The 70,751-nt window shown below is 50.5% G+C and overlaps 10 non-coding genes across 10 annotated transcripts; 2 read left to right on the forward strand and 8 right to left on the reverse strand.

Moving 5' to 3' along the window:
* Window positions 1-1,467: 1,467 nt before the first annotated feature.
* Window positions 1,468-1,540, reverse strand: TRNAK-UUU. The gene has a single exon. It is a non-coding gene; the product is annotated as a tRNA-Lys (tRNA).
* A 1,235-nt stretch (window positions 1,541-2,775) lies between these two features.
* Window positions 2,776-2,848, reverse strand: TRNAM-CAU. The gene has a single exon. It is a non-coding gene; the product is annotated as a tRNA-Met (tRNA).
* A 2,417-nt stretch (window positions 2,849-5,265) lies between these two features.
* TRNAA-UGC lies at window positions 5,266-5,337 on the reverse strand. The gene has a single exon. It is a non-coding gene; the product is annotated as a tRNA-Ala (tRNA).
* Window positions 5,338-6,581: 1,244 nt separating this feature from the next.
* TRNAE-UUC lies at window positions 6,582-6,653 on the reverse strand. The gene has a single exon. It is a non-coding gene; the product is annotated as a tRNA-Glu (tRNA).
* Window positions 6,654-34,529: 27,876 nt separating this feature from the next.
* On the reverse strand, window positions 34,530-34,603 carry TRNAN-GUU. The gene has a single exon. It is a non-coding gene; the product is annotated as a tRNA-Asn (tRNA).
* An 874-nt stretch (window positions 34,604-35,477) lies between these two features.
* Window positions 35,478-35,593, forward strand: LOC123360137. Its single transcript, XR_006575971.1, has one exon. It is a non-coding gene; the product is annotated as a U5 spliceosomal RNA (small nuclear RNA).
* Window positions 35,594-37,542: 1,949 nt separating this feature from the next.
* On the reverse strand, window positions 37,543-37,705 carry LOC123360134. Its single transcript, XR_006575968.1, has one exon. It is a non-coding gene; the product is annotated as a U1 spliceosomal RNA (small nuclear RNA).
* Window positions 37,706-42,847: 5,142 nt separating this feature from the next.
* On the forward strand, window positions 42,848-42,921 carry TRNAT-UGU. The gene has a single exon. It is a non-coding gene; the product is annotated as a tRNA-Thr (tRNA).
* A 4,412-nt stretch (window positions 42,922-47,333) lies between these two features.
* TRNAF-GAA lies at window positions 47,334-47,406 on the reverse strand. Its single transcript has one exon. It is a non-coding gene; the product is annotated as a tRNA-Phe (tRNA).
* A 1,243-nt stretch (window positions 47,407-48,649) lies between these two features.
* On the reverse strand, window positions 48,650-48,731 carry TRNAS-UGA. Its single transcript has one exon. It is a non-coding gene; the product is annotated as a tRNA-Ser (tRNA).
* Window positions 48,732-70,751: the final 22,020 nt, after the last annotated feature.

The raw sequence follows: 70,751 nt of genomic DNA on the forward strand, positions 1-70,751 counted from the left end.
ACTTTAAAGCTCTTGTCAGTTATTTCTGGGAACAGTTGCTCACCTTCAGAGGAAGCTCCCTAAAATTGGCCTGTCTCACCCAGTGGTACATTGACCTCTGTTCAGACTGAGCCGAAGTGTGTGTGGGGGAGCTTGCTGCTGTGGCTGCCACTGCTGTGAGGGCGGCCACTGTTGCGGATGAAGCCATCCTGGAAGTACCTTCCACTTAGCCACCCACTGAAAATCCTGTAGGATGTAAGGTGGGAATAGAAGAACACGGGGCGGGGGGGGGGGGAGGCCTTCCTAATCTCCTCCCCCTTCCGCCACTATCGGCCATCCCATATCCGGTGCTGCACCCAGTGGGGTAAAAAAAAATACGGCCATATCGGAAGAGTCAGTTGGGTTCTTTATGGTTGTCCCATCATTCCCCTCGGGCCTGACCTGCCCTCCAGCTCAGCCACCCACTGAAAATTGAAAAACAAAAAAGTAGAGCCGTACAAGGCTTCAAAGCCCACCAGGCCCAACCACCATTTCTAATACAGCAGAAAAGCCGCACTTCTCCTGACTAGGTAGGGACATCCTATGGCCCCACAAAAAGTGGAAGGCCATCGTGTTCGGTCTCAGCAGCATTCGTGGAGCAGGGGGAAACACATGGCTGAGGTTAATGACAAGGTCCCCTTCCGCCACCGGCTGAGCCATTCCTCACAGGCCAGCAACCATTTCTCCCAGTTCGCGTTCCCCACCTCGTCCCCAACCGAACGCTAGAAGGCCCAGCCATCAACCTGCAAACTCTTGTAGCCCTCCTCTTCCGCCCTGACTGATAGGGGGGTGTATTGAGCCTCCCTCCCTTAGGCCCTTCAGCATCCCTGGGGAAAGACAACACCGCCCAAGTGACTTTGGGCCAGTAGGTCAACCAATAGGGCTGCCTCCTAGGCCAGGCTGCAGCCCAGCTTCAGGACTCAACGGAAATGGAGCTCGCATCCCTACCTACAGGACTCCAGGCACGGCCAGGCTTCTGGATGAAACGTCCCCTCTTGTGCTCAAGTCACAACAGCTAGCGGGCAAAAGACAGGCGTTCATGGCATTGGAGAAAGCAAGACAGAGCCTTGGAAGACCCAGCAGGGTTTGTGGCACAGGAATTGTCCTCAGATCCCACCGAGACTTCAGCTCAGTTTGCAGGATTCAAAGTCCCGAGTGCTGGCCCTTACACCATGGGGCCAATAGGGAACCCCCAGACCTCTGCTGAGCTCTGGTGTGGATGACCCTGTGGGGGCAGCCCTGCATTTGCTCACCAAGTTGGCCTGCAGCAGTTAGGCCTCTGGGAGCTGAAGCATTCTTAATCGAGACTGAGAGGCCAGTGGGCATGTGAGGAAGTTGCCCCTTCAGTCCCAGGCCCTTCCTAGTGAAAAGCCAAGTCCTGGGGAAAAAAGGTCAAATAACATGCTGCTGAAACACCTTCTTTCATGTTGAGGGGAATAGTTCCCACTTCACCTGACCAGGGACTTGAACCCTGGACCCTCAGATTAAAAGTCTGATACTCTACCCACTGAGCTAGCCAGGCTCACATGTAAGCAAAGCAAATTTCATCCAGAAGAGAACCTAGTCATGAAAATGAGGGCAGGAAACAATACAGAAAACCTGCTACTCTCCCTCTCTTAGCAGTCCTAGCCCCAGCCTGCTCCTCCATCCGGCGCCCTGAGGCCTTATTCTTTTTTTAGTTAACTATCAAATCCAGGAGAAAACACGGTTATACAAAGCAAAACGAAATCACAAACAGAAATGTCATTGGAAATACAAAAATAAAAAAGGAAAATGCAATCCCCATCACTTTATCATGTCTGGGCCATTCCTGTATTGAGAGCATCCGCGAAGGTCCCTGTGTGTTTACAAGAAACCTGGAGGAACTCATACCACAGCCTGAACATGAAACTCAACTGCTCCCAGGTGCTGCAGTAAAACCCTTTCCCAGCTGTGACGTTGCACTCCATAGGGTTTTATGAAAATATGCTAATGAGTGTGAATATAAAGTGACTGGACTATGCTTCATGCAAAAGGTCTCTTGTAAGGTATCATTACAAAGCTTATAATCTACTGTGTGTGTTCATCCTATTTGTATGAACCGATCATTCTTGGATCTGAAACTAGAAATATGAACTATACCTCTGAGGTCCTGTTGTAATGATGCAAAGTGTGGTCCATTAATAGTGGTTTGGACTCTTGATGGCTCCCATTAACCAGGACAACTGACTGGAGATGGCTCTGTCCTGCACCATCTGTGAGTCAGGCCAGGAAGAATGAAGGCTTGGGGGTCTCACAGACATGTGACCATGTCACCTGGTACAGGAATCCATCTTAAACCTGGGGCTCTTCCTCAGGAGAGAGACAAAGAATTCCTGCCTTGTACCAAAGCTGTATAAGGGGGTGGAACTGAACAAACATGGCTGCAGTCATGAGACATCCCCTAGCTACCACCTAAGCTGGAACACGGACTATACGAGGTGAAAAGATTGGGCCCAGACATAAAATAAGTCTAGTCTGCAAAAGAAGCTTATTGGAAGATCTCTGAGGGTGAGATTTGATCTGTATTGAGTTTCATACTGTATTAGGCTTGGACTTGCATGTTTTTGTTTTATTTTGCTCTGTGAAAAATACAAGGTCCATAGAGAAGGAAAAGAAAATGCCTTGGAAAAGTCTCTCTGTGTGTGTGTGTGTGTGAGAGAGATGGGTGGTAAGGTGTCTAGAAACCACTTTCCTCTAATTTCCTGTAGAAAATCTGAAGCAGGGAGCTAAACCCATTGCCTTCTCTGAAGCTTGAACTCAGGACCTTCAGATTATGAGACTGACACACTGCCAACTGCGCTAAGAAGGTTTGGAAAAATTTGAGGCTCAGTGTATATAGGACCCTCCTACAGCAGTGACTGGGGCAGGGAAGGAGCCAGAGATGTGCTGGAAGAAGCAGGGAGCTCTGGTGACCAGAGACTTTTCCTGGCAGCTTTCACAGCAGCAAAGAAATCAATTCATGCTGCCAGTGAACAATCTACTGGAACTAATGGCAGCACAGGGGGGATGTTTCCAAGCTATGCACCTACTTCCACATTTTAGAGCTTAATCTCTTTTTCCTAGTAGGGCAATTTCCATGCAAATTAAGCAAAGCAAGTTGGGGAAACTACACAGGTAATAAAAACCAGTGCTCCAAATAAGGTTTGAATTCATAACCCCAGCAGTAGCCCCCTCTGCACTAACCAGTTGCACCACTGCAGGTGCCTCTTAGGCACAGCTAGGAAGCAGGCAGTTATCAGTCTCTGTGATTCACACCTTTGCCTGGTAATTGAAAGGCTGATGCATCAAACCTAACTCAAGATGCGGCTTTTCAGCCATGAGACTCCAGGACATTTTGACAGAAAGAAAATCTCCTCTGTTTTGATTTAGCCCCATTTGACTCCTTCTGCTCGTCTTCTCCCCCTCCCTCCAGTCTCTTTCCTTCCCCATTGGGGCCGTGCAGAGAGGAGCCCCAGTCAGTCTCTGTCACAGAGTCTGTATCCCATAAAGGGAGGGAGGGCGGGAGGCGTTGCTCCAAAACATTGATAATGGGGGGTGGGCATGGTTAGGGGGAGAAAGGATGGAGAATTAACAGTGGGGCCCAGAGAGATTCCCCCAGATTGGGGAGATCCCCTGCTGCCCCCCCATCAGCCAGCTGTGGGAAGAACAACTTGGGATTGCTTGGGGAAGCCACCTTTAAAAATACAAGTGTAACATGCTAGTTACATTTTAATAAGACCAAAACCTCCTCAATCCCAGGGTCACAATCACTGGAATGATTTTGCCTTGATATTTTACCAGCCGCAGACACAAAGCGAGTCAAATTACAGTTTCCGTTCAGACTCAGTGCACACACAAGAATCCGGAGGCTTTTAATTCCTTAGGTTCTGCTGCCATTTCATTTCTGTCCTGTTCCAAGATTTATCGTTGTGCAAAGCAACGTTAGGCCCTTGGGAGTGTCCCCCTCTGTGCTGCCTGCCACCCTTGGGCAATTTAAAAGGGCCCGGGAACCCCCGCCACCACCACCAGCAGCACAAGGGGACTAAGGCAGTTTCCTGCCCACCCTCACTCCATGTGGCACACCACTCCCGGAAACGGCTGGCACGTCCCTGGTGTGGGGGAGGTCTCCATGCGCTGCCCCGCCCTGAGTGCCAACTCTGCCAACTGTAGCAATAGGAGCTGCAGGGGTGAAGTCTGCGGGCAGCCATGCACAGAGACACCCCTGGCCCTCCCGCTTAGGGGCTGCTGCCAGAGGAGGGTGCAGGTTGCTTTTGGGAGATGCCTGAGGTAAATGCTGCACCCCTCACCCTCTCCTGCACCCCCAACCCCAACCCAGACCCCACACCTGCACCCAAACTCCCTCCAAGAGCTTGCCCCCTGCACACCCTCCTGCAGCACAACCCCCTGACTGAGTCCAAACCCTGCACCCAAACTCTCCCAGAGCCCAGCCCCTCTCCTTCCCACACCCAAACTCCCTCCCAGAGCCTTAGGCAGGTGTGGGGGGGGGCAGGACTTGGTCCCATTCTGGGCACCACCAAAAATTATACAAACCTGCCGCCCCGTCCAGCCCAACCTTCTGCTGATGCACCTCAGCCCACACCCCTGCAGGGTTTGAAGCTTCCATTGCTTAAATTCCAGGACACTGAGGGATTTCAGCTCCCCTTTGCCCAGAGGGAACCTTCACCCCACTCCCAGCCAGGTTCTTGTCCATGGGATCACTGCAGGTGGGCTGGGTCCCACTGGGTCTTTTCTCTCTCTGTGACAGGCCAGGGTGCAATAACTGGGGCATCTGAGCACCCAGGACCTTCTGTGGGGCTGCCATTCCCCTTCCCCTTCTGTGGTCTCGTCTGTCATTGACTCCAGCCTTTTTTCTATCCATCGTCAGCATCATCCGAAGCAAACTGCACTCGCCTCAAAAAGACAGTGTCCCCTGGTGGGTGTAAATCACTGACCTCTCTCCTCTCTGAGCACTGACGGCCCCTCTGTTTCCTTGCCTCTCAGTCTGTGCAGATGGGACCTTTCCCTCCAGTGCTGGAGGATTCGCCCTTCTCATCTACCCTTGTCCCAAGCAGCACAGCGGGTGGGAATCTTACATGTACTGAGGTGACTTAGGAGCAGAAACCCCCCCAGACCTTCCATGCAATTGGCACTTGCCCCTTACTGAGCAGGATTGAAACTGGTGCAGGGAGACTGGTGGGTCACATCCCCTCTGGGCATGAGCAAAGCAGCAGGGTGAAAAAATGAACTTGGAGATGCTGGGGATTGAACCCAGGGCCTCATACATGCAAAGCATGTGCTCTACCATTGAGCTACATCCCCAGATAGGTTAGGTGGGCTATGGGTTACACTCAGAGCCCTCCTGTTTCCACTGCATCCAGTGACCTATAAGCCTCACAAGAAGCCCATTCCCCTCTCTGAGGGCCAGTCCTGCTCTCCTGGAGGTTAATTGTTCATAGGGGTCACTTTGCAGCAGGGCCAAATTCGATGTGTGGGGCAGAGAGAGTTTGTGCCCTGGACTCAGGGTGCAGAGATACAATCAGTCCTTCCCCTGCATTGGGTGGGGGGTGCTGCCACCCCGTGCTGCAAGGTCATGGTGGGGGATGCTGTGAGCAGCTCAACACCTCACCCTGGTGGCAGAAGTGGGGTGGGGAGCTCCAGGTGTTTCCACCTGCCTGTGAAGTCCAGCTTTCCCCAGCACATTCACTGCGCTGCAATTGGGTCACTGTTTCCATGGCTGAACAGCAAAGAATCACTCCCAGTTTCCCTTCTATCTGCAGCAGGATTAGCCTGTGTCAGTGGTTAATGAGGTGAATCTTGTGGTAGATTGTTATTCATTCCCCACCTTGACAATTCACACAGTCCCTTTCCTACTCAAATCCCCAGCACCTCTGTGATCCTGGTAGCAGGGGTTGGGTCCTGAGATTGTCAGGGTCCTTTTTCCCCTCCACCTGGAGTGAACTCAGCTTTTCCCCCATCCCAGACAATCCATGAAATAACAACAGCAGCATAAAGAAAGAGGGGAGGGAACATCTCACGGCCAGGGCTGGATGTGCCCAGGGTCCCCTGCTTGTCCATTGTTTCCATGGAATTTGGCCCCCTGCTTTGCACAAGGGACAGAGAAAGATCTTGCTGTTCCTGTGTCTGTGCAAGGAAAATTGTGCTTCTGTATGAAAGAGAGGCGGGAAATGGCCCCATGATGGGACAATAGCCTCAGGATTAAGACCTAAGGACTCAGGCTGAGAACTGATATAATTCCACTCATCTGGGATTTAACAAATTGTCTTCCATGGAGCAGGGCCAGTTCCAGCGTTTTTGCCGCCCCAAGCAGAGGGGGAAAAAAAAAAGCTGCAATCAGCAGCAAGTCCTTCCCTCCAAGAGGGCCAAACTGCTGCTGAAGCCTCCCCTTTCCATTGACCACCCCAGGCACCTGCTTGGTGCTCTGGTGCCTGGAGCCAGCCCTGCCATGGAGACACTGGGAAGATGGGGGAAATCAGGACAAAACCATGGCTTCTTTAACATTGCAAGTGAAGAATAACTGAAGTATTTTTGGTTTAAAGTCATTTTTCCCTGACTGGGAATTGAACCCAGACCTTGGTAGTGAAAGTGCCAAATCCTAACCACTAGACCACCAGGGAGCTGATGTTATTTTTCTTCTCTCTTATGCTACACTTTCTTAGGCTACTTTCTATCCACTTTCTGAAGCTGCTCCATTGTCCACTCCCTGAGGGGCTAGGAGCAGAAAGTGCAGGAACCCCTGTACTCAGGGTCACAACCTGAGCCCAACCCAAGCCACTGAAACAAACTCAAGTGATGCTTCCTCCAGCAGGATCACAGAGACACACAAAAAAACCCATGAGGAACAATCCTCCTCTGCCTTCATTTACCCCATCGCAACCCTCTCAGCAGCCGACTCTTGCGGGAAGGACACTGAGCTGATAGGAGCTCTGGCACAGAGACCAAGGGAGGGGTGTTGCTCCCCCTGGGTGTCAGCTGATCACAGTCTGACTCCGTGTAATGGGGCTCTGAGCTTTGCCATCTTGTGAGTTCTGAGTGCTGAGCCCCCCGGACCCTTCTGCTGGAGCATGGGGATTGCACAACAGCTGCAAGCCCTTTTCCCGTCTCCTTGTCCTCCTCCGCTTCCCCAGACCTTCCCCACAAATGGTTCTATCAGGCGCTGGAGGGATCTAAGGACCTGCAGGTTTCCCTCACCCACCTCTTAAGGCAAACAGTGATTCCCTTCTCTGACACTCCTGGGCCTGGGCTTCTTTTGAGTTTTTCCTCAGGGGACCTGATTCCCTGTGAAAATGTGTGTGTGGGGGGAACTGGCTTGTCTACCCCCTCTCTGGGAGCTGAGAAGCTTTTTCAGACTCTCCCCCACTAGATGAGTCCAACAGCACCTCCCTTTGGTGGGAGAATCCTAAATTCCACCCTCCCCGCCGGTTACTCTGACCAGCTGATGGCGACAGCATGTTAAATCAACCCCAGCTCTCTGGGCTAGAGAGCAGCATCTAACCAGCCTTGTGACAGCTCCGGTTTGCTTGCTGGAGAAATAACGAACCAGGAAAGAAGGCAAATGTCAGATAGGGAACCTCAGCTCTGCAAATAAATGCCCTCAGGGCTCCTTCTACACTGCGACTGGGCACTTGACTGACTTCAAATCTGGCTAACCCAGTTGGTAGAGCATGAGACTCTTAATCCTCCCAGCATGAGTTTAAGCCCCATATTGGGCAACAGCAACAGCTCTTAGGTGTCACTCTTATGCTTATAGTCACAGCCCAAAATGAAATAAATTCTCTGTCCGCTCTACAGTCTAAGGCAGATCAGGTTCCTTCCTCTCTGAGCTTCAATAAAACATGAAGAGAGAACAAATAGAATTTTCTCCTCTTCCATTCTACCCCAGGCAAGAAGAGGGGATAATAACCATTTAACAGATGAGTGCAGAGAGAAAAGTTTGGTCTTTATAAATAGGATGATGATCAATTGGTCTCCATGTCCACTGATGGTAGGACAAGAAGTAATGGGCTTAATCTGCAGCCAGGGAGATTTACGTTAGATGCTGGTGTGACGATGCGGTTCTGGCGGGACCCAACTGAGAGTGCCAAATCAGGACCAATTGCTCAAACAGGGCAGTCACAGCCCTAAGCTGGGGTTTTTCCACCTCTAAGGCAAACCAAACCAGCCAGACAAAAAGGACTTTGGTCTCACCCCACTGGCTAACCACAAGTCACACAAGCAATTTCCTTAGACACTCCAGTTTCCCAGTATCACCAGCAGTGCACTCGTCCTGGGGATAAATGGTTATGAAAACCAACACCCCAATAAAAGGAAAAGGTTCTCTCGATCCCAAAGGACCAAGCCCCAGACCCAGGTCAATATACACATGAGATCTTACCCACAAATCACGCTGTTGCCAATCCTTTAGAATCTAAAATCTAAAGGTTTATTTACAAAGGGAAAAAGGTAGAGATGAGAGGTAGAATTGGTTAAATGGAATCAATTACATACAGTAATGGCAAAGTTCTTAGTTCAGGCTTGCAGCAGTGATGGAGTAAACTGCAGGTTCAAATCAAGTCTCTGGAATACATCCCCCGCTGGGATGGGTCATTCAGTCCCTTGTGTAGAGCTTCAGGTTGTAGCAAAGTCCCTCCAGAGGTCAGAAGCAGGATTGAAGACAAGATGGAGATGATTCATCAGCCTTATATAGACTTTTCCAGGTGTAAGAATCTCTTTGTCCTCACTGTGGAAAATTACAGCAAAATGGAGTCTGCAGTCGCATGGACAAGTCTCTGCATACTTTGCTGAGTCACAAGGCATGTCTGCCTTCTCTCCATGGGTCAATTGTTTAGCTGATGGTCCTTAATGGGCCATCAAGCCAGCTAGGCAGGGCTAACACCAGCTTGTCTGGGATATTTCCCAGAAGCAGAGCATAATACAAAATACAGACAGTACAGAGCCAATACTTATAACTTCAACTACAAAATGATACACAGACATACAGACAGCATAATCATAACCAGCAACCCAGAACCTGGTCTTAGACACCTTATATGACCCCCTTTACTTAAGATTTGGTGCCACTACAGGACCTTGGTTGCAACCCATGTTCTATATGGTCCCAATTTATATCAATAACGTCACAGCTGGGAACAGCTTTCTAACTCTGAGTGTAGTTAAGCTCTGGAATAGGCTCCCAAGGGCGTCTGTGGAGTCTCTGTACTCGGAGGTTTTTAAGAACAGGTTGAACAAACCTCTGTCGAGGATACTCTACATATACTTGGTCCCATAGACAACTGGCTCTGGCTCTGGTTCCCTCCTTCTGCTCCCTGCCTGGGCCGGCTGCTGTGGGCACTTGACCCCACATGGCCCCGACGCATCGTCTCTGCTTGGCCCTGCCTCAGCAGAGAGGGCTGGATTTCATGACCTCTCCAGGGCCCTTGCAGCCGTACAGTTCTGTAATTCGATGCCATCGCAATATAATATAAACAACAACAAAAGTGGAAACACCCCAATCTAACATCTAACAATAAAGAGTGAACTGACATTCCACAGCACAAAGTGACAACACGTAGGAGTGCAAAGCCCGACAGTTCAGCACCACACAAATGAACGCCCCCATGGGGCAAAATGACACACTGCAAAAGAGCTCAGCTCAAACCAACGCAACACAAGGCAGTGCAAAAACCATACAACACGAAACAATGCGTCAGAGTGCAAAGTGGCACTGTGCAAAACAGCTCAGCGTGGAACAACGACACAGCACAAACCCGCACAATAGAATCCAATAGAAAGGTGGGGCAGGGAGGGACCCCGAGAGTCAGGACCACATCTCCCTAGGCCATCCCTGACAGGTGTTTGAAGAACAGGGAAAGAAAGGGCACCACGAACTTATGTTTTTTGGATGAGCCAAGAAAAGGGAGCAGCATTGTCCCCCTTGGGTAGCCCCTGTTCAGTTCCAGGTCAGAAAGCAAAACTCTTCTGCAAGAATATCCAAAAAATGTTGTGTTTCACTTCACTTCATAAGTACAGTTGTGTGGCAATTAAATGATGACCCTAAAGTTTCATAAAAGTGTGGAAAATACGGATGTATCTGAGAAAATGGCTTGGAATGAAGGAAGACAAAAAATTGATGGGTCGAGAGAACAGGCCCTGTTTCCCCCTGGTCTGGAGCTTCTCTCACAACTACTGGAATAGAAAAGCTAAGCAAATGGGGTTCTATTGTTCCAAAGGAGATTGAAGTGAGGCCATTTTCTGCTGAGAGAATTAATGGTAATGTCAGGAGTGGGATGTGAAACCACATCTCTATGCAGAGACCAGAACACCCAAGGGATTGGAAAAAAAGAGTCTTATAACTAGCACTTTAAACCAGTCCACCATCCAGATACTACAAAGAATGTGACTTATCAACCCTAGTTTTCATTAATAGTTGATGAACTCTTTAGGGAGGTCGAGAGGGCACATCTCTTTCGACTCCTAGAGACCTTCTACAGCACAGCTGATTTTTAGACACACTCACCTGGACCTAAAGTTACACGTTTCCTGGAGCTCCATGAGTTCTGTGGTGTTGTAATGTCCCTGCTCGCATTTTAAGTGAACAAAAGATGGGTGCTGGCATTCTCAGAGAGTAATGGTGAACCTCAAAATCCTGCTCTGTGGGCCAGACAGTTAAGCAACCAGCACCCACAATCTCTACCCTGATAGCATCCTGTCTGGCAGGAACTCACTGATCAATAGCTGGGGTGTGAAATCCTCATTTCTGTGTTGTTCTATCACTGTAGTCCCTACTTTCCTATTGCTTGTCTGTATAATCTCTGTCTGGTGCTGTGACTGTTTCTATCTGCTGTATAATTAATTTGTTGGGTGTAAACCAATTAAGGTGGTGGGGTATAATTGGTTAGATAATCATGTTACAGTATGTTAGGATTGGTTAGTTACATTTCAGTAAAATGATTGGTTAGGGTATAGCTAAGCAGAACTCCAGTTTTACTATATAGTCTGCAGTCAGTCAGGAAGTAAGGGGGGGAATGGGAATGGGGGTAGGGGAATTGGAATTATGTTTTGCTAAGGGGGGGAATAGGAACAGGGAAGGGGAACAGGGACACAGGCAAGGCTCTGTGGTGTTAGAGCTGGGAAGGGGGATACTGAGGAAGGAAAGTGGAATCATTGCTTGCTGGAAGTTTTCCCCAATAAACATTGAATTGTTTGCACCTTTGAGCTTCGTGCATTGCTGCTCTCTGGTCACATGAGAAGGTACCAGGGAATGGGAGGGTGATGGGATAAACCCTCTAACAAGTACGTCTTTCTGGGTGTGAAAACCCCTGGATCCAGTATAATTAAGCTGACCTAAGCCATGGTTAGATAGTGCTAAATGAAAGGAAAGATTGTTCTGCCAATGCAGCTATTACAGGGATGGAAAACCCCTCCCCTCACTGTAGCAACTGTCTACTCCACAGTGCTACAGCAGTATTTTAAGTGTAGACAGCCTCAGAGTGAGACCAGCTCTTGCTCCATGGATGCTCAGGCACTAAGACAACAGCAATGACAAAGCTGAGAGCTCCTGTGTCGCCACTTCCCCTGCTGCCACCTGCCTGTCTCCTGCAGCCTCTGCGTGGCCACCTAGTGGGGGAACCTCGCTACAAGTGCAGCCTGGGCAGCCTCTGTCATTGCAACACCATGGGCAGGGCATGAACCGCCAGCTGGGGGAGCCTAACGCCCTGCCCCGCCCCTTCTGCAAACACCCCTGTGCCCAGCGTACACCAGCCCTTAGATCCCTCTTGGTATTTCAATGCAGGCACTGACCTGTGAGAGGAAAACATCAGCTCACAAACACAGAGACTGAATTCCCCATATTTAATCTCGCTGCACTTTCCAGAAAGTCACAAAATTCATTTAGTTCTTGTTAGGACAGAGAAAAAATAAGTGACGCTAAGTTTTTGGCTCAGTTAAATAAAATTAAGTATTTAATTAACATAGTAAAAATATGTCCTCATTCCGCTAAATAACACCATAACATGAAATAAGAAGAGACAAATCTTGTCAGTGATGATTAATTTCACAAATGATCTTCCCATTATTAATTTCCACGCCGCCCCCCTTGGAGGTCTGGGCACCTCCAGTGTCACTGCTCTGCATTCACCTTCCCCTTAGAATTGTTCTCGGACATTCCCAAATTTGGAAAATTGTGCAGTTCAGAATGTGAATAGTGACCCCGGCTCCTTCCTGCACCTGCTCTACATTGCTCCACCGCAGCTTCTCCCCCTGCAGAGTCACCCCACAACTGCAGTGCAGCCGCCCAGGGTTTTGCAAAAATTAATAATACAGAGTTTGGAAGAAAGTAAACATTTGGGAGTTGTGGAAATAGTAGAAGGTAACAGTTGTGGTGTTACAAGAAGGGCAATTTTTGGTTTAATAATAAAACCCAGTTATATAAATGTAACTGTATGTGCAGCTCTGTGCACTCACGTTGGATGGAAGCTTAGTAATTAAATTATACAAGAGGGTCAGGTAAAGTGGCTACTACCACCACTCTGTTTTGTCCCGAGAAACCTTTACAGACCTTCTGAGGGGAAATGGGCCCTTTGCCCACAGAAATGGTCTATAGGGGACGGCTGCAGGCAGCAGGCGGAGAGATAATCTCATCAAAATGATTTGACTGCTTGGCAATGTAAGCAAAATCACTAAAGGAATGTCCGGGGTTTCTATTGGCACTTAACTGGCCTGCCCCTGGCTGTCTCTGGTTGTACAAGATGGACGTGTAATTGGGGTACAGTTGTGTAATAAAAAAAATATTGCAGTGCAAGGGCTGTTAGACAAAACAAAATGTTGTGTGTAATTGTGTAAGGTTTTAAAAACCTAAACTGAGACTTATGGTTTGTAATATAATGTTATGAAGGTTAAACTATGGAAGGAATGTGCATATCCCGAGGACGTGTGCAGTGTATATTGGAGAAGGGGTAAAAGAAATGCAAACAAAACATGGTACTTAATTCAAACCCTATTAGGGCTCCAAAGGGAGCCACAATAGGTTGTGTTTCTTTTTCAGATCTGTGTGTTTTGAAGCAGAAGATGAAAGTGGAAAGTAAACAGAACTCGGGTGGAAGTTGATTGTGTCCCTTTTAAGACAGTCTCTGAGCTGCTGATGGCTTTGGAGCCAAAAGCCAAGCCTGAAAGCCGGTGTGAATGCAAATGACCTAACTGATGGGGGAAGGAGAGAACTGCCCATCAGTGGCAGCACAAAGAAGCTGCAAATAATAAATACATCTGGTCAGCAAACAAGCTACTGGAAGACTCAGATTGTGGCCCTCCAGGAAAGGGAGGGGAAAAAACAAGTCAAGCCTGAAAATAGGGGGGACAGGTTAACCCTAAGGAGTGTATGTGTGTATGTACAGTGCTAAAGCTAAATCTAAAGCTGTCTCTCAGCTGTTACCTGAGGATAAACTTAAAGCTTAGTACAGCAGAGAAACTATTGCAAACCGTGTCTGTTGTACAAGAGGGGAAACTGAGGCACACCACCTCATGAATTTCATAAATGACCCGTGAATGGGGTAATTCACTATCTGACGATAGAACTAAATAAGGACAGCCTGGAGGGAATTCTTCTGTTTTTCCTGCAATTAGGAAGGAAATTTGTAAAAGGAAGTGGTATTATTATTATTAAGCACTAATCTGTCCCCACCGGGGGGGGTGTGTGGAAATTGTTTCTTTTGTTTTTCAGACACTCTACAAGGAAGCTGGTGCCAGCAAAAGCTAACCCAGAATACCATGAATCTCTGTTTTGTGTTGTTTGTCTGTGGTGTTTGTCTTGTTGTTAGCATTGTTGTGTTTCAATGAACAGAAAACCTCATGACGTGGGTGGGGATGGCTTCAAAAGGCTGACCTGGGGGAAGATGTGTATGGAAATTCAAAATGCTCGACTAGGAGGCCAGCACCTGTGTAATAGTTACCGTGGTATCTGGAAATGGAACAGCAGCTAAGGTGGGCCCCACAAGCCGAATGGGAATAATGAGAAGGGGATTTGCTCACTGGGAATCAATGGAGGGGTGTGTAAAATGGTGTAAATCCAGAGAAGATGTTTGAATGTGCCCCTCCCTGATGGCCATGGAGGAGCACACCCAATGGCCCGTGGCAAAGGGTGGACAATTGGGTGTACTGTGTATGAGGTGTTTTGCTGGAAATGTCCATATTACTGGGGGCACAATTACACCAGCCCCTAACCAAATTCCACACTACACACTGCTCTCTGGGCTTTGGGGCACAGATAGATCTGTGAATCTTACTGCTATGAATAATCGAACCAGCGCATACAGCCTGATTCCACACCAGGTGGTTAAGTTGGTTTGGACAATAACCCATTTCTCTGTGGACATTCAATGGACTTATGATATGGACAAAAGCACGAAAACCTGCAGCGGCAGCGTATTGCAACTGGGCACGTTAAGAGCTTGACCCCGTCAAAGGAGGAGAGGAGGTGTTTTGGTGGTGGCCAGGATGTTGGACCATGCTGCAGTGCTCAGGTCTCTTGGTGTTGCTGTGGATTGTTACAGCGGCTGGTGTATTGCTAAGTATACTTGTGTTACGTTGCCTATGGAAATAACCGAGAAGTAATAGAGTAAGTCCCTCCCCCCTGTACTAGACAACCTGGACCCAAGCTTCCCGGGCCCACTATAGTGGGAAGTCTGGAACACTAATTGGAACAGGTGTGGCAGCCCGTACGAGAGAAGGTGCAGGGCACTGCACTACGCACGGGGACAAATGGAATATCAACACCTTCCACCTTGAGGCCTGGCCCTATCAGGAAATGTGTCACCATATGTCCTATGCTTTGCTAAGGGGGAGAATGGGAACAGGGACACAGGCAAGGCTCTGTGGCGTCAGGGCTGGGATGGGGACACTGAGGAAGGAAACTGGAATCATTGCTTGCTGGAAGTTCAATCCAATAAACATCTCATTGTTTGCACCTTGGGACTTTGGGTATTGCTGCTCTGTGTGTATGCAAGAAGGACCCAGTAATGGGAGGGTGAAGGGATAAACCCTCTAACACTAACTAACATCTAACACCCATTTGAACCTCTTCTTCTCACACAGCTGCTTTATCTCCAGACAGATCCCTTCTCTTACAGAACAGCCTTTCTTTTTCTGTCTGTTTCACTCACTGAGGTGTGGGAGTAAACACTCCCCTTCCTAGTCTCAGACAAAGACTAGTATTAACTGTTTGCTACTGATGGGTTTAGAAAGCATTTGTCAAGATGCCATTTCTGGGGGATTTTTCCCAAGATGCAGTATTTTGTGTTCAAACATCTCCCAGCTTCCTTGGTGAAAATAAGACCAAGGTTTCCTTGCAATGTAGAAACAGTTTTTCACCTCAGATGGGACTCAAACCCACAATCTCTGACTTACAAAGCCATTGCCTTGTCCATTAGGCCACTGGGGCCCTGATGAAAGAATGGAAATTCCATCTCCTAAATGCATATTTCTCATATTAACTTGGAAGCCAAATACCGTCTTTCTGCACCTTACAGAAATGTCTGCATCCCCTGGCAGCGAGGCTACTGGGCAGGTCACTTGCAGAGCTGAGCACCACCTTTCTGCCAGCCATCTTTAGAGAAGAAGGCTCTTTCCCCTGACAGCCACACAGCACTGCCTAGCGCCCCGAGAGCCTCCCTCGTGTTCTCCCACAGCAGCTGCCTGCCGGTGTGGGTGGGAAAAGGGGACCAGGAAGCAGTGCGGCCTCATTACGGGACAGGAGGCCCTCACCACGCCCAGGCCTGCCTCTTGCCTTCAGCCCAGGCAGCCAGAGATGCCAGGTTGCTCCCTGGCAGGCCCCCGCCTGAGCCAGGAAATAAGGAAAAGGGGATGAATGAAGAAGTCAGAAAATAACAAGGAAATGAAGAGGTTTGTCCAACGGGTTTCTGCCCGATTTACCATCTTCTCAGCTACCGCTCAAAGTTAAAGCCCTAAAGTCGACCTATCAGCATAAGTACAGATGGTTGGATGGGAATTAAAAGGAGCTGCTGTCACAAGTGTTAGGTGCCTGCAAGCAGCATGCAGAGCGTTTAAAAACACCGCAATTAGAGGCTCAGATGAAACGTTTGCCCTAAATCAGAAACGACAATAGGAGGACCAGCAGAACGCCACTCTAGGTAAACGGCCGAGTAATGGAGGCTGTTAGAGGCAAAAAGTCATTCCTCAAAATTTGGAAATCAGATCCTAGTGAGGATAATAGGAAGGTGCACAAACTCTGGCCTGTTAAGTGTCAAAGTGTAACAAGTCAGGCCAAGAAAGAATCTGAGAAGCAACATGCTAAAGACACAAAAGCTAAGCATAAATCCGGTCAATGCGAGTCCTGGTCTGTCCCCGCAGAAAGGTGAACCCCCTCTGTGGCTGGAGTGAGCTCCTTTAAGCCGACCTCACTACAGACCTGCGCCAGGTAGTGCTCATTGTAAAAATGTTTCCTCTGAAGGTTGGGAAAATGGGACCAGTGGTCCTCAGGCCGGCTGACACAATTAAAATCCCCCCGCCCCCTCAACAAACATCATGCAGTCCAGAGGAAGGGAGCCTTTGATCTTCCCTCTCATGCCTTAACTGGGGACCATACACACTAATATAGCAGTAACCAGTGCCACAGAGCACAAAGCCCACCAGTAATGCCCTCCCTGGTCAGAGCTCCAGCCCCTTCTGTACTCGCACCGCGAATGTGAAGAACAAGACTCCAGCCCCATCATTCTTCCCTGGCCAGGAGGCCCTTCCTCCAATTACCCTCTGCCCATTGAGCTACCCTAGAGTTGTTAATGTGCATTTCCTGAACACCCACCATGGCCAAGTCCTGCTGCTCCACGGCACTGAACATCAAGCGCCTCCTCCTGGGCCCCCAAATCCCTGTCACCTTCCACACGGCCACTTTCACAGATGCCCCTTCCCTGATACTGCCCTCGCTCAGCCGCACAGAGGAGTTTTCACCCCCAGTCCCTGCCTGTCACTGCCCAGCAGCCCTCTGGCACCATTCCTGAGGGTCACCCTGCCTTGCTTTCTCCCTGCCATGTTGGGAAAGACAGCTCCCATCTCTCCTTGGTAAAGGTCAGGTGGGCCAACTAGGGGCAGAAGCCCATTCTATGTTTTCCTACTGCAGAGCCCAAGCTCAGGGACTCACCTTCAGTGCCACCCAGAGGGGAGACAAGTGGGGCAATTTGCCCCAGGCCCTGCAGTGGCCCCATGAGTATACAGTATTGAAACTTTTTTTTAATGGAAGGGGCCTTTCTTTTGCCCGAGGCCAGCACTGCTCACCTTGGGTGCAGGCACCACTGTGCTGCCAGAGAACAAGCTCCCCCACGGTGAGCCAGACACTGCTCTCTCCTGGCTCTCACTCTAGCAGCTGGACGCCAAGGAGCCATTTCCCCACAGGAAGTGCATTGAGTGCCCCTGTGGTGCTGGGGGGCTGGCGCTGCTGCTGCCTGTGGGGCTGGCAGGGGGGGCTGATGTCTGCACAGACTCTCAGCTGCCAGGACAGAGGGGGCACTTGGGACCTTACCAGACTGGCTCAGTGAAGACGGGGGGTTGACAGAGCAATACAGACGCTCTCCAGAGCACGGAGCAGCAGCCGCCCATGCAGCCAGGCAATGAGCATTTCCCACAGCCTGGAGCTGAGGGGGAGGCGGCAGCTGCTGTTCCAGCTCCTCGGGGACAGGCCCTGTCAGCCAACAGCCACTTCTTACTCCCCACAGCTAAGGGCGCCGGGTTCCTCCGGTGGGGGTGTGGAGCAGCCGTTCGTTTTCCTGTTCGCACTCCTCTGCGGTGTGAAAATCGGGGAGGGGAGGCAGAAGCCCCACTTCCCTCCCGAAATGACGCCCAGTGGGGGAAGCCAGGACAACGGGGGGAGGGGGCGGCAGGTGGTGGCCAGACTCTCACCGCCAGGGTGTAGCCTAGGTCAGGGTCCAGCTCAACTTCCTCCCCATGCCACTGGCCCCCAGTCCCCTTCCACCACCAGGTCAACCCGGGCACTAGGGCAGGAACGGGGTGAGGCAGCAAGTCAAGCTGAGCAAGGCAGGAAAAAGCGAGTCTTGTCTTCATGGGCCGCTCCCAATGACGTCCTTTTTGTGTGCAACTGCTGCAAAAACATCCCGGCCAGAGAAGCAACAGGCCAAAAGACTGCTACACAGCTGCCAAAGTAGCTCAGTTTGGCCTGTTGCGCAGGGGCAGCTTGTTCTCTGGGAGGGCAGCAGCACCTTTACCTGAGGCAAGTACCTGATTTTGAGCTCCCCATCAGGACAACAGAGAGCAGGGGCTTCTGCCCCTAGTTGGCCCACCTGACCTATAATGATGAGAGATGGGAGCTGTCTTTCCCACATGACTTATCGGTTGACCCAAAATGGCAGGAACGGAGTGAGGCAGGACGGCCCTCGGAGATGGTGCCAGAGGGGGCAGGGACTTGGGAGGAAAGCTCCTCTGCAAAGCTGAGTGACGACAGTACTGGGGAAGGGGCATCTGGCAGGTGGAATGTGGCAGGGATTCAGAGGCCCAAGAGGAGGCACTTGATGTTAAGGTGTGAAAGGAAAGATCCATGGTAGGAACTGGTCCCTTCCTCTGGACCACACAGTGTTTGGTGTTGGGGGGGATTTTAATTGTCTCAGCCGGCCTGAGAACCGCTGGTCCCGTTTTCTCGACCGTCAGAGGAAACGTTTTTACAATGAGCACTACCTGGTGCAGGTATATAGCCAGGTCGGCTTAGAGGACATGTTTCTCCGTAGCAGAATCAGTGGAGGGCCGGCGATACCCTCCTAGTCCTCTGACCCGAGTTCACAGCAGCCACACCAGCTGTAGAGGGGATACACCTTTTTGCAGGGACAGGCCAGGAGTCGCATTGACCGGATTTACGAGAAGGAAAGCACGTCGACATGGCTAATCTATGGGGCATGGGGTACAAGGTGAGTGGCAGAGGCTTCAGGTGCTGAGAGTTTGCCTGACCCCTCAGGGACACAGTGTGAGGTGGTGTCCCAGGGATCTCTATGAAAGGAGCAGAACAGGATTTACTTGGGGTGGGGAGAGAATTGAGAGTGGGGGGGTTGTACAGAGGTATTGCCTGGGTGAGAGACTGGCTAAAACACAGGCCTCGCTGTGAGCAGGATTTGAACCTACACAGGTGAACCCTATTTGATGTTGACTCCAATGCCTTAACCACTCGGCCATCACAGATGTGAGCACAAAATTGTCCCAATGCCAGAGAAACTGGTAAAGAATCCCAATGCCCAGGCTTGAAGTCATCTGAGCTACAGAATTCCCACCGCAAACCTGGCTCCCAAAGCACAGGGGGGATTGGGGGTTTGTTCTCTTTGCTTAGCCATGTGCAGTCTCACGGAGAGCGCGTTTAAAAGTCTCCCCTCCCACAGAGCGGGAAGGGGAAATGATTCTCAACTTGAAGCCTGGTGTGAATGAGGATGTCTGGACCACAGAGCCAGGGACTGACCTTTGCTAGAGAAACCTCTGTCAAGTTTTAGCCAATTAGGACAAGTCAGCAAATAAGAACAACCTCAGGTCTCAGTAACTGCTGCAGGTAGCAAAGTCCTACAGGGAGCAGTTTCTGGCACTACACCTACTCAGCTCTGCTCCCCGGCTCTTCTGGGGCTCCTGCTCTCTCCTTAGCTCTGCCCTACTCTGGCCCAGGCAGTTCCAGCTCCCACGGAGGATGGGACCCCCTGGCCTGGTGACTCCCTCATTACACTGCCTGGCCTGTCAGTGCAGCTAACTTGGAGCTTTGGCCTCTCCCCATTGCCCAGGGGACTGTCAGTCTCAGGGGCCTGATTTCCCATTGGCCCTTCCCCCCTCTATTGGTGCTGGGAACTAGCCAACCAAACCCCCCCGCACCACACACACACACTAAGTTTTAGTAAAGGGCCAAGAGCCCCCTTACACAAACCAGCCCCATGAGGGTCACTGATGTGCAGAGAAGGCAGCACGAGCTGGTCCCATGGTGTAACGGGCAGCACTCAGGACTCTGAATCCTACAATCTGAGTTCAAATCTCAGTGGGACCTTGTGTTGGCTTGTGGTAAAGCCCTGGAGCTCCCAGTGCTTAATTTCCCTGTCTCCAGTTGTGCAAGAGCCAGTCTCCCCCCTCCTGCTGGGTGACTCACACCTCCTAGAGCCAGGTCTCTGGCTGGGGTGGCCACAATGGGTCAGGGATCTAGAACTTGCTACCCTGATGGTTGGGATTCTTGCTGCTTCACCTGATGCCCACAAGTTTGGCCCTTGTGTTTCCTACCACACTTTTCCTTGGGCCCACATGGCGCTTGAAGAAAGGAGGGTCAGGGCTGGGATTGATAGTCAGGGCTTGGCAGGAGGGAGGAATATTCCCAGGCTGGAGCCCCACACACTTTCCCTCCTCCTCTGGGAACCTAGAGCAGAGGCGGCCCAGCTCTGTCTGCTGGACACCTCGGCAGAGTAGGTGAGTTCATGTAAATACAGTCTGGTCCCAAAGCCTCCCCCCAACCCTGGGATGCCTGTGCCTTTAAGAGCCCAGCCCTGGGAAGCCCATGCCGAGAGGTGCTGCCTGTGGGAGGGGAAATAGAAAAGCCCCTCTGCTCCCCCCACCCTGTTTTTGCAAACACTGGAGTCTCAGCCCCCCGGGGTAACTGTTACCCCTCTGCCCCTGCCTGTGCCGGGGTTTAACCCTCTGGCAGCGCCTTCCCCTGGGCTGAACTCTGGCTCCTTCCCCCCTCCCTGACTTTGCCCTTCAGCCCCTCTCCTAACTCTGCCTCCAGCTGCTTGACCCCCCGACCAGTCAATTTCCACCCCCTGCTCAGACCCTGGCCACCCCCCTCCTCTGATTTGCCCCCCTTTGCCCCTCTTTAATCCCTGTAAAAAGTAGGGGGGGCTGGGTCCCATTCTCTGGGGGGGGGCTGGGCGCCTGGCCCCTGCCTGCCCAATGCTCAAAGCGCCCCCCACGATCTTGCGGATGTTTGCCGAGTGCTGCAGGGTCACCTGCAGGGAGAGAGAGACGCGGTTAGGAGGTGATGCAGCCAAGGGTGCCTCACCCAACACTGAGATGCAGCCACCTCTGGGGTGAGTTGCACAAGTCAGCAAATGAATTTGGAACAGGAAATGCACTGAAAGGACTGAGGCAGCTGCAGGAGGTGGAGAAAACCAGAAAAATCAGGAGCCCTGGATCCCAGCCCTGCCCCTCCCTCACTCTACCCACTAACCCTCCTCCCCTCTCCTCCCAGAGTTGGGGGGAGAACTCAGGAGTCCTGGTCCCCAGCCTTGCCCACCCCCATATTCCATCCAACAGCTGCCCCCCCAATTGCAGGGCAGCGCCATGGGGCACACCAGGGGCCTTCCTGTTTGCACAGGACGGGTGACACCAGTGCCCCAGGGTGGGGAGAGATGATGCTAAGGGAGAAGCAGGCAGCAGACACCCCCACGACAGAGAAATAAGTGCTAGGGGGCCCCATGCTGCAAGGAGTGAGGGGGGTTGGCAGGGAATGGGAGGATCTCCCCTCACAGCGGGTGCATCTGTCTCCCCCGCAATTCCTCCCCAGCCCTACCCCGGCCCACGCTAATCCCGGCCCAGCTACCAGGGTTACATTTGGCCTGGATTCCCCAGCTGCTGGGGGAGGGGCGTGGGGCTGGGGAGCATGAGCCTCTACTCCCCCTTCCCCCGACACAGCTGCATGGACACTGACCAAAGGAGCCTGCAGCACTGCTGCCTAGAGGAAACTGAGGCACCAGCCAGTGACAGACACATCATGGCTCTCCTCATCCTCATCCTCTTTTCCATAGACAACCCGGGGTGGCGGGGGGAGACTCAGGGCAGTTGCATAGTTAACCTGTGGAACTCCTTGCCAGAGGATGTTGTGAAGGCCAAGACTATAACAGGGTTCAAAAAAAGAACTAGATAAATGAACAGAGGACAGGTCCATCAGTGGCTATTAGCCAGGCTGGGCAGGGATGGTGCCTGTAGCCTCTGTTTGCCAGAAGCTGGGAATGGGCGGCAGCAGATGGATCACTTGATGATTCCCTGCTCTGTTCATTCCCTCTGGGGTCCCTGGCACTGGCCGCTGTCAGAAGACAGAAGGATACTGGGCTAGGTGGACTTTGCGTCTGAACCAGTCTGGCCGATCTTATGTCTCCCTTGGTGCAGCAGTGACATCCAGTGGCCAATCAGGGTAATGCACAGAAGGTGTCTCCGTTGGCGCAGCAGTGACACCTCGTGGTCATTCAGGGTAACACACAGAAGGTGTTTCCCTTGATACAGCAGTGACACCCAGTGGCCAGGTGGCGTAATGCACAGCGTGTGTCTGCCTTCTAGCAGCAGTGACACCCACGGACCAGTCACGGTAAGGCACAGAGTGTGTTTCCCACCAATCTGGGTAATGCACAGAGCATGTTTCCCATGGAGCAGCAGTGACACCCAGTGACCAACAGGTGGCATCAGACTCTTCTCGTTTGGTGGGGGACTGAGGTGGGCTAGATTAAAAAAAATTGGGGGGCTGTGCCCCCCCATCACCTGGCCCCACCTTTCATGGGGGGGCCATGCCTCCCATGCCTCTGCTCCTCAGTTAAAGACCAGGGGTTAGAGCAATACAACCTTTATTAAAATAAAATAGTAAACAGGGTTTACTTTAAATAATCTAAAGCTGTCCAAAGCCTCGTGGCTCAGATCAAGTGTGAGTAGTCTCTTGGCCTATCCAAGGCCGTGATCAAGTGTCTTGATGTTTTTGATCTTTTGGCCTCGAGATGAAAGTGTTGTCCAGGGTCGTCCTTAGGATTTATGGTGCCCTAGGCAGGATTAATAAACTGGTGCCCCTGTGCCTGTCTTGCTCTTAGCAACACAAACATAAGCATACACTATTGGAAAATTTGCCACATGCATGTTATTAAAACCAGTTTAACTTAATTAAGCACACTATAGTGCTGATGGACTAGCACTAAAGAAGTAGCACTATAGAAAAAATTCTGATTTGACAGAATGATGCAAATAATATAATTTTTTTAATTTGACAACATTTTATTGGAAATTTATATGAAGAGGTATTGAAACAAGGATTAGTTTTTAATTAAAAGCAATATTTCTGGCTTTTTTGGCTTCAAAATCAGTAATAGTGTCATTGTATGACAAAGACAAAGTGATGTCTTGTTTGATTGCAAGAATAGCAAGACCAGTCACGTGTTCCTGACTCCTTCTAGAGCGGAGATAGTTTTTAATGAGCTTTAGTTTGGAGAAACTCCGTTCTCTTGATGCTACTGTTACAGGAATTGTCAGTAGAATACGAGTGGCAATGTACACATTAGGATATATGTCAACAAGTTTGCTGGTATGAGTAAACTGTACAATGTCCATTATCGATTTTGCATGTGGCAACATTGATGACAGTGTCCTCAATTCTTCATACAGTTCAAGTCCATTTAAATCAAAATGATCGCCGTGCTTCAGGAGGCTCTCTGGTCAGGGGTCCACAACGCGGTGCCTGCGGGTGCTATGGTGCCCGCAGGGGCCTCTCAGTGCACCTGTGTACTGGCTGGCGGACGAGCATCCGCCGAAATGCCACCAAATTGCCGCCGATAAGCAGCATCATCCAGAGGCGTCGCCATTGAAATGCCACCGAATTTCGGCGGATGCTCGTCCACTGCCACAGTCCTTCGTCTGGCACCCGCCAGACAAAAATGGTTGGGGATCACTGCTCTAGGTTCTTGCACTTTGTCATTAGTTGATCTTGTTTTCCTATTTTGTTGAATTTAGTGCTGCTCAGCCCGCTACCAGCTGAGTGAATGGAACCCCAGGCTGACAGCGAGTTGAATGGCTCAGCCAGGGTATCAGCCGCCAGCCTGCTCAGCCCGCTGCCAGCCTGGGGTTCCTTGGGGGTCCCCAGGCCAGCAGTGGGTGCTGAGTGGGGCCAGCGGCTGGGACCCCGGGTGGCAATAGGGCAGCAGCCAGAACCTCAGAGCCACTCAGACCGCCGCTGCATGCCATCGAAATTCAGTTCGCGTGTCACCTTTGGCTCATGTGCCATAGGTTGCCGACCCCTGCTCTATACACTAGTAAGGAGATGAGCATATTACAGTTGTTGGAGGGCTCTATTTAGCAGTAACAGGGCTATAGGAAGGTCAGTCAACATTTTTTGTTTCTCTGATGAAAACTGGCCCACTCCCTTCCCCATACCAAACTTGTCACAAATAATTGCCAACAACTTAATTTTCTGTTTTTGGCTAAGATATTGATTTTTAAAAAAAAATATTGAAATTGAATTCACGATTGTTAGCAAGCTCTTTTGGCAAACAAATTTGTTAAATGACAATCTAAATGCAACTCAGTACTGCTTTCATGCTTGGCTCACCCCCCAGCCTGCTGGTCCAACAGCTACAGTAGAGGAGGAGATACGTGGAAAACTGCAGGACCCCAAAATCCATCTCTTGGGGTGCAGAGTGGCAACAGCAGCACCAAACCCTCATCTCCGATCACACGCCAATGGGCACCACCACCAGCCCAATGACCATGGTGAAGTTAGCACAGCATCTGATCTCAGGGACGGGGCACCCATAGAGCCACAGCAGCTCATCCTGCCCTGTGCAGCTCCCCCCAGATGAGATGGATCACTGGCAGCTGCCAGCCCGGGGGAGAGGCGCTCCCCAGCTAGGGTGACCAGATCCAGATGTCCTGATTTTATAGGGCCAGTCCCAATATTTGGGGCTTTTTCTTATATAGGTACCAGTTATCCCCACCTAGGGTGACCAGACAGCAAATGTGAAAAATCGGGACGGTGGTGGGAGGAATAGGACCCAATATAAGAAAAAGACCCGAAAATCGGGACTGTCCCTATAAAATCGGGACATCTGGTCACCCTACAGGTGAGTTCCTTCCCAGAGACCCAACAACCAATCCCCTTCCTCAGGGTACGTCTTCACTACCCGCCGTATCGGCGGGTAGCAATCGATTTCTTGGGGATCGATATATCGCATCTCATCTAGACACGATATATCGATCCCCGAATGCGCTCCTGTCGACTACGTAACTCCACCTACCCGAATGGCGGTAGTGGAGTTGACATGGGAGCCGCAGACATCGATCCGGCGCCGTGAGGACGGTAGGTAATTTGATATAAGATACTTTGACTTCAGCTACATGAATAGTGTAGCTGAAGTTGCGTATCTTATATCGATTTTCCCCTGTAGTGTAGACCTGCCCTCCGACTGTGCTGCATTCGGCTCTCTTTAGGACTCAGCAGCCCTGCTCTTACATGCTCCACTGCTTCCCGTCTGTCCGGGCTCCCGGCAGAGCGGTGCCCCAAGACCTAGTGGTGCCCTAGGCGGCTGCCTGTTCTGCCTATGGCTAAGGACGGCCCTGGCCTTGTCTGTGTCTTTGGAACCTTGAGGTAAAATATTATTTAAATCCAAAGTTCTTAAAGATCCCATCAATAACCAAAGCCAAAATAAAAAATTGAAACCAAAAACAATGCTTAATTTAAAACCCAAACACTAAGAAAAACTTTGTTTTTAAAAATAAAAACTAACAAATACCATAAATTAATAATTTCAACATTTTATCAAAAAGGTGTGCTACAGCAGGATGATAAAATAACATAAAATAAATAAGCCTGACCATGAAAACCTCCTATAAAGGAATTGAATCCTTGAATACTGGCCAAATCTGTATAAAATATGCAGAACAATGTCAAAACTGGTGTTGTAGGTCAGCCATTTGAATCCAGCAAATGTCAATTAAAAGCTCCATTCCAACTTAAAAAAACAAAACAACCTAATAAACCAAAACAGTCACAGCCTGAAACAAGCCTACACAGAAGCAAAATTGGACCAAACAATGTAAATTTCTAATTCTAACTTCTTGTTTATCCCAGGAGGAAAGTGTTTTGCACCCCAGTAACCAGGCTGTCACTGCAGCTTTCCTTTCACTAAATAAGATTTTTACTAAATATAAATTGCCCTCAGATTTCTGTATGAGAAATTTAAATTGTATCTTTGCACTAATATCCCAAGTGTGCAAGTCCGTCCCCTCAGAACAGCCCCACACCCTGAGCCCAGGGGAGACTCCCAACTGGTTTGTGCATTTGTAACCCTGGGGCCTGAAGCTGATGAGAGAAAGGGAAGTGAGCCATCTTGGAGCTTTCCGATACCACCTGCTGGGAGCAGAGGGAATTGACTGAGCAACGTCCTGGCTAATTTTCACCTTGTTCTCTGCCAGCAGGCTCCACTGGAGAGCTTGGGAGTGACTTGACCATGGCAGCACCCTATGTACATTTTGGAGCCATTGGGGTGAAATGTGAGTACTTTTGGGGTTGGGACCCTCATGAGAAGGGATGTGGACATACTGGAGAGAGTCCAGCAGAGGGCAATAAAAATGATTAGAGGGCTGGGGCACATGACTTATGAGGACCTACAGAGGGCCGGCTCCAGACCCCAGCGCGGCAAGCACGCGCGTGGGGCGGCCCTTTTTCCGGGGGGGTGGCAGGCTGGGCCGGCGGACCTGCCGCAGTCATGCCTACGGGAGGTCCACCGGAGCCCCGGGACGACCGGACCTGCCGTAGGCATGACTGCGGACGGTTCGCTGGTCCCGCGGGTCGGCTGGACCTCCCGCAGGCATGCCTGCGGCAGCTCAAGCAGAGCCGCCGGACCTGCGAACTGTCCGCAACCGCGGGAGGTCCAGCCAAGCCGTGTGACCAGCGGACCCTCCGCAGTCATGCCCGCGGGAGGTCCGCTGCTCCCGCGGCTCCGGGGCGCCTCCCGCGTATGACTGCTTGGGGCGGCCAAAAAGGTAGAGCCGCCCCTGGACCTACAGGCCATATCCTGTATGTTAAGCTAAGGCAAAGTTAGCATCTCTATAGTGTGACCTTTTACTCAGAAAGGAAACTTGACCTTTATCTTGTTACTTAAATAGAGAAGTACCCACGCCTGTCTAAGACCTTTACCTAGACCAATCGACAATGGAGAATGGCATAAGGGGGTTTTCAGTGTTGTACCCACAGAATTAACAGGTACACCACAAGGGAACTTAGGTACATGTCATCAACATGCACAAACATACTAGCCTATGAAGTAAGCGTACCCTAATGTTTTGTGGGTAAGGAATGAAATTTGGGCATAGGAGGAAGGATTTCCGGCGCTTGTGCCCTATAAAAAAAGGTAACCCACCTCGCTAGAGCACGTCTCTCTATCAGTCTGTCTTACTTCCTCCACTCTCTCTCTATCTACTATCAGTAGGCTGTACTTGTTCTTAAACTAAGTTTCACAGTAACTCGACTAAGCTCGGTTTCCCTACGTTTTTATTCTTTGTTTATTAGGTTTTGATTTTAAGTTTAATTTATTCAAGTAAACCCAAAGTAACATTAGCTTTTTCTAAGCACTGCATCTTTCACTCAATAATTGAGAAACCTGAACTGCAAGGCTGGTCCTGTGTCTCTTACCACCAGGTTATCAAGGAAGGGTGTGAGTATATTAACCAAAACATTGTTGCTTACAATGCCATATGTATCTTTTGAATAGCAGTAATGCAACTGTAACTTTATAATTCAATTAAATTAACTAAAATGTAAGCTAATTAATTAAATTTTCATCATATTTTCCAAATTAATATTATTAGTACACCCTAAATCAGGCTGCATGGGACAGAGAGTTGGAGTGCAGGGGGATGAGAGCACTGGCTAGGGGGTGCAGGCTTTGGGGTGGGGTTGGAATGAGAGGTTCAGGGTGCAGTAGAGGGCTCAACGTTAGGGCAGAGAATTGGGCTGTGAGGGCTCTGGAACAAGGCCAGGAAAAAGAGAATTAAGGCATGCAGGGCCGTCCTTAGGATTTATAGTACCCTAGGCGAGATTATTAAACTGGTGCTCCTGTGCCTGATCTGCTCTTAGCAACACAAATATAAGCATACAGTATTGGAAAACTTGCCACATTCACATTATTAAAACCAGTTTAACTTAATTAAGCACACTGTAATGCTGATGCACTAGCACTAAAGAAGTAGCACTATAGAAAAAATTCTGATTTGACAGAATGATGCAAATAGTATATATTTTTTAATTTTGTCAAAATTTTATTGGAAATTTATATGAAGAGGTATTGAAACAAAGATTTGTTTTTAATTAAAAGCAATCTTTCTGGCTTTTTTGGCTGCAAAATCAGTTTAATAAGCTGGGTCTCCAAACAGTGGGAAAATATAACCCTAGTTTTACTGCTAGGTAAAGCACAAAGTGACCAAAATGAAGTCAGCACAGAATCAGCTCATATAGATTAAGGTAGCACAGAAATGTTACAGAAGTCCTATTGTGCCTTATTTTGTTTGGAAAGACATTAGCAATAGCAGCACATTCACATGATAAAATACATGATAAATCACTGCCTCTAAAGTTCCATCAAAAACTGACATTTTCACAGCTCTAGCATGATCTGCTGTACAGATTCTTCACAAGGAAGTGTCCCTGGCCTTTTTAACTCATATTAACTATGAATTTACTTTATGACAGTTGGAGAAAACATTGTGAAAATGTAAAACATTGGCTGCCCAACTTCTGGGCTGGCAAAAGCTATACTGACTCACAGGAAAAAAAAAAGCAGGAGAATCTTAGTACAACATATGGTCAGTCTATACCAGGTGTCGGCAACCTTTCAGAAGTGGTGTGCTAAGTTCACTGTAATTTAAGGTTTCTCATGCCAGTAATACATTTTAACGTTTGTAGAAGGTCTCTCTCTATGTGTATATTATATAAATAAACTATTGTTATTATCTGAGGTCCTGCTCAGGCCACTGCCAGCTGAGTAAATGGAACCCCAGACCGGCAGCGGGCTGAGCGGGACTGGTGGCTGGAACCCTAGACAAGGATCCCAGGCCCTGCTCAGCCCGCTGCTGGTCTGGGCTTCTGACCACCAACTCCTGCCAGCCAGGATCCCGGCCGCCAACCCCCCTCAGCCCGCTACCAGCCAGGGATTCTGCTCACCCAGGCTGGCAGGAGGCAGACAGGGGCCGGTGGCTGGGCTCCTGACTGGCAAGGGGCCGGCAGCCGGAACCCCTCCACCTGCCCTGCTCAGCCCGCCACCAGCCCACTCAGCCCGCTGCCGGCTGAATGAATGGAAACCAGGCTGACAGCAGGTTGAGTGGTTCAGCCGGCCTGCTCAGCCCGCTGCCAGCCTGGGGTTCCCTGGGGGTCCCCAGGCCAGCAGCAGGTGCTGAGAGGGGCCGACGACCGGTATCCCAGCTGGCAATAGGGCAGCAGCCGGAACTCCAGAGCAGTGATGGGCTGAGCCACTCAGCCTGCCGCTGCGTACCACCAAAAATCAGCTCACCTGCCACCTTTGGCACATGTGCCGTAGGTTGCTGACCCCTGCTCTATACACCAGTAAGGAGATGAGCATATTACAGTTGTTGGAGGGCTCTTATCAGGAGTAACAGGCTATAGGAAAGTCAGTCAACATTTTTTGTTTCTCTGATGAAAACTGGCCCACTCCCTGCCTCAAACCAAACCTGTCACTAATAATTGTCAACAACTTAATTTTCTGTTTTTGGCTAAGATATTGATTTAAAAAAAAAATATTGAAATTGGATTCAGGATTGTTAGCAAGAATTTTTGGCAAACAAAGTTGTTAAATGACAATCTAAATGGCAACACAGTACTGCTTTCATGCTTGGCTCACCCCCCAGCCTGCTGGTCCAACAGCTGCAGTAGACCCCAAAATCCACCTCTTGGGGTGCAGAATAGCAACAGCAGCAGCAAACCCTCAGGTCCAATCACACGCCAATGGGCACCACCACCAGCCTTATGGACCATGGTGAAGTTAGCCCAGCATCTGATCTCAGGGACAGGTCACCCATGGAGCCACAGCAGCTCATCCTGCCCTGTGCAGCTCCCCCCGGATGAGATGGATCGCTGGCAGCTGCAAGCCCAGGGGAAAGGCACTCCCCAGCTAGGGTGACCAGATCCAGATGTCCTGATTTTATAGGCCCAGTCCTGATATTTGGGGCTTTGTCTTATATAGGCACCAATTACCCCCACCTAGAGTGACCAGACAGCAACTGTGAAAAATCAGGACAGGGGGTGGGGGTGGGGGGTAAAAGGAGCCTATATAAGAAAAAGACCCCAAAATTGGGCCTGGTCCTATAAAATAGGGATATCTGCTCACCCTACCCCAACCCCCTGTCCTGATTTTTCACACATCTGGCTAACCCCATCCCAGCCCCCTGTGACATTCCAATCCTGTCTCACTGCCCAGGAAGTGAGTTACTTTCACTTTCATTCCTCAGCAGGCAGCCAGCCAGCCTCCTCCCCCCCACCTACCTCCCAGCACCTCACCCAACCCAGCCCTGACGGAGGGGAGGGAGGGGAGAGAGCGGGATGCTCCTGGGGAGGAGGGAGAAAGGAGGGGGTGCTCCATGGGGAAGGGGGGAGAAGAATGGATGTTATGGGGGACAACAGAGGATACTGGTTCCAGAGCCGCAGAGCCTGCCTTACCTCACCTCAGCCGGGGGGGAAAGAGTCACACTCACAGGTGAGCTCCTTCCCCAACCCCTACCCTTCCCAGAGACCCCAGCAGCCAATCCCCTCCCTCAGACTGTGCTGCGTTCGGCTCTCTCTAGGACCCAGCAGTCCTGCTCTTACATGCTCTACTGCTTCCCATCTGTCCGGGCTCCCAGCAGAGCGGTGCCCCCAGACCTAGTGGTGCCCTAGGCAGCTGCCTCTGGCTAATGAAAGCCCTGGAGACATGAGAGAGAGATCAGGCTAGAGCAGAAAGTGGTTGTGGGGGGGTGAAGGGTTTGAAATGCAAGGAAAAAAAACATCTTTCTCCTGCTCCTTCTCATCAGAGCATCTAAAAACCAGATGAGAGATATCTCTCCCCCACTGCAACATCAACTCTGGTGGGCTTGGGCTGAGGGAGGATCTTCTCTCCCCAATAGCTCCAGCACACCTGGGTTGGATCATGGACATCTCCCCACACAGATCTGGTGTGCCTGGCCTGGGACAGGGGAGGGGCTCCTCTCCTCTCCATTGCAGACATGGTGGGATGAGAGATGTGACAGGGCTTTACGGGAAATCATTATTTGCCTGATTCATGTGCTAATCCTAGTCCTTGCTGACCCAAACGAACGGTTTATCATGCATGCTGATGCCAGTTTGGAGGGTCTGGGAGCACTCTCCTACCAGGAAGTGGAAGATAAATGTAAATCTGTGGCCTTTGCCAGCTGAGGACTGTCTGATAGTGAAACTCGCTATCCCATCCACCAGCTGCAGTTCTTGGTCTTGAAATGGGCCATGACTGAGAAATTTCCAAACTACTTGTCCGGTGCTCAGTTTCAGCTATGGACAGAGAACAATCCACTGACTTCTGTGTTAACAAGGGCTAAGCTGGATGCTACAGGGCAGAGATGGGTGGCTACTTTTGTTAGCCATAACTTCAGCATTCAATACCAATGAGTTGGTATAACAGGGAGTGTGATGTATCAGGACCACCAATTCTTGGCTGGGGGGGAGGGTGTAAGCAGGGTCAGAATGAACTCTACCCTGCCATGTGTTTGTGATGTGATGCAAAGGCATTTAGTTGCTGATGTGCATGGTCACACCCACCCCGCATTGCATGATGGGGGTGCTTGTCCAAATGGTGATTTTGGCTGCTGTGGGATCTCCAAACTCTTTCTTATTAGGGCAAGAGTAATTAAGTGTAGTAATATTGGTGACATGAATCAAGAAAAGTAGAACGGTACTTAGCAGTTCTTGATTTCAGAACTCACCCAAACCAACATAAAAATCTTTAGACAAGGCACATGGGTTCCAAACAATAGCAAGTTAAAAGAGATTGAAAATCAGTATTTGTGTTTTGCATCATGGGATTCTTTAGCAATCTCTAAACACATATTTTATGGTTTTCTTCTCTCTTTAGTTTAAAAATAGATTTAATTATTATTTCTTTTTAAATAATGTGTTATAGCATACACTGAAAATCTTCAATGCAGAAGTAGGAATTTTAGTTATACTTAAACAGGTTGTTTTTGATGATACTTAAAAGCTAAAGTTGGTAGAAATATACTGCTGAATAAAAAAATGGTAGAAAAGTTTTGCTGGAAGAGTTAGCAGAGCAAGATTGTTAGCCACAGGACAGTGGGTGGGTTTATGCAAATTCTGGACTCTGGGACTGGGGGGGCACATGCACTATCTCTGCAACTGACCTTTGCTACCTCACTCCCTAACAACACACCTTTTACCTCTCAGGACCAAAATACACTGTGAAAAAGATCTAACGGCATAAGTTTAGGGTAAGTAACCACAGCACTAACAACAATTTTAAGAGTTTCAAAACCGCCTCTGTCTTTCCACACCAGGGACAGCAGAAAGGACATCAGCACCACCTGCAAGACACCAACAAACATCCATTTCTACCTCCCACCATGAGTGGCCGTTAAGAACCCATACCCCTTAATGGTGAGTACTTTTCAGGAGAGGGTGACGCTCTCAGGCCTCAAATGCCAGGTACAGTTACTCTGTCCTTGATCCAAAATCAACAGGAAAATACACTGGATTACTCCTGCCCCAATAACAAAGAGACTGGGGATATCGCAGCAGCTGAAATGACCGTTTGGACAAGCACTCCCATCATGCAATCTGGGGTGGGTGTAACCATGCAAATGACATCAGCCCCAAAAGGCCTTGACAACACATCACCAACAGATGGCAGGGCAGACTTCATACTGACCCTGCTTCAACTAGATTGTGGCAAAGATTCCAAAACACCGAACGTTAAAACTCACCAAACGCGGGTCAATCCATCCTCATCGTCGTAACCGCTCGTTATATTCCACACCCGAACGTAGCCCTCATATGGACAACATACCCTCCTAACTCAGTATCTGTACGTTAACCTTTTACCCCCCCCAGTCAGGGCTATTGCAGATTATGTATTCCTTATGCCAGGGGTCCCCAACCTCTGTAAGTCCAGGGACCGGTTTCGTTTGCTGGACCCTCCGCAGGCGTGCCTGCGGGAGGTCCAGCTGAGCCGCGGGACGAGCGCTCCCTCCGCAGTCGTGCCTGTGGGAGGTCCGCTGCTCCCGGGGCTCAGCTGGAGCTTCCGCAGGCACGCCTGCGGGAGGTCCACCAGCTCCAGTCCGTTTCTAAGAGGCCGCGGACCGGTACCGGGCCGCGGACCGGGGGTTGGGGACCCCTGCCTTATGCCACCCGATCTTAAACCGAATTTTGCATCCCTTGGGTAAGCTGTACGTTGTTCCCTGAGCACCAGAAACTTCTATGCCGAAACTCTGTACTGTACACTTTTTTTTTCTTTGAACGTCATCTTAATAAAATGTTGACTTTTGTTCGAGATCCCGGCTCCTGTTCCTTTGCAAGGCGTGTGCGTTTGCTCCGGGTTTTAGTCTGCTAATACAGCGGGGGGGTGGGGGGCGATTGAGCCAGACGCGCTTGCCTGCTGCAGACACGGATCCAAGGCTGAACCTCGTCCCCCACAAGCTTGAAAGCTTAACTGAAAACTGTTTAAGAAGTGCTCCCGTCTCCGGCACTCAGCTACCCAGCTCCCAATGGGGTCCAAACCCCAAATAGATCCCTTTTACCCTGTAGAAGCTGTAAAATCCTGTGACCAGGGCAGCTGCCTAGCAGCCTGCGCATCTGCCTGCCAGAGCGAGGGCGCGTAAGGCACTAATCCGGATAGTGGCGGCTAGGTGGCAGGGGGAGGGTGTGAAGAACCAGCAGAGTGGCACAGTGGGAGCATGCTGGGCCCATAACCCAGAGGTCGATGGATCGAAACCATCCTCTGCTACGCGTGTGCTTGTTTCTTTTTCCCTCTGGGCCTTCAAGCGAGCCGGTGACCAGCAGAGCCCCAAGAGCCTAGGCCATGAGGCAAGAGGTGGCTGAGGCGAAGCGGCGGCCTGCCAGGGAGCTCCTTGGCACCTCTGGCTGCCTGGGCTGAAGGCAAGAGGCAGGCCTAGGCATGGTGAGGGCCTCCTGTCCTGGAATGAGGCTGCAGTGCTTCCTGGTCCCCTTTTCCCACCACCCCGGCAGGCGGCTGCTGTGGGAGAACACGAGGGAGGCTCTGGGGGCGCTAGGCAGCGCTGTGTGTGTGGCTGTCAGGGGAAAGAGCCGAGGCTCCCGACTCGACCTGCCATTGACTCGCGTGGCACTGCGCGGCCGTCAGCCGGGGTGGGCCAGGCTGCGGACATGACTCAGGCTTGGGCCGCATGGCCGTGCTTTCCTGACGAGCCATGAGGCAGGCCAAGAGCTTTGCACAGCGTACAGGGAAGTGGGAGGGAGGCGTCTTTGAGCCGGCGTGTCTCCTCCGCTTCTCCCTCGCCGCTTGGGCGGAGGCGGGAAGGGAGCGAAATGTTCCCGGCTGAAAGTTTTTGTGCTCGGCCTTGAGGATTAAGCCTGAGCCTCCGGCACGGCTGCTGGCAGATGGGTTTCTGAATGGCCTCCAGCCCGCTCTTTGGACCACCAGCTGAAAGCACTGAGGCCAAGATGCAGCAAAATGGGATCTTTGAGGCTCCCCCACAGGCCTCGGGGAAGCAAGGAAGCAGCACAGGCTTAGCCTCGTCCCTGGGTGGGCTCGAACCACCATCCTTTCGGTTAACAGCCGAACGCGCTGACCCATTGCGCCACAGAGACACGGAGAGGTAAGGCTGTATTGAGCACAAAAGCCGGGCATCAGCTCAGGGTACGGTATAGCACATGCATGCAGTGGTTAGACAAGAACAGCAAGGAACTGGACTGGTATGGAGCAAAAGTTCTGTGGGAAGGAACCGAAAAGAGCAACGGGGCTGTGGTACAGCGCTCGCATACACTTTCTTTGGCCTGTTTTGCTGGAAGAGTTAGCAGAGCGAGATTGTTAGTCACAGGACAGTGGGTGGGTTTATGCAAATTCTGGACTATGGGACCGGGGGGGGGGGGGGGGGGCACATGCACTACCTCTGCAACTGACCTTTACTACCTCACTCCCTAACAACACACCTTTTACCTCTCAGGACCAAAATACACCGTGAAAAAGATCTAACGGCGTAAGTTTAGGGTAAGCAACCACAGCACTAACAACAATTTTAAGAGATTCAAAACCGCCTCTGTCTTTCCACACCAGGGACAGCAGAAAGGACATCAGCACCACCTGCAAGACACCAACAAACATCCATTTCTACCTCCCACCACAAGCGGACGTTAGGAACCCATACCCCTTAATGGTGAGTACTTTTCAGGAGAGGGTGACGCTCTCAGGCCTCAAATGCCAGGTACAGTTACTCTGTCCTTGATCCAAAATCAACAGGAAAATACACTGGATTACTCCTGCCCCAATAACAAAGAGACTGGGGATATCGCAGCAGCTGAAATGACCGTTTGGACAAGCACTCCCATCATGCAATCCGGGGTGGGTGTAACCATGCAAATGACATCAGCCCCAAAAGGCCTTGACACGGGCTGGGAGAGTAGTCACCCTGACTTTTGGGAGCGTAGGCAGTTGCCCCGGCAGCGCCTCTGCCGCGTGTTCTACATACTCTGCTTTCTCTTCAGTTTGTATAAATCTTTCGCCTTTTACTAAAGATTTCCGTGGAGAGAAATGTTTATGAGTTTGTACCCAATTTTTTAAGGCTTTGCTTTGGCAAGGCTGTTGCCTGTTGTGAGAAAAACAGAAGAGTGCTCCCTGAGCTGGTGTCACTGGCTGAAGCTTTTCTATAGTATGAAAAAAGTATAGTAGGGAGCACCTGGCATTGGCTGCGGTCAGCAGACAGGATCCTGGGCTAGCTCTTTAACTTGGATGGGTAGCTGGGAAGACGGTAAATCAGACAGAACCCGTTTGACAAACCTCTTCATTTCCTTGTTATTGCCTGACTCCTTTAATTCTTTTCCTTTTCCTTATTTCCCAGCAGATCGACTAGCCACCAGATTTGGGTGCTAGCAGAGGGACCTGACGAGCTCCTTCTTTTCGGCAGCGTTGAACATGCCAGGGCACAGTCAGATTCTGGATGCTCATCTGAATGTAACGCCTAGCGCTCACCTTTATTTCTGTTTCTTAGCTCTTTTGGGCCATCGATCTTTGGTCTGACCCGTAGGATCCCTGCATTAGGAGAGCTGGCTAATTAATGAGCCCATAAACCTTGGAAATCAAATGAAACCTGAAGTCCGTAGAAGACCTCGAAAGGCCCTTGGGGGGTGGAGTGCAAGCTGAGGAAGAGTTCCCTGCACAGCTTACCTCTCCATTCTCATTTTCCTGTCCTGAGCGCAAAAGCCAGGAAGCAGCTCCAGGTAGGGAGGGGATACCATATGTGTGCAGTGGTTAGACAGGAAACAGCGAGGAACTGGACTCGTATGGAGTGAAACTGTAAGCATCTTCTGTATGCCTGATGACTGCAGGTTTGAGAGAGTTATGTGGGAAGTGGAGGCTTTCGGTGGGCTTTCAGAGGAAATGTAATGGAAAGGCTGCAGAAAGTGGAATTCCAGGTTTTTAAACAATCCTCCACTAACACACCAAACAGCTCAGGTCTAGTTACTCATTCAAAATTAGAATAAAGTTACAGCAAGATTTCATCATAAATGAAGTCAAACCCTAAAGATTTCAGAACACAACTGCTATAAGGAGCCACGAGGAAAGCAATACAAAGTCAACCTTGCCTCAGAGAAAGGCAGTTAAACAATTTCTCTTTTTTAAAGCAGCATAATCTCCCCAAACGGAAGGGCACTGTTCCCGGAGAAGGGTCCTGGAGAGGGTTTTCCTCGTTGGTGCCGGCCATCCACCTCCCCGAAAGGCGGGAGCTAGTTTGACGTCGACGGCAGAATTCTTCCGACCAAGGCGCGGACTGACGTAGCCGCGCCGATTTACGTTCCCCGTGCAGCCCAGGCCCGAGGGTCGGTGCGTGCTGAACAGTTAAGTCAAAACAGCTCCGTCCGTCAGAGGTGTGCAAAAGGGAAAACCCGCTCCTGGGCGACGCGGCCACGCCGCCCTAACCCGAGAGCATAGCTAAAGGGCATTCGGGGAGGCGGTGGGTGGGCCTCAAGCGACGGAAAGCCCTCCTCCAGCACGGGGTTGTGACAGCCTAGTCTCTGTAGCACAGACAGGGGGGCCACCCAGAGTCAGGAACAGACAGCGAAAGCCAAAGCGGTCCCAGGGCAGGGGGCGAGGCTGCCTGTTGGATGAGGGGACCAGGTGGGACAGGCGTTTTGGACAGGCCATCCTCCCGTCAAAGGAGGAAGAGCCTGAGAAGAAGGGCCGGGCAAGAAGCTACAAGCAGGGAAAGAAGCAGAGCAGGTAAGCAGCTCCCCTTAGAGCCAAGGAAGGCACCGGTCCAAGCTCCCCAAAAGCAGACTAGAGAGCAGATCAGCTGCAAAAAAACAGGGAAAGCCAAGAACACAGAGAGAGCCTTATAAGACTCAAGTAAAGTTTCAGAGCTGAGCTTTGCTTACAAGGAGGAACGTAGGACAAAGATACCTAGAAGTACAGGGCCTGTGGAAAAGAGCACTCCCAAAGGCCCAGAATAACCACTGCTTTCCTGGGAATCTGCTTTGCAGTGCACTAAGCCTAAACAGCCCACTGTCGGTTTTCTGTTGTTCAAACCAATCACCAGTGGAGAGCGCGAACACAGTCCCCCACTACCACAAATTATGCAGTCAAGTTTCCCGCATTTGGGGAAATCGCAGGAGTCAGCACACCCGCAGTGCAATGGATGAGCCTCACCCTGGGAAAACCACCTTCGTGATCAACCTAATTGCCTTCTAACTAACTTATAACACACGGGGTGGACCGCCGCGCTCCCCCCCCCCCCTCCACCGCCGGCCTCGCCCACACCGGCCCCCACTGCCGACAGCTGCCCCGACGCGGCCCCTGGAGACCGTCCCTTCCCCACGCCGAGCTCCCGGTGCCAAAGTCGGGCCCTGCCTGGCAGCCTGCGTCCACTCCCACAATGCTCTGCTCGCACACAGATCTGCATACCTGCTCATGCGGCTCTGCCCCTTCGCTCGGGCCCCTGGGAAAGTGGATTAACTTCACCCACAGGAAAACTCTCTCCCCTCAGCACTGAGTCAGGACCCTAAAGTGGGTCGTGACCAGTGGTTAGCTGGAGGTGGTTTGCACAAACCAGTTGTTAAATTTAGAAGCGATTTTAGAACTGCTTGCAAACTGGCTTCCCCACGATGGAAGCATTGATGGGCTCTGGTGGGAAGGGTGTCATCCCTCCTCCTAGTCTGCAGGAGGTGTTGTGCTGTGTGAGCCATATGAGCTGTCTCCTGGTCTTGTTGCTCCTGCTTCTCTGATCCTGGGGCTTCTGCTACTGCTTGGTGGGTTCCCGGCTCTTCCCAGCCTGCACCCCCTGTCTGCAGCTAGTCCCTGTCACCCCCCTGTCCTGCCATGCCCCATTATACTCCCTTCCCCATCTGCAGCTCCTGTCCTGTCACCCCTCTCATTGCATCCCCTGACTGCAGCCAGCCCCTGCCACCCCACTGCCCACAGCCCCTGTCTTCAGCTATCTCCTGCTCCCAGCCACTCTCCCTGTGTGAGTGTCTGCACCTGTACGCTCCGGCTCCTACCCACAGCTGCCCCCTGCCACTCTCCCCCCGCCCACAGCCTCTGCCCCCGCTTCCCCCAGCCAACACCTGTCTGCACACCCTGGCCAGAGCCAGCCCCTGCCACCTCTCCTGCCACAGCCCCTGCCCCCTGCCAGCCCTGCCACCCTCCCCTGCCTGCAGCCAGCCCTTGCCACCCCCCTGCCATCCGTCCTGCCCACAGCCAGCCCCTCCCTGCTCTCCCCCGCCCACAGCCAGCCCCGGCCATCCATCCTGCCACAGCCCCTGCCATCCCTCCTGCCCCCTGCCACAGTCCCTGCCTGCAGCCAGCCGCTGCCCACAGCCCCTGCCACCCCCCGACCCCTGCTACAGTCCCTTTCCCCTCCACAGCCTGTCTGCACCCCCTGCCCACAGCCAGCCCCTGTTGCAGCCAGCCCGTGTCACACTCCCTGCCTCCAGCTAGCCCTGCCCCACGCCCCTGTCTGCAGCCAGCCCCATGTCCACTGGTGCCCTGCAGTTCTCAGGGCAGTAACCCTGCACACTTGCTTCAATGAGGGGGGGCAGGGAGCAGCTGGGACCCACATATGTGCACACCCTAGGGTGACCAGACAGCAAGTGTGAAAAATTGGGACGGGGTGAGGAGTAATAGGAGGCTATATAAGAAAAAGACCCAAAAATTGAGACTGTCCCTAAAAAATCGGGACATCTGGTCACCCTAGCGCACCCCTAGGGAGTGGCGGGGACCCACACATGTGAAACGGAGCTCGTTTCTAGTGCAGGCCCATCTTTTTAAAAAAGAACTTTAGGTCGGGTTAACATACATCCGTATTTTCATGGACATGTCAGGCTTTTTGGTTCTTAAATCGCTGTCTGGGTGGTAAATTTTAAAAATTCCTCCCGGAAAAATACAGACATATGGTAACCCTATTGGTACAAAAAATCCATACTGTGGCACATCCCTTAAATCAGAACTTTTTATAGGGAACCGGTTGTTAAGATTTTAGCAGCTCATCACTGGTCGTGACCCTGTTTTAATGGGGTCGCCAGGGCTGGCATTAGACTTGTTGGTGCCTGGGGCAGAGGCCAAATGTCTGAGCCCCACCACTGAATCCCTCAAGCTCTGGTTTTGCCCTCCCCTAACTGGGGCAGGGCTCAGGCTTTGTCTCCCCTACCTCTGCCCAGGGGCTTGGTCCCTCTTTCCAGGACCATGCAGTAAGGTTTTTTTGGCAGAAGGGGGTTGCAGTGAAAGGAAATTTGAGAAACCCTGGCATAGAGCCTCTGAATATGTCTAGACTTGGCTCCCTGGGGCAGATCAGAGACAGAAAGTGCAGCCATGGAGACACCACACACCAACCTTGCCTAACAGGCAAGAATCAAACCTCCACAGAAAGATGCCCATTGCTTTCTAACCCATCTCCCTAAGCCTTCAGCCACCACCACTTAACAAAGGGGCTTTTCTACACTATGGTTCTGGTCTCACTGAAGGGTCATTTCCAACTGTTTGCTCAGACCAGCATTAGGGAAAATGGTGCCCTGGGCAAAGCTTGTACTTTGGCACTTCCCCATTGCCCCTGGACGATCCCCACTCCCCCTTTACTGCTGCTCCTGCACTCCCAACCCTTGCGCCTCCTTCACCCCTAACTCCTGCCCCCTCCTGTGCCCCCTTTGCCCTTAACTCCCTGTGCCACCAGCCATTGCCCCTCTTCTGCAGCCCCTTCACATGGTTCCAGTCCTGGGGGCCTCGCACTTGTTCTCCCTTTCCCTGGGCTTTGGCATCACTAGCCGCTGATTAGTGAGTAGGGTTCAGTGGTCCCCAAAATGTGGGGCATGACTCCTAGGGGAACACAGAGGAACATTCATGGGGGCACCTCAGGGCCTGAGCCAGCCCCCATGGAGGGAGCAGCACTCAGCCCCACTCTGTCCCAGCTCTTCCCCAACCCCACACTCAGCCTGGGCCTCTGGCTCCCAGCTCGGCCTCGACCCCCTTACCCCTGTCTGCACCCCTCTCTCCAGCAAGCAACAGCCCCACTCCCAGCCCATGTTCTCAACTGTGACTTCCGAGGGTCACAGCCATGGCTAAGAGGACACAGAGTGAAATGTTTGGGGACCACTGGTTTAGGGTGATGTTCTCAATCATTTCTATGAAGTCCAATAAAAACTATTCCTCACCCACCCACCCCTCCATCAGGACAGTCTAGGTATGTTCTGCTGCCCTTCACTCATGCAGGAAGGATAATAACATTTCATTCCACTCAATCCTAAAGTGATTTGTAACCCATCACCATCCGAAACTGGTCATTTTGGGAAAGTGGCCCCATCATGCTGCATAGCTAGGCAGACTAGGTGTGTCTGTGCAAACACGGTCTGTTCGTGAAGTCTTTCCCCCAGCTCCTCACTAGATGTGAGGGGGGAGCTCATTCAGCCCCTGCTTCCACTTAGTATTTAAAAATTCCTTATTGTCCCTAGCTCTGCTGGCCTTAGCTTTCTCCTCCTGTCCATTTTCTAACAGCTCAGATGAAGTGGCCGAGTGGTTAAGGTGATGGACTGCTAATCCATTGTGCTCTACACGCATAGGTTCGAAGCCCATCCTCATTGGATGCATTTAGTTTTTACCCCTCCTTTGTAGACAACCATCTCCCCCTTTGGTACAATGACAGATCAAACAATGTTGCTTCTTGCAAACAAAAACCTTCTCAGAAACTCAGAACTCCCTTGCTTTAAATAAAATGTCTAAATCCCAGATTTCTTTAAAAAAGAAATTCTCTAGTGCTGTATTTCTTAGTTTTTATCTCAAAAGGGAACATCCTCATCATCTCCCCCAAACACCCTGGGACCTGCCCAAATTATTAAAATACCCTCAACCCGAGCAAGGCCAGAGCAGTGAACCAGAGCTAGTGTCTAGGCCAAGCTGTTCTGAAGGAGGCAACTCCAACATTTTCTCCCTGCTTCCCTTGGCAAGGTCTGACTGAGAAAACAAAATTCCCCAAACTGAAAATTTTCTGCTGAAAAACCAATACTAGTCTGGTTGGGGACTTTGGTTTGCAAGTATTATTGTTATTATTCTCTTCTGATTTCTGAGTCAGTTCAGTTCAGTCTTTGTCCTCCAGGTGTGTTTCCACCTGCTGTGTTGTGGGGGAGAGAGGCCAAGTCATGATGTCTCTTCCCCTCTTTCATAGTTTCTTCCAACTTGCTAGGAAGCTCCTTTGTTACCATGTGACTCAAGCAGTGTCCCTTGTCTCTGTGCTATCTCGGAGAAGTCTGCATTGTACACGGTTCTTGGGCTAGTCCTTGGGAGTGTGGATCCCTTCAATGGGCCAGCAGCGAGTCTGGCTCCTCCCTTGTCACACCTGAAAGGCTGGTGGGGGGCATTTCTCAACCTCATAACATATCTCAGTAACACACACAGAGCAAAACTTCATAACTTCCCAACCAATGCGAGCACACACAATCCAACACGATATTAATGTTCAACAGATCAAGACTTTTGAAATGATACGTCACAAGGCAGACTTTGAACAAACCATGTCATCATTATATGAGAGTGGTGAATATGGGGCTTCCAGGTCCTGCTCTGAGCACAGCGTGCCACACCTGGGCTTACATTGCAATGGAGACGTACCCTTAGAGTCCATTTCTCCTGGGATAAAGATGGCCCACTCCTGACTCTCTGCCAATCCCCACTGGGCCCTGAGAAGTGTTGTTCGTGTTTGTATTCTATAAAGCAGAGGAGCAGATGAAGTTTTGCTCCCAAGGTGTGTGTGTGATTCTTTGGACAGGTCTACACTACAAAATTAGGTTGGTGTAATTACATTACTTGGGCTGGCAATGCAATTCTATCAACCTAATCCCAGTGTAGATAGTGGCTCAGCTGTCAGAACTTTCTGGAGCTATGAAAGGGGAGGGGCCCAGCCTCTGTAGCAGGAATGCAGGGCAGGCGAGTTCACGGCGGGCATTATGGGATACTGGTGGAGGCCAGTTATGGTGATATAATGACCAGCAGCATTTACACTGACAATTTGTCACTTTAAGTTTGCTGCACAAAGCTCTAGGTCTCTCGTCGAGGTGGTTTTATTTTGTCACCAAAACAGGGCAATTTTGTCGCCAGACGTGGCATTGCAGTGTGTGCACCTGCTGACCGAGGGAGCGTTGTGTGTTTTTCACACACCTGAGCAATATAATGATACTGAAATAACTTTGTAGTGCAGACCTGGCCAAAGATTCACACACACAAACACACACACAGCTTGCAAGGAAAACCTCACCTGCTCCTTTGCTTTGCAGAATCCAAACACAAGCAAAGCTTTTCAGGCCCCAGTGGGGATGGCAGGGAGTCAGGTGTGGGCAGACACTGTGCTCTTGCCACAGGCAGGCACCATGGCTTAGCTGGTTAAAGCACCTGTCTTGTAAACAGGAGATCCTGGGTTCAATTCCCAGTGGTCCCTTGTTGACTAACTCTTGGGCAACCTGGGACAGGGGCAGGTCTGGGCTCTCACACCAAATGGATCATTGTGGCTGCAGAACCTGTGGGCAGCTCATTTAGTTTACACGGAGAGTTGAGTCCTGCTTTGTGCACCGTGTGTGAGAATGAAAATCCTAAACCGCCCTTTGAAATAACGAATGCAGCAGGATGTATTATTGTCCCTGCCCCAAAGCAGACAGACCAATGGAGAAATGCCATTGAGTCCAGGGTAATACTCCACTGCCATTTTACCTTGTTTGCTTGCTAAACTCCCTCCCAACCTTGAGGGCTCCCAGAGCTCGGTATTGAGCCTGAGCCGAGATGTCTACGCTGCAAATTTACCACCCCACAGCCCTAGCCTGGGAGCCTGCACTGGCACAGGGCAGCCGTGGGTGTTTCATTGCAGTGTGGACATAGCCTAGCATTATGTCTACACTGCCATTAACACACCCAAGTCACTATTCTCAAACCCTGGGTCAGTTGATTCAGGCTTGTGGGGCTTGTGCTGCAGGGTTATAAAATTACAGTGTAGACACTTGGGCTTCAGCCCAGCCTCCGAGACCCTACGAGGGGTGAGGGTCTCCGAGCCTGGGCTCCAGTCTGAGCCCAGATGTCTACGCTGTAGTTTTTAGCTCCACAACCTGAGCCCCAGGAGCCCAAATCAGACCATCCAGGCCAGCAGGATTTTGTCACAGTATAGATGCCCTCTCAGGATATGTCTACACTGCAATGTAAGCCCAGGGTTAGTAGAAGTCATGTCAGCAGCCCCAACACATAAACATAAACCACGAGGGAAAGACCCACCCCCCAGATAAGCTGGGCAGTGTCCTTCTCCCTACGGTTCGTAAGTCCACCAACCAAAAGTCCTTTAACATGAGCCATCCCCTCTCTGCACCCCACTCACAGCTGTTGTCCTTAGTCAGTGCAAGCCCAGAGGTGCCTCTGTACAGTTCACCTGCCATCCTGGGTGGAAAAGGGGGAAAATAAGAAGGCACCGTACTCACTATGGTGTTTAGGGACTCACTCATCTCTCCACAGCCCCCCTGTCCTAACGTTGGTCTAACACCTACATTTTAGTATTGGGACCCAGACCCTGACCCACTTGGCTTTGGAACCCCTGTCCCCTGCCTAGCAAGTGCTTTTGAATTGAGGGTGAGTCCCTCAATCAGGGTCTGCCAAGCACAATTGTGCTGCCCTCGATTCACACAACAAGGATAACAACCCTTTATTTCTCCTGCCCCTGTAACATGGAGACTGGGAATCCAACACCAGCCACAAGTGATCATTTCGGCAAGCACCCCAACCTATTTCCAACATACTGTAAAATCCACATGCAGACTCATACACGAAACCTTGCAAGAAAATCTTCCTGAGGGGTCTGAAGCACCTGCTGCTGGAGGGAAGGAGGGAGCCGTGGGTTGGGATTGAGGGGCACCGGGAATAGGAGGGGGCTGTGGGTTGGTATTGAGGGGCACTGGGAATAGGAGTGGGCTGTGGGTTGGGACAGAGGAGAAGGAGAAGGGTGAAGAGAAGCAGGCTCTGGTTGGGAGTGAGGAGCAGTGAGCATAGGAGGGACTGAGGGTTGGGATTGAGGGGCACTGGGAAAAGAGGGGACCTGGGTTTAGGCTGAAGAGCATCTTCATTTGGGGATCCAGCAGGACAGGGGAAGGCAGCAGGTGATTCTAATTCCTTAGGGATATTGTCTGTGTTTGTATGTGTGTGTGTGCAGGGAAGGAACATGCTCTATGCCCAGAGGCCTTTATTCCTCCAGGCTGCAAGGACAGAGGGGCTGTCAGGAAGTTGCCCCTTCAAACCCAACACAAAAAGACCCTTCTGAGGAAAGGGAAAATCCTACAGAGAAAAAGTAACATCAAAGCAAGACAGTTTAAGATCTTGGTGAGTAGTTTATCACCTGACTCAGGATTTGAACCCTGGACCCTCAGATTAAAAGTCTGACACTCTGCCAACTGAGCTAGCCAGGCTCACAAAGCAAAAGAGCAAGTTGGTGCAGAGGAGAAAGTAGTCAAGAAAACAAGAGCGGGAAACAATAGGGGAAACCTGCTGCTCTCTCTGGCCTGGTCAGGGGGTTGTGCCGATCAGGTTTCCACAGTAAGTTTGACATCAATATGGTGATCCATGGGAACCTTGGGGTCCCCAGGTTGCCTAAGGAGGGGTGAACCAGCCCAGGTCGGAAACGGAGCAGGTCAAAACTCCCATGCCGATCAGTAGTGGGATCGCGCCTGTGAATAGCCCCTGCAGCGTAGCCTGGGCAAGACAGTGAGACACGGTCTCTTTTTATACACCCCCCTCCCCCCGCAGAGCCTGGAGGGGGGGATGGGAGCTCCCATTGTGGGGATCCTGAACTGGTGGGAGGGAGGCACCATGTACCAGGGATCCCGAAACGCAGAACAGGGACACCCACACACCAGGTGTCTTGCAGCAAGAGCTGCGGTCTTGATTTACAAACTGCAACTGATGGGGAATTTACCACCTCCCTTGCGGAGCTTGTTCCACTAGATAATTAGCCTCACGGTTAAAGAACGGTCATTTCCAGTTGGGATTTTCTGACATCGACTGCAAGCCAATGGGGCCTTGTTCAATCTTTGTCTGGTGAATTAAAGAACCCTTTAAAATCACATATCCCCCCCTCTGGGAATTTATAAAACGTATTTAAACCAGTGATTAAATCGCCTCTTAACCTCCAGTCAGTGAAATCAATTGAGCTTCTTCAGTCTCTCGCTGCAGACATTTTCCTTGTTTTTAAAGGCAAAAATTCTGATCTTTCCAATGGGAGCTGCTGCTTCAATGTTTAGTTTGGGGAAGGATTTGGCTGCGCTCAGAGATCTGCCCGCGGGTTAGAATCTGCGATCCGAAGGGCCGAACGCAAACAGCGTTTAGATGGGACCGTTAGTGCCGTCCCCGTGTGGCCAAAGATTAGAACTGACGAGCAGAGTTTACAGCTGGAGCCTGGGACTCTCCTGAACAAACTGGGCACAAAGCATCTCGCGTGGGATCCTCGCTGTCCAGCCGGAGGCGGAGGGAAGCTGATTGTCAGGGCTCAGGGCTGCTCCCTGCCAGGCTGAGCCGGTGTCTGTGCTAAGCTCGGCATCAATCAGGTGATTCTGGGAAGTTCGGGGTCCCAGGGCTCCCAAAGGAGGGTGAAGTAGGTCACCCCTGGAGCAGGTTAAAGCTGCAGGTTGACAGTGGGGTTGCTGCCCCTGTGAACAGCTGCTGTAGCACCGCCTGGGCAGGACAGGGAGAGCCAGTTATACACCCCCCCCAGCCTGTATCGGGGGATGGGCGCACTCACACCCTGGGGACCCACCCACCAGAGATCTTCTAGGGGGGGAGAGTGGCACCCACACACCCAGGATCTTGTGGGGGGGGGACAAGGGCATCCACACTCCGGGATCCTCTGCAGAGGGACGGACACCCACACACCCAGGATTCTGTATGGGGGGCAGAGGTACCCGGACACGTGGGTGGGGGAAAGAGGCACCGAAACATCTGGGATCTTACCTGGCAGGACAGCGGCGCCTGCAGCTCGACATGAGACGGGGGCGGGGGGAGCAGGAGCATTTCCCAGTTCCAGGCTGTCCCCGTCTGACCAAGGCACAGAGCTCACAAGCAGAGTTTAAAGCTCCAGTTGCCAAGCTGTGAAACAAGCCGGGCTCTGTGGCTGGTGCCTGTGATCCCAGCTCCTGGGGAGGCTGAGGCTGGTAGATCGCTTGAGCTCAGGAGTTCTAGGCTGTAGGGGGCTGTGCCGATCGGGTGTCCACAAGAGCAGGAAACAATAGGGGAAACCTGCTGCTCTCTCTGGCCTGGTAAGAGAGCTGTGCTGATCAGGTGTCTGCACTCAGTTCAGCATTAATATGGTGATCCCGGGGAAGCTTGGGGTCCTCAGGTTGTCTAAGGAGGGGTGAACCAGCCCAGGTCGGAAACAGAGCAGGTCAAAACTCCCATGCTAATCAATAGTGGGATCGCACCTGTGAATAGCCCCTGCAGTGTATCCCGGGTGAGACACGGTCTCTTTTTATACAGACACCCCCCGCAGAGCCTGGAGGGGGGGATGGGAGCACCCACACGATGGGGATTCTGACTTGGGGGGAGGGACGCCTATTCCTGCCTGTCACTGCCCAGCACCCCTATCTGGCACCATTCCTGAGGGCCACCCTCTCTCACTCTGTTCCTGCCATATTGGGTCCACCAATAACTCACATAGGAGAGACAGCTCCAGTCCTTCATTGTTAAGGGTCAGGCCAGCCAACTAGGGGCAGAAGCCCACAGGTTTTTTTTCCTATTGCAGAGCCCAAGCTCAGGGACTCACCTTGGGTGCAGGCACCACTGTGCTCCCAGAAAACAAGCCATCCCTGTACAAAGAGGGATAAAAGGGCCTGCCAAAGCCTGGGATTGAACCAGGGACCTTTAGATCTTCAGTCTAACGCTCGCCCAACTGAGCTACTTTGGCAGCTGCATTGTAGTGTTTTGGCCTGTTACTCCTCTGCCCGGGATGTTTTTGCAGCAGTTGCACACAAAAAGGACGTCATTGTGAGCGGCCCATGAAGACAAGACTTCCTGCCTTGCTCAGCTTGACTTGCTGCCTCGACCCGTTCCTGCCTGAGTTCCCGGATTGACCTGGTGGTGGAAGGGGACTCGGGGCCAGTGGTGTGGGGAGGAAGTTAAACTGGACCCTGAGCAAGACTAGACCCTGGCGGTGAGAGTCTGGCCACCACTTGCCGCCCCACCCTGTTGTCCTGGCTTCCCCCACTGGGTGTCATTTCGGGAAGCAGCAGCAGCAGCACCAGCCCCCCAGTAGCACAGGGGCATTCAATGCACTTCCTGTGGGGAAATGGCTCCTTGGCGTCCAGCTGCTAGAGTGAGAGCCAGGAGAGAGCAGTGTCTGGCTCACCGTGGGGGAGAGAAGAGACCTGGTGAGTGCGGATCTCCCTCAGCCTCCCCCGCAAGGCTGGTCAGTTGTATTGTCACTGTGATAGTCAGTGCTTCCCTTCAGGGCCGGCCCTAGAGGGGTCTGGAGTCTGGGACAAATCCCCCCTTTCCTCCCTAGGCCCTGCCCCCACTCCACCCCTTCCCCCCTCCCCCCACCCCTGTCCCATCTCTTCCCAGCTTGCACCTTCCTGCCCCATTCCTCTCCCTCCCACACCTCTTTTCGTCCCTGCTCCTCCCCCTCCCCCTCCCCGCCAGGGGCGGCTCTAGGAATTTGGCCGCCCCAAGCACGGTGGCACGCTGCAGGGGTCTGGAGCCGGCCCTGCTCCCCGCCCAGCCCCTCCTGCACCCCACTGAACAGCTGATCACTGGCAGGTGCTGAAGGGGAAGAGGAGGAGCTTGTCGGCAAGGCCTGTAGTGGGGTGGGAGGGAACTGGCTGCCAGTGGCAGCTGAGCACCTATTTTTCCTCTGTTGGTTCTGCAGCCCCGTAGCTCCCATGGAGTCGCTGACTTGGCTCCTTTCACACTCCAGAGAGAGGAGCAGAACCAGGGCTATGGCTGCTCTATGGGGCACCAGGTGAGTGGCAGAGGCTTCAGGTGCTGAGAGTTTGCCTGACCCCTCAGGGACACAGTTTGAGGGGGTGTCCCAGGGATCTCGATGAAAGGAGCAGAACAGGATTTACTTGGGGTGGGGAGAGAATTGAGAGTGTCTCAGGGGGTTGTACAGAGGTATTGCCCAGGTGAGAGACTGGCTAAAACACAGGCCTCGCTGTGAGCAGGATTTGAACCTGTGCAGAGGAACCCTATTGGATTTCAACTCCAACGCCTTAATCACTCGGCCATCACAGCTATGAGCACAAAACTGCCCCAGTGTCAGAGAAACTGGTAAAGAATCACAATGTCCAGGCATGAAGTCATCTGAACTACAGAATTCCCACCGCAAACCTGGCTCCCAAAGCACAGGGGGGATTTGGGGTTTGTTCTCTTTGCTTAGCCATGTGCAGTCGCACAGAGAGCACGTTTAAAAGTCTCCCCTCCCACAGAGCAGGACGGGGAAATGATTCTCAACTTGAAGCTTGATGTGAATGAGGATGTCTGGACCACAGGGCCAGGGACTGATCTTTGCTAGAGAAACCAGTGACACACGGAACCAGGCTAAGGAAAAAGTTTCCTGGAGTCAGTAACTGGAATAGCAGCAGTATTGTGCAGAGAAATGTCTCACAAGAGGAGTCAGCGCATTGGTGGTTCGACAGCAGAAGTCACAGCTATAGCGGGGGAGGTCTAGCTTTGGTTTCTGGCCAACAGAGAGATTAGTTTTATTATCTCCAAATTTCAGTAGAAAAATTCAGCCCCAAACTGGGTGTGGTGGGGGTTTCTCTGCTTGGTTTGTTTTTCTCATTTGAAATGTCCTTGATCATTTGTCTGGGAAAACTGTTTGGACAAGGCCAAGGAAGAGTTAGAACAATTACAAATCTCCATGGGAGTGAGAGGGTCTCTCAGCGCCGAGGGAGGGGTGGAGATTTTCATGGAGGGGAGTTGAGGAGATAAATGAGAGGCTTTTGCTCCAGCAGAGAGAGTGGCTTGGCAGGTTCATTTTTTCCAAGTGAATCCCCCTCCCCACACACACACACGTTGCTCCCCTGCTGCTGCTGCCCCAGCTCAAACCCCACTGTCACCCCCAGCATGTGACCTACAGCTTCCCGCTGATAAAGCCCTTATCTATCAGAGACAAAATCCCCTCATCTGCCCCTTCTCCCAGCTGAGCCCTCCCCGACCAGAGCCCAGGACAACCCCGACCTAGCCATGCCGGGGGGTCGGGCTTAATCTTCAAGGCCGAGTGCAAAACCTTCAGCCGGGCACGTTTCGCTCCCTTCCCACCTCGGCCCAAGCGGCAAGGGAGAAACGGACGAGACACGCCGGCTGGAAGATGCCTCCCTCCCACTTCTCTGTAGCCTGCTGTGATGTTATTAATATGAACTGGGACCATAGAAATCATTGTTGCCACCACTGTTATATATGTGCAGCAAATATTGTGCAAAGGTTGGCGTGTGAGGTGTCTAGGACAAGGTTATGATTTGCTGGTGATAATGACGCTGGCTGGATGTGTGCACCATTTTTGTATCTGAAGTTATGAACATGGGCTCTGTACTTGTATCTCAAATGTATTTGATTCCAAGTAGCCTCAGTGTCGTCAGCCCCCAACTCCTCCAGGAGTCCACAGCAAAGAGACCCCCCACACACACTGTCCTGGACTCCCTGGGAGGTGCCTCCCACCCCCCGCCCAATGGAGCACCAAGGATTAAAGTGGCAGCATCTAGTGTCACTGGGGTTCAGTGGCTCAGGCCAGACACCTGAGCTGGAGACCTGCCCCCAGAGCACTGCTCGAGGGCCTGGGCCCGGGGTGTTCACAGCCCCCTCCCCACCCCTCCGAGCCCAGCCTGGCTCCTCACCTGGAACAAAGCAGAAGCGTCCGTAGGCCTCGCTGCTGTCCGAGTCCCAGGCGCTGCTGCTGTCCCATGGGGAGCGGGCCGAGCTGCTGTCCGAGTCGCAGGCGCTGCTGCTGTCCCATGGGGAGCGGGCCAAGCTGCTGGGGCTGGGAGAGGGATCCTCCACCTCCTGCCCTGGGAAGGCTGGAAGGTCCCCACTGACCGGGCAGGGCGATGCCTCCTGCTGGAAATGGGGGCTGGGCTCCTGGGGCCGCTGCTGCCCACATAACAAGCCCGAGAGCCACCCTGCCTGATTCCGCTCCTGGGCTGGGTCCTGCCTGCCCAGCCGCATCCTGGCCCAGCTCCATTTTGGCCTGGCCGGTGCCTCTCCCACCTCAGCACCTGCGCCAGGAGCAGGTTTCCTCTTCCAGAAGGCTGGGAACTTCCACCTCCTGGTCCGGCCGGGAGCTCCTTCCCTGCCAGTGGGGACGGAGGGGCCGCTCCGCTCCTGGGGAAGATGGCAGCTGCTCCCCTCAGGCTCTGGGGCCACCGGCAGAGCCTTCTTCCTGAACCTCCTCAGGAGCCCGGCCACCCTGGAACCGAGCGGGAAGCAGGCGTGAGTCTGGGGTCAGGGCAGCCTCTCACTAACCAGCCTGTTTGGTCCCTCCCCATCCCGGCCCCAGCCAGAGCAGCTCCTCCTCCCCCCACAGGGGTGCAGGGAGTGCAGGCTACACACAGTGGCAGGAGTTCATTGCATGATCTGCTCCCCCTCAACATTCCCCCTCCTCATCCCTGGGGCTGCAAGAACCGGGGAGTCTCGTCCTTTTCGAGCACTGGGGTCAGTCACAAAGACCATCGGTCACTTTGGACAAGCAGCTCCCGCCTGCCAGCCCAGGACACACTCACCCCCCGCCCCGGCTAGAGAAGGAACAGAACCCAGGAGTCCGGACGTCTCCTGGGAAACCATTCCCCACTTCTAAGTCCCTCGGCATAGCAAGGCCAGGGCCCCCTCGTTTCCCATTGATTTCCATGCTCAGCAGCTCCCCGGGTCTGGCCCAGCTCAGAGACTCTCGGCCTGGGGAACAGTCTCCCACAAGGGAAGGGCTGGGAGCCCCATTGCTGGGACCTTGCCAAACACACTGGAGACAGCTCTGGAGAAGCACCTCCCCGGTCTGAGAGTGAGGGGCTCCTGGGGGCTGTTTGCAAATCCAATCTCCTTTGGGAGAGATTCTCTCCCCCTCTTTCTGCCTCCCCTCAGACAGACAGGGGACGCCACCGAGGAACCCTAATGCCACTCACTTGCTCTGGTGATGGAGCGATGGATGGAGGATGTTCAGTGTCATCCCTCGCCCTTCTCCTCACTCTCCAAGCCCAAGGCAGGCTGGAGGTGGTGGCGTGACCTGAGGAGTTACCCTGCCCAGCCAGCAGGCAGGGTGATGACACCGGGCGATCGGGTGGTGGGAAAACAAGAGTCTGTCTTATTGCCAGGGAAAGGAGAAACTTGGCTAGCAGCAGGGGGTGCAGAACATCACCCTAGTGCGGGGGTGACAGCGCCTCCAGGATCCTGAAATCCCAGCACTTTACACACCTTCCTGGAGCCTCCCAACCCCCCTGGGCTGTCGGGACTGCGCCCCCAACCCTACTGATGAGAAACAGGCCTGGGGAGGGGAAGCGACTGGCTCAGGGTCACACCGAGGGTCAGAAGGATGGATGGGACCCAGCAGTCCTTCTCTCCAGGCCCCTTCACTAACCACCGCTGCACACTCCCTCCCACAGCTGGCAATTACAAGCAGCCCTCATGGCCGCTCCCCCTGCCTTTGAGAGGGAGTGTGCTCTGCTGGAGTGACCGGGCCAGGGGATTGGGAGTCAGGACTCCTGAGTTCCATTGCTGGGATTTAATACTTTCCTGCTAGTGGAAAGTGCTGGGAGAATCCCCCAGCCAAAGCTGCTGTGACAGTGCTAAGCAGCCTCTGACCATTCAAGGGCGGAGCGCACGGCCCAGGAGGAGGAGGGTTTGGCTCTGGGGTTTCACTTCAGCCCAGTCTAGAGAGAGGGGCCCAGCCATGGAGTTTGGCTCAAGACCAATTCTCCAATTTGTTAAGGGCGTTTTGAATTCCAATCCTGTGCTCCAAAGTGCTTGGTGTGGGTTGCCAATTTTAGAAGCATGCTCTCCCCTCCATTTTCCAAATCAGTAATGAAACTATTGAATAGTACCGGACCCCGAACTAATTCCTGCCGGACCCACTAGGTGCATCCTCTCCGTTGGACAGCCAGACATGGAGACGGGCTCTTGGAGTCTGGGCTTTCAACCAACTCTGCCCCTACATGACACTGATTGCGTCTAGACCGCATTTCCCTCGTTTGCTTGTGAGAATGTCCTAGATCCCATCTACTGTTTACCCACCTCCACTAGGCCGGAACCCTGCCAAAGAAGGAAAGAGGATTGGTTTGGAATGATTTGTTCTTGACAAATCCATGCTCACTAGTCCTAAGAACCAAAGTATCCTGTAGGTGCTGCTGACAAACTGATTGTTTAAGAATGTATTCCAGTATCTCCCCAGCTGTGGAAGTGAGGCTAGCTAGTCTGTAAGGCCCAGGGGTCTCTTTGTTCCCCTTTTAAAGATAGGTCCTGTTTTGTTCATGGATGGGAGGATTTTTTTTTCCAGGGATCTCAGACGAGAACTGGGGCACAACACCTGGTTTGTTAAGGCCACAAAAATGGAGGCAGGAACCTCTTCTCTCCTGCTGGCAAAGAACCCCAGGTACCTAAAAGACAGGGACTCACATCCCTGAATGGGCTTTAAAAAAGGCAGTGGTTAAAAAGTTTGGCCCCGACCATTTCTTTTTTTCGCAGACTAGACATTTTAGCAAACTTTAGAATTCCTTGGTGCTAAACTCCATGAAACTCCCCTTTCTCCTTCACAGAGGGTTTTAACGCCCCTTATCTCACTCAGGCTCATGACCGCCCAGAGTTCGAGAACTGTCCCTGTTCCCATTGGACAGATGGGGAGGAGCCTGAGGTACACAGAAGGGAAGTGACCTACCCAGCAAGGTGGTGGCAGAGCCAGAAAGAGAAGCCACCGGTCCTGACTCCTGTTCTAACAGACAACCCCACACACACCCCGAGGCAGGGATAGAGCCCAGGAATCGAGATGGTGGGGAAATTTCATTGAAACCGTTTCTGTCAGAAAAGCCCATTCAGACTAAACCAGTTTGTTTCTCAAAATCATAACAAGTGGGATGAAAGTTCTTTGCAAAAATATGTTATTGCAAAACAAAAGCATCTCCTGTTTGTCACAGTGTGTTAAATTGTCTCATCACACACAAAGAAGAGACACTTAGAGCTTGAAAATTAAATAAGATGCTTCAGTCTGAGCTAAGTAGTTGCTGCTCTAAACAATTTCAAAATAAAAAAATACAAATGAAATAGACTATTTCAGCTATTCTATTATATGTTAATCTGCTCTGAGTAAACGTGATAGGACACCTCATATGATGCACTACTCCTAGTGACACTCTCCAATGGATCCCCATCCTCCACCCACCGTCACGGTAGGTAGGTAGGAGCGGATCATTATTATCCTTACTTGAAAGAGGGAGAAGCTAAGGCTGAGAAAGAATTGACTTGTCTTAGGTCACACGGCCAGTCAGTGGCAGAGTTGGGAATAGGACCCAAGAGCCTTGATTTTCAAACTAACCATCAGATCTTGAATTTCATACATTGAATGACCTGAATAAAGTGCTCTCAGATGAGCTCCAGACCAACAACAGTGCACAGTAATTATTCAGCAAGTATTTGAGGAGAACTGCAATGTTAGAGAGAATCATGAATTGTTCAGAGACAATTAATGCAGAAAGCAGCAAAATTTGTCAAACATATGACTGGTTATGACTTATTTCCTTGGTCTTAAAAGAGAACAACAAGGACCTGAGTCTCCTCCCTGTCAATAACCCCCTGCTCAGCCAATCAGGGTAGAGACTGAGGACGGGAGGCTGAGTGTTCTCACCAGAGAGCCCAAAGGATGGTCCAGGTCACCGGTGGGGATCACTGCCCGAGCACTATTTCAGCCCCACATTTTTGGGTGGACCACCCACAGTGGGAGCTGCCGAGCACTCCCCTGCAACACACACACACACACACACACACCCCTTCTGGTGTTGGGAGGGGAACAGGTGAAAGGACAAAAGAAGCAAGAGACAAAGAGAAAGGAGGGAGGGAGGGATGAAGGAAAAGATTAAACAAAAAGGACAAACCCTAATGTCCCCAGTGATTCTAAGGGACAAAATCCCAGGTGCAGAATAAAATTCGGCCTCCTTAAGCTCGTGTTTTCCATGCGAAGAATTCAACTATCACCAGATGGATCAGACTGAACAGGTTTCAAACCTCGAGGCTCTTACCTTCTAAACAGGGACGGCTGTTTTCTAGTAAAATCAGGAAAAGGGAAGGGGAAAACTCGAAAGAGGTTCCTCCCGGCGCTCATGTACCTGAACCCAAATACTCTCTCAGTCCTCAAAGAGAGACCTGGAGAAGGAGACTTGCTGAAGCAAAGCCACAGGGGTCTCTGAGGTTTCCCTGGCCCCTCACCCCTGTCCTGCCTGGCTGATGTCAGCATTTCTCTGTGAGGTCACCACCTCCCCACCACCTTTGACCAATAGTCTGAGGTCCTGCAAAAGGCCTTTGTGATGTCACTGCCACACCCCTCCCTTGCTGTGCTAATGTCCTGCCCCTGCCCAGGCACTTTGGAGGTTTGAGCTACTCCCTGTGGATCACCCCACTCAAGGAGCGTTCGTTCTAGGCAGCAAGCCGGCTAGACAGGAAAACATCAGACGCTGCTCCCAATGCTACACTCAGTTTTTCAGAAATTAGTCGACTTTATGGCCAGAAGAGACCATTAGAGCATCTAATTTGATCCCCTGCATATCACAGGCCTCCTGTATGAGACAATAGCTACTTTTGGGGCAAACACATTCCAGAAAGGCATCTAGTCTTCGTGCTTGGCTACACTTGAGAGTTGCAGCACTGGTGTTGGCTTTACAGCGCTGTAACTCACTCACCGTCCACACTTCCAAGGCATATATACAGCGCTGTATCTCCCTGGCTACAGCACTGGCTGTACTCCACTTCTACAAGAGGAATAAAGACTATAGCGCTGCTGATGCAGTGCTGCCCCGCCAATGTGGCCACCAAAAGCGCTGTTATTGGCCTTCAGAAGTATTCAGCACTATCCCAGAGTGCCTGTTCTAGCTACTCTGCTCATCAGTTCGAACTCTACTGCCCTGGCCTCAGGTGACCAGCTGTCAGACCTGCCCTTTAATGCCCCGGGAATTTAAAAAAATCCCCTTCCTGTTTGCTCAGCCAGGTGTGGAGTGCAATCAGTGAATCTTTCCAGATGACCATGCCTCCACGTGGCAAATGAGCCCCAGCATGGAGAATGGCGAGTTGCTGGACCTCATCAGTGTTTGTGGGGAGGAAGCTGTGCAGTCCCAGCTGTGCTCCAGCCGTAGGAATTACTATACCTTTGGGCAGATATCAAGGGCCATGATGGAAAGGGGCCATGACCGGGACGTGCTGCAGTGCAGGGTTAAAGTGAAGGAGCTGCGGAGTGCCTACTGCAAAGCCCGCAAGGGAAACCACCGCTCTGGCGCTGCCCCCACGACCTGCTGATTTTACAAGGAGCTGGACACAATACTTGGGGGTGACCCCACCGCCAATCCGACAACCACGATGGAGCACGGGGAGGAGGGGGAAAGCGAGAGTGAGGGTACTGGGGTGGGGGGAGACACCCCGGAGTCCCTGGAGGCATGCAGCCAGGAGTTCTTCTCAAGCCAAGAGGAAGGTAGCCAGTCGCAGCACCCGGTACTTGGTGGTGGACAAACAGAGGAGCAGGTTCCCAGTAAGCGGCTTTTATTTTCAGGATGGAAATTTTTTGGGAGAGGCGGGAGGGTTAGGGCTGCATGCATGCATGCCTAGATGCAGAATAGTGCACTGATGTGGTCTATCACGTCGCGGTAATCGGCCTCGGTAATCTCATCAAAAGTCTCATCCAGAGCATGGGCAATGCGCTTGTGCACGTTTATTGGGAGAGCCACTGTGGTCCTTGTCCCAGTCAGGCTAACGCGTCCGCGAGGGGTGGGGGGACCATTGCTGCACACAGGCAAGCTGCATAGGGGCCAGGGCGGAATCCACATTGCAGTAGAAGACCCTCCTGCTCTTCCCAGGTGACCCGCAGCAGCGAGATATCTTCCAGGATACACTCCTGTGGAAAATGTTGGGATAGTGTTCAGCGTAGGTGCCCCCTGCAGTTGTTGGCTCTCCCCAAGGCACAGAAACCCAGAGGATAGTACAGCCCTGAAACAATTAGTCCCCCTTACTCACCCTTTCGGGGCTCCCGTGGGTTATGTGCGCTCTCTTTGGGATGGGAAAATTACGCTATTGTGAAGACTGTATGTGCCCTCCTTAAGTGCGGGGGAATTACTCTGTCTGGTATAAACAATGCTGCCTCTGTTAAGTGTTGCATTTTGCCTTTACAGATGCAACCTTGAGATCTCGGCTGTCCGTGTTATCACTGGCTGAGAGACTGCAAAACCTCTGGCAGAGACAGCGAAAAAGCAAAGACGACATGCTGCACGAAGTGATGCACCAACCTCTCACAGAGAATCAAAAAGCGCAGGAGTGGAGGGAGAGGGAAAGCAGGATCCGCAAGGAAAATGCAGCACACAGGAAGCAAAGCACAGAGCGGCTGATAAGCATCCTGGAGCGCCAAGCGGACTCTATCCAAGCGCTCATAGCCATGCAGGCAGAGCACTACCGCCCCCGGTTCCCCCCTGCACCCCTTGTCCCAAAGCTCTTTCCCTTGTGCCCCCATATTAGCTCCAACCCCCCTTCCCCAACATCCAGGTTCTCATCACCACCAGCTGCCCCCAACACCTGTACGTTCACCAACAAGCCCTGAGAACTATGACCCTTACCCTCTGCACTCAACCCCCATCACCATGCAGTATAGCCACCCTGGAGTACAGCAGTCATTGCACAGCACTCCAGCCAGGACATATTCAAACCTGTGACTGTACAGTTACCCACCACACCCCCCTGCCCTTTCAGATTCCCAAAAAGTTGTGTGTCTTTCCATAAAGTAATTTTCTTTTCAATAAATGAATTCTTGGCTTTGAAAACAGTCTTTATTATTGCATAAGGTCAAAGATACCTTAGCCCAGGAAAGACACAGGCACTGCAAATCAGCTTAGCAAACACAGATTCCCACTAACATTGTAACCACTGCACTTCACTCCCGTGCAAGGCACCAAACATTACTGTTGGTTTTCAGCCTCAAATTCCTCCCTCAAGGCATCCCTAATCCTTGCAGCCCTGTGCTGGGCCTCTCTAGTAGCCCTGCTCTCTGGCTGTGCAAATTCAGCCTCCAGGAGTTGAACCTCGGAGGTCCATGCCTGACTGAATCTTTCACCCTTCCCTTCACAAATATTATGAAGGGTACAGCACACGGATATAACCGCAGGGATGCTGCTTTCCCCCAAGTCCAGATTCCCATACAGAGATCGCCAGCACCCCTTTAAACGGCCAAAAGCACACTCTACAGTCATTCAGCACTGGCTCAGCTTGCAGTTGAACCGTTCCTTGCTACTGTCAAGGCTCCCTGTGTACGGTTTCATGAGCCAAGGCATTAATGGGTGAGCGGGGTCTCCAAGGATCACAATGGGCATTTCGACATCCCCTACTGTGATCTTCCGGCCTGGGAAAAAAGTCCCAGCCTGCAGCTTCCTGAACAGGCCAGTATTCCGAAAGATGCGTGCATCATGCACCTTTACGGGCCAGCCTGCGTTAATGTCAAAGAAATGCCCACGGTGATCCACAAGCGCCTGGAGAACCATAGAGAAATACCCCTTCCGATTAACGTACCCAGATACTAGGTGGGGTGGTGCAAGAATAGGAATATGGGTCCCATCTATCACCCCTCCACAGTTACGGAAGCCCATTTGTGCAAAGCCATCCACAATGTCCTGCACATTTCCCCAGAGTCACAGTTCTTCTTAGCAGGATACGATTAATGGCCCTGCAAACTTGCATCAACACGATTCCAACGGTCGACTTTCCCACTTCAAACTGGTTTGCGACGGATCGGTAGCTGTCTGGAGTTGCCAGCTTCCAGATTGCAATAGCCACCCGCTTCTCCACTGGCAGGGCAGATCTCAATCTCGTGTCCTTGTGCCGCAGGGTGGGGGTGAGCTCCTCACACAGTACCATGAAAGTGGCTTTTCTCATCCGAAAGTTCTGCAGCCACTGCTCATCATCCCAGACTTCCATGACAATGTGATCCCACCACTCAGTGCTTGTTTCTCGAGCCCAAAAGCGGTGTTCCACGGTGCTGAGCATGTCTGTGAATGTTACAAGCAATTTTGTGTCGTACGCATTATGCGACTCGCTATCATTGTTGGACTCCTCACTGTCACTTTGGATCTTAAGGAATAGCTCAACTGCCAAACTGATGTGCTGGCGAGACTCGTCAGCAAACTCCTCAGCAGTTCAGGCTCCACTTTCCGCAGACCGAAACGGAACACAGAATTGCGCTGCACAGAAAACGTTGAAAGATGCAAGATGGCGCCAAACATGGACGGAAAAACGGATTGCTGGGATGTGAAGCGATGCATCACAGGGCATTGGGAGAGGAACCAGAATGATCCACACCCTCCGCACCCTCCCCACAACCCACAGCACCAGAATGGGAAGAGGTGCTCTGTGGGATAGCTGCCCATAATGCACCACTCCCAACACCACTGCAAATGCTGCAAATGTGGCCACACTGCAGCGCTTTCCCTACACAGCTGTACGAAGACAGCTTTAACTCCCAGCACTGTACACCTGCAAGTGTAGCCAAACCCCCAGTCTCACTGATGCCGTGTCACCTCCTGTGATGTTACTGACATAATGTGTAACGGTACAGATCACCGTTGCGGCCACTGTTCTCTATTTGCAGCCAATATTGTAGAAAGGTTGTTGTGTAAGGGGTCTATGTGGAGGTTCTGATTGACTGATTATAATGATGCTATCTCTAGATGTCTATCATTTTTTGTAGTTGACGTTATGAATATTGGCTCTATGCTGCCCATATTTCAAACTTGTGCTCTGCTTCCGGGAAACACCCCAGACAAGTTGGTGTCAGTTCTGCCTCGCCTCCTTGATGGCCCACTAAGGACCATCTACAATCGACCCACTGAGAGAAGGCAGATACACCCTGTGACTCCACAAGGTCTGCAGGGACCTGCCTATGGACAGAACTCGAAGGTTTTTCTGTGCCACGTGCTGGATAGAGTGTCCTTGCAACAAAGAAAGCAAAGACCACATGGCAAGAGACTATAAAAGGCTGATGCCTCATCTCCAGTCCTGCTTCTACCTCTGGAGGACTTTGCTACAAACTGAAGCTCTATACAAAGGACTGAATGACCCATCCCAGCTGTGGATGGACTCCAGAGACTTGATTTGAACCTGCAGTTTATTCCATCACTGCTACAAGCCTAAACCAAGAACTTTGCCATTACTGGATGTAACTGATTCCTTTAACAATTTTAGCTCTCATCCATATTTCTTACTTTTTATGAATAAACCTTTAGATTTTACATGCTGAAGGATTTGCAAGAGCGTGATTTGTGGGTAAGATCTGACTCATCTATTCACCTGCATTTGGGGCTTGGTCCTTTGAGAGAACCCATTTTCTTTTACTGGGGTATCGGTTTTCATAACCATTCATCCCCATAAGGAGCGGGGTTGGTGGTGATAGAAGGGAACTGGAATAGCTGAGGGAATTGGTTCTATGACGTCCGATTGGCCAGTGGGGTAAAACCAAAGTCCTCTCTGCATGGCTGCTGTGACGTGCTTTAATAGTAAAGGGCACCCAGCCTCGGGCTGTGACTGCCCTGCTCCAAGCAATTTGCCCTGAATTGATACTCTCAGCAGTGTCCCACCAGAGGCCGCATTGTTACAGGGGTTGTCCAGGATTACAGCTGGGAACTCTCTGAAGCTCCGGATGCGCTTCCTCAGCTAGGGGAAGTATGTAACCCACACACCTCCAGGATCTAGGTTTTAAAACAGTTACCACATTTGCAGCTGGAGAAATGTCAGGGAGTTGAGTGGAAGGCCATTGCAGGCTCAGCTAATTAGGCAACGTGGCTTATGCCCCATCTAACAAGCTCCTTAAACAATAGCTCCCAATTTTCATTTACATTCTTCTGTTTAGTGTTTTTCTCCAAAACACTTTCACTAATCATTTTGGTCAGCTTTGGAAAGTTAGCCCTTTCAGTGCACCAAATATAAATATTGCTGTCGGGGACTGCCCTCTATTGGTCATAAGAACAGCCAGACTGGATCAGACCAATGGTCCAGCCAGCCCAGAATCCTATCCTCCCACAGTGGCCAATGCCAGGTGCCCGCGAGGGAATCAACAGAACAGGGAATCATCAAGCGATCCATCCCGTCGCCCAGTCCCAGCTTCCGGCAAACAGAGGCTGGGGACACTTCAAGAGCATGGTTTTGTATCCCTGCCCATCCTGGCTAATAGCCAATGATGGACCCATCCTCCATCAACTTATCTAGTTCTTTGGTAGACCCTGTTATAGTCTTGGCCCTCACAGCATCCTCTAGCAATGTTTCCCCAGGTTGACTGTGTGTTGGGTGAAGAAATACTTCCTTTGGTTTATTTTAAACCTGCTCTCTATTCATTTCATCGGGTGACCCCAGTTCTTGTGTAATGAGGAGTAAATAGCACTTCCCTACAGAGCCAGACTAACATGGCTACCCCTCTGATACTTCCTTATTTACTTTCGCCAAACCCATCATCATTTTATAGACCTCTATCCTAGCCCCCCCTTATTCATCTCTTTTCCAAGCTGAAAACTGCCCTCAGTCTTATTAATCTCACCTCACATGGAAGCTGTTCCATACCCCAATCATTTTGGTTGCCCTTTTCTGTGCCTTTCCCAATTCCAATATATCTTTTTGAGATGGGGGACCAGCTCCAGTATTCAAGATGTGGGCCTACCACAGATTTATAGACAGGCAATATTATATTTCTGTCTTGCTAGCCATCCCTTTCCTAATGACTTCCCAACATTTTGTTCGCTTTTTTGACAGCCAATGCACATTGAGTAGATGTTTTCAGAGAAGTATCCACAGTGACTCCAACATCTCTTTCTTAAGTTGTAAGAGCTAATTTAGACCCCATCAGTTTAGATGTAGAATTGAGATCATGTTTTCCCAAGTGCATTACTTTGCATTGATCCACATTGAATTTCATCTGCCTTTTTGCTGCCCAGTCATTCAGTTTGGTGAGATCCCTTTGTCACACTTCGCACTCTCTTTTGGACGTAACTAACTTGAGTTGGTTTGTATCATCTGCAAATGTTTCCACCTCACTGTTTACCCCTTTTTCCAGATCACTCAGGAGTATGTTGAACAGTGCTGGTCCCAGTACAGACCCCAGGGGGACACCACTATTTACCTCTCTCCATTCTGAAAATCAGACCCTTTCGTTCTTGCCTTTGAACCAGTTACCTATCCCAGAGAGGATCTTCCATCTTATCCCATTTTGCTTCAGAGCCTTTGGGGAGAGACCTTGTCAAAGGTTTTCTGAAAATCTAAGTATTCTATATCCACGGGATCACCTTTATTCACATGCTTGTTGACTCCCTCAAATAATTATAGTAGATTCGTGAGGCATGATTTTCCTTTACAAAAACCATTCTCCATTATGTTCAGGAGCTCCACCATACGAGGATGCTTGAAATGAATGTGAACACTCAACATTTTGCTGTCCAAATGCATAAAAACCTAGCAAACCTGTCCATCAGCTGAAATCAGTTCCAATCCTCTAAGTGTCTAGTTTATGTTTTCATCAATTAAACAAAGGGATCATATGAATGTACATTTGCAGATCCCTCTTCTCCAGGGCTGTGCTGTGCAGCAGAACAAGGACCACACCCAGTTGGGGTTCAGGAGTCTGACGAGCAAAGGCAACTTGCTGCAGGCTAAAGTCACCAGCACTTTGGCTCCTTCACATTCAGCCAACGGCTGGGCCCCCAGGACAAGGCATGAGAAGAAGACAGTGGCTGTGAGCAGGAAAATAGCCACCAAGAAGCTGGCTAAAGCTGTCAAGATCCTCAGGAAGGTCACCATGCCCATGTCTAGAATGTACTGACTGCAGCGGGGACCAAAAAGGCAGAGAAAAGCCCTCAAAAGTTCTAAACTGCCAAGCCCCAGAAGGTGATCACAATCCTACCTAAAATCAAGACAGGATAAGGCTAATGTCATCTCCAAAGCCAGGGCTAAGAAGGTAACACTGAGAAAGAAGTGGAGAGATTTCCATTGGGATGACTCCTGCTCCCCTAATGGCTCTGTTATGAATCACCATGGACCACCCGGAGAGATCAAAGTCCTGCAGGACAAACAGCCCCATGGACAGTATAATGAAGTGGTGGCAGTGGGGGGAAGTGCTGTGTTTTGTGTAACACCTGCCAGGTGAGTGATGCACTGACAGGGCAGCTGCCCATGAGCTCATTCTCTTCGATCTGCTTCTGCTGTTACTTCAGAGCCAGCACTACTGGGAGTGTGTCCCTGTCACTTCACCAGCTCTAGAACAGGCTCTGTCTGCAGCCCAGCTCTGATTAATTCCACTTTTTAATGTATTCCTACTGCGATACTTTCCCAGTTCTCTGCCTCATCCTAACATTCCCGTCAGAGACTGAATATGGGGAGGGATGGACTAATTTGTGTGACATTCGGTAAGTTGCCATCGTATGTGATTGAAACCTCTGCTGGAGGTGGGCAGGAGCCTGTTACACACATAAAATAGCTAAGCTTGACCAAACTACCTGCTACACATTCAAACCTTCCTGTACACACACAATAGAAATTGGGGCTCTGAGAAATGACAACTTTCATTTAACAGAGATCATTGTTTTCTGTACTTCCAGAGGCACTGAAGTAGCAGCTGTTTAAAGGTAATGTGCTTCTATTTCATGATCAGCAGCAGAGCCTCTGTCAATTTGCCACCCATAGAGCTGATTGTTTCTAACTGCAGGGTTAGCCAGACCATTCAGTAACATTATCGCTCTGTTTACAAAGCCTTTGGGTTAGTGACAAATCATGAGACTTATCCCTTCCTGCTGTAATTCAACTGACTCCAGTGTCTTTCCCCATTTCTGGTTCCAAGAAAATAAATTAAAACAACCTTCAGAACTAACATGCCGTGGGAAAGTGGAAATGTTGATAGCTCAAATAATTCAGTTTCTTCTGTATCTTGTGTGTGTCTATCTGCTTTGTGTGTGAGACCAGTGGGGCTTTTTGTTTGCTCCTGGCAGGTGCAACCCTGTCAGATTTGTCTGTGGGGAGGGGCCAGAGAAAACAGACACCCTGGCCTTCCAGGTTGGGGTTAGGCAAAGGAATAACAACCCTGTCCCACAAAAAACATAATATGTTACAGAAACAGTGGTAGGAACAGTGCTAGAGAAACTGGTAAATAATCACAATGCCCCGGCTTGAAGTAATCGGAAACACAGAATTCAAAAAGCAAAGCTCAGGGGCTATTTCGGGTTTATTCTCTGAGCTTAGCCATGTGCTATAGCACAGGGAGCACTTTTGGAAGTCTCCCATCCCACAACGGGGGAAAGGAAAAGGATTCTTAGGCTCTAGCACGGATTGAAGGAGGATGGTGATGGGGAATAAGGGAATCCCTCTGACTTACCCTAACTACGTCTGTTGTTACAATGGGTGAAATGACATTTTTCCCTATCCCTGCCCTGTTCCTGCTCTTTGTTATAGTTCAATATATTTTAAGTGTGGAAAATAATAAAAAATATCTGCTCCCCAGCACAACCTAAAGCAACATCAGAGCAACTGGGAATGAAACAATTGGTTCCCCAAGGGAGAACTCGATGACTAACAATTGCTGTGAAATGGGGGAACAGTATAACCGTGATGCTCAGGGTTTGTTTAGACTAGGAAAAGTGATGGAGTTTAGGTCAGGTCAAGGGGAAAGCTAATGCCAACCACTGCACCTGGGCTACATCTGCTCTACAACTATAATTATCTTGTTACACCAAGATCACTAACTTAAGCAGCCGCCATGTACAGTCCTAGTGGCTGTCAGGCACAGGTACTTTTTGCCTCAGTGTAGCTTGTTGGGATCAAACCCCTCTCCCACCTGGAGCTGATGAACATTCCTGGCAGGAGGGACACACACTCCTACGACTCAAAGGAAAGGAGTTGATAGAAAAGATCACAGGACTGACCCCAAAGAAGGGTGAGCTGCAAAAGGCAGAAGCAAGCAACTGATCTGGTGGAGCTGAGACACCTTGGTGAAGATGGTGCAAAAATCACTATGTGGGAATTAGCAAATGTAATTAAAAAAACCAAACTTTGGCCAGCCCTAGTCAAGAGATTTATAACAGTTCTCTCTCATGTGGATTTTCTGATGTCTAATAAGGCTTGTGTGCTGATTGAAGCTTTTCCCGCACTCAGAGCACGTGTAGGGCGTCACCCCTGTGTGGATTCTCTTATGTCTGATAAGGTGAGAGCGCCGATTGAAGCTTTTCCCGCACTCAGAGCACGTGTAGGGCGTCACCCCTGTGTGGATTCTCTCATGTCTGATAAGGTGAGAGCGCCAATTGAAGCTTTTCCCGCACTCTGAGCACGTGTAGGGCACCTCCCCTGTGTGGATTCTCTGATGTGTGATAAGGTGAGAGCTCCGCCCAAAACTTTTCCCGCACTCAGAGCACGTGTAGGGCACCTCCCCTGTGTGGATTCTCTGATGTGTGATAAGGTGTGAGCTCTGCCCGAAGCTTTTCCCGCACTCAGAGCATGTGTAGGGCATCTCCCCTGTGTGGATTCTCTCATGTCTGATAAGGTGAGAGCGCCGATTGAAGCTTTTCCCGCACTCAGAGCACGTGTAGGGCGTCTCCCCTGTGTGGATTCTCTGATGTGTGATAAGGTGAGAGCTCCGCCCAAAGCTGTTCCCACGCTCAGAGCACGTGTAGGGCGTCTCCCCTGTGTGGATTCTCTGATGTCTGATAAGGTGAGAGCTCCGCCCAAAACTTTTCCCGCACTCAGAGCACGTGTAGGGCATCTCCCGTGTGTGGATTCTCTCATGTCTGATAAGGTGTGAGCTCTGCCCGAAGCTTTTCCCGCACTCAGAGCACATGTAAGGCGTCTCCTCAGTGTGGATTCTCTGATGTGTGATAAGGTTTGAGCGCCAATTGAAGCTTTTCCCGCACTCATGGCACATGTAGCGTCTCTCTTCCAAGTTGATTCTGTTGCATGGAATAAGGGCTGAGTGGCTACTGTAGTTTTCTTCTGGCCTCTGCTGAGTCTCACAGGCTTTTGTGCTTTCTGGGAGTTCCCAACTCCTGGAAACATTCCCTTTGGATCTTCCTGATAATATCCAATGTGGATCTACTTGCACAGTGTCTTCCTGCTGGGGTTTCTCCTCCTCGTTCTCACTCACCAGCCCATCGCCGGATGGGAGACAGAGAGAATCCAGACATAGGTCACTCCCTGTGCCTGAGAAAAAGGAAATGTCAGAGAGAGGAATGGAAAAAGGGATGAACAAACCAAAATATATGTGGGAGAGATCAAACCTATCAGGTGCTGATTTTCCCCAAGCCCTTCCACAGAGAAGGGAGGAAGGCATCAGTTCTGGGTCCTCATTGCACCATAACTCTCAGGGGAAAGTGAGATCGGGGAGGGACCTGCTGCCAGTTGTCAGTCAGAATAGGAGGGAAGCCATGAGTGACATCTGCCATACTGATTCCACATCTGCAGGGAACAATCCTGAACTTGAAGAGCTCACAGAGTCTTTGTAGGGCATCCCAAATGTTTCCTGCATTCCTAAGCAGTTGTTGAGTTGTTTAACCAAGTCCTCACCTGTGAAGGCAGCTCTCGGGATCACTTCTTTCTCAGAGCCCTGGAGGTCCGGGATCCACGGTTCTTCCCCTCGTTCCAGCTGCGAGATCACATCAGGTTTGGAAATTGGAAACCCTACTGCAGGCAAAGAAAACAAGGGAGGTCAGTGGAATTTGTGGGATACTTGTCACAAAGAATATTCCATAGTTTTAACCCCATCTCATTTTTAGGCAGTAACATCTGTAGCCCTCAGGATTCATCTGCTTGCCTGCATCAATATCTCTTTTTTTATAAGTACAGTATTGTGATAGGTTTATTAATTCATATTAAAAATATGTTTGGCTGTAATGCAAGAAACCTACAGGCCAAAAACCTGCATTTTAAGCTAAAGCAAAGTTAGCATAGCTATATCCTGTTCCCTTTTACCCAGAAAAGGAACTGTTTTTCCTATACCCAAATAAAGTGCCTACGCTTAGGTCTAAGACCCTTTACCTAGACCAACAGACAATGAAGAATAGCAAAGGGGATTTTTCAAAGTTGTACTCACAGACTTAACAAGTACCCCACAAGTGCGCAGATACCTGCTATCCATACGCACACACATACTAGCCTATGGAGTAAGCGTATCCTAACATTTCTGTGGAGGAAGACTGAAATTTGGGCATAAGAGGAAGGATTTCCGGCATTTATTTCCATAAAAAGAGGTAACCTACCTCACTGTAAAAAGAAGTAACCTACCTCTTTTTACCTGCACCTCAACCTCCTCCTCCTTCTCTACACTTCACCATCTTCAACTACGTATTCATGTTATCCATCTACAACAGCTATTAACCAGTAATAGGCCGCACTTATTTTGTTTTCAAACTTTAAGTTCAAAAGGGACTCGGCTAAGCTTGGTCGCTCTAAACTTTATTTTAATTTGTGTATTAGATTATTTAGTTGAGCTAAAAAGTAAATTCCAAAGTAGCTTTGACAGCTCTTTACATTAGTTTCCCTTGCAAGAGCTGTGAAACCAGAACTGCCAGAGGTGAGGCCAACGCCAGTTTATCAAAACAGGGTGTGAATGTTAACCAAAGTTTGCAGCACATAATATTGTATCATCATATGTATCTCCTGAATAACAGTAATACAATTGTAATTCTGTAATTCTACCTGTTTTACAATTTACTTACTATTTCATTGAGTTTAATAAAAAGTCTTTATGACTATATCTGTCTCCGTGTGAGCTTCCTGTCATACCCTCGAAGGTCCCTTTATCAATTCTGTGGAACCTGATTCGAAACACGAACTTTTATCTTCTGATCAAACAAATTGGCGAGCCTAAACTCATATTAATTAATATAAATGATTAAGTATTATTATTAATTAATTAAAATAATTACAATACACATTAAATTAAGTTGATAAATCAAATCAACATTACTAACACACCCCAAATAAGGCTACGCATCCCAAGGCCATCTTCCTTGGCTAAGAGGCAGGAGAGTTACTATTATAACAAATCATATTCACTATCTTAGTGCCTAAGGACCAACTAACAGTGGGTTCCCATTGTGCTAGGCAAAGTACAAACAGAGAATAGTAGATGGCCCATGCCCTGAAGAATTTACAATCTAAATCAGGGGTAGGAAACCTGCGGCAGCGAGCTGATTTTCAGTGGCACTCACACTGCCTGGGTCCTGGCCCCCTGGTCCGAGGGGGGGGGGCTCTGCATTTTAATTTACTTTTAAATTAAGCTTCTTAGACATTTTAAAAACCTTATTTATTTTACATACAACAATAGTTTAGTTCTATATTATAGACTTATAGAAAGAGACCTTCTAAAAACGTTAAAATGTGTTACTGGCACACGGAACCTTAAATTAGAGTGAATAAATGAAGACTCGGCACAGCACTTCTGAAAGGTTGCCGACCCCTGATCTAAATACACAAGACAGACACAGAATAGGGGAAGGGCTAGAACCCACTGTTAGAATAGACATATTCAGGCCTGCCTGTAAAGCCTAGACTTTAAGAACTTAGGGGTATTTTTATCACTTTGTCTTTATACCCCTGTAACTAGCTAAGAATCAAAATCTCAGTCTGCCTGTGTCTGGGCCTTCTCTCACTGTGACAGTCTGAGGCCTTGTTCTTAGGCTAAGGCCTTTGGCTAAGCAGCAGGGGCAGCCATAAGCTGGGAAGCGAAGGGTCACATCCTCACATCCCAAACCAGTCACACTGAAATAAGGTGCTATTGGGCTGTTAGGAAGATGATCCTGTCCTGATAGCGCCCATCACCACCAGATAAAGAAATAGATCTTAAGATGGTTAATGAAAACTTAGTCTGACAGCAGCCTGTCTGGCAAGAAATCACTTCTCAATGGTTGTGGTTCTGAAACCCTCATTTTTGTATTGTTTTATCTTTATGGCCACCACTTTTACCTTGTTAATCAGTTTGGTTCTCTAATTGTTTCTGTCTGCTGCATAATTAATTTTTCTAGGTGTAAGTTCATTAGGGCAGTGGAATATGCTTGCTTGGAAATAACCCCAATAAACATCGCATTATCTGTGCTTCAGACTTCTGGTCTTTCGCTGCTTGCTGTCTGCGTGACAAGAACCAGGGAAGTGGGAGGGTGAAGGGAAAACCCTCTAACAAATGGACATGACCTGATAACCAAGAGGTGAGCCTTTAAGGAAGGTTTTAATACACTTTGGAACGGACCAGGGATTCCCCTGAAGACTGAGAGGGAGCGATGGTAAACACGCATTTAGATCCTTTTCTTGTTTTATATCTTTTCCCCATAAGGCTTAACCTCTGGCACACTGTCATGGATCCATAGGATCTCTGCAATGCCCTGGCTTTTAAACAGTCCTTGGGAGGTGCCTCTTGAGTGCACTAGACACCCAAGGGGTCCCACTCTTCCACAAGGACAGGCCACTTAGTTTCAACACCTGAGACTGAGCCACTTCCTCGGTGCCCTTCCTCCACACTCCTCTCCACTTCTTCCCATTACTCTCAGCCGGCACCACCTGCCGGCACCTTGGGAGATTCTTGTGTTCCCTCTTCACCTCTCACTACCTCGTCCCTCCCTGCTGCTTCTTAGCTCTAACCCTGCACACACCCTCCCCATGTCCTGGCACCCCAGAATTATCTACTCCCCCCTTCTCCTCTCCTCCCCTCCCACAGCTCTGTTCTCCCTTCACCCGTGGGGTCCTGAATGGCAACATTATACGCTCTCCTATCGAAAGAGGAGCTCATCTGACTGTCACACAAGCCATGCATGAGTCATACATTTACTCAATTTAGAATTCTACAGGAGGTATATTTTCCTCTTAAAATGAGGAAAAGGCATGAAAGCTACAGTTATTAATGTATCCAATAAGGATACATTAAATTCAATTTTAAAATGACTGATGGCACTAAAAAGGCACATGTCCAAAATGATACTAGTGGGTGGGAGATAAGGCAAAAAAGGGGGGGGCAAGGAAACTTGTCAAAACTTGTATGACAAATAAAGGTATAAAGTTATCACTACTCGGGTTCTTTAGAGACCCCACAGCTTCTAATAACCCAGGGGACAGGACTCCTTACCCAGCGAGGTCACCGTCTCATAGTTCTCCTGCATGACACCCCTGTAGAGGGCTCTCTGAGCGGGGTCCAGCAGAGCCCATTGCTCTCTGGTGAAATACACAGCCACCTCGTCGAAGGTCACCGGCCCCTGAAAGAGCAAGAGTCCAACATTCAGTACCTGCTGCTCCACTCACAGTCCCATTATTCACAGAACAGCAGCACCAGGTAAATGGAAGCTCCGGGAGGCACATGTTAACAGAGTCCCACCTCACCTTGTCTAGAGCAGCCAGGAGGCATCAGAGGGTGGAAAGAGAGAACCTCTGTGTCTCCCAGCTGACAGACGGAGGCAGGGTCTTCACGTTTATCACATACCTACTAGCCAGAGCTTAATATAGGAGATGAGGCTGTCTCTGGACCCTGCTGGTGGCTCCCTGGTAGGAATCCCAACACTCTCCAAATAAAATATATGGAAGAAAGGGGAAGTCAATAGTAAAGAATAGGTCAGAATTGTAGAAAGTTAGCAAGGGAAGCTATCAGAAATAAATGACCAATTAATGAAACAAGAAGGAAGTTTTTAAAAAGTATATTAAGTACAAAATTAATCCTAACAATGGAAGTGGCAAATTACTACATGGAAATGGCAGAATTATCAAAAATAATGTAGAAGAGGTAAAAGTGTTAAATAAATATTTCTCTCCTGGATTTGGAGAAAAACGGATGATGTAAGTCATATAAGACGTTGACGACGACAGTCTTTCCATTCCAACAATAACTCACGAGGATGTTGAACAGCAGCTATTACAGTTAGACATGTTTAAATAAGCAGGTCCAGATAACTTGTATCCACGAGTTTTGAAAGACCTGGTGGAGGAGTGTGGTGGACTGTTAATGGTGATTATAATTAGGACTTGGAACACTGGGGAAATTCCAGAAGACTGGACTAAAGCTAATGCTGTGCCAAGATTTTAAAACTGTAAAAGAGATGACCC

The sequence above is a fragment of the Mauremys mutica genome, unplaced genomic scaffold (genome assembly GCF_020497125.1).
Source record: "Mauremys mutica isolate MM-2020 ecotype Southern unplaced genomic scaffold, ASM2049712v1 Super-Scaffold_100214, whole genome shotgun sequence".
Lineage (NCBI taxonomy): Eukaryota > Metazoa > Chordata > Testudines > Geoemydidae > Mauremys > Mauremys mutica.